This window comes from Arachis stenosperma, chromosome 3 (genome assembly GCF_014773155.1).
Source record: "Arachis stenosperma cultivar V10309 chromosome 3, arast.V10309.gnm1.PFL2, whole genome shotgun sequence".
NCBI classification, from domain to species: Eukaryota; Viridiplantae; Streptophyta; class Magnoliopsida; order Fabales; family Fabaceae; genus Arachis; species Arachis stenosperma.
The window spans coordinates 157,820,984-157,890,001 of record NC_080379.1 but is presented as its reverse complement, the minus strand read 5'-3'; the positions used below and the strand labels follow the sequence as shown (position 1 = coordinate 157,890,001).

Here is a 69,018-nt window from a genome sequence, read left to right as displayed (position 1 = left end):
ATAGTCAAATGACATGAATCCCTTGGAGCTGGAGGTTTTGACTGCAATTTAAAGAAAGATAAAAAGAAACTTTGCTCCTTCTTATACACGAAGCTTTGACGTATGCTCTTTGTGTTGCTGATATAACATTACTGATAAAATAACCATGTAATAAAGAAAAGGGAAAAAAAAATCATATTTCATGTTTAAATAAGCAAGTTAGTAACCCAAAGTGGAGAAAGGCCTAAAACTAAAAGCTAAGAACTCACCGACGCTGCTCCGCCAAACAAGGCCTTACTAGCTTACCCTCCCTTGAAGGACTAAAAAGGAATAAATCAGTTTAACTGTTAAGTATTCTAGAAAAAGAAAAAAAAAGTTATATAGTTAATTAAAAACAGAAGATGACGATTGACGAAGAAGACAGAATCCACCAACGCCATCGCAACACAGAGGGTCTAAGGGGTTTGGTTGTTTCAGCCACTTCCACAGCCCACTAATTCACCGTCTTCGCTCCCTCCATTTTCGCCTTTCGGATCTCTCCGATCTCATTTTATTTTTCTCTCAGGTCAATTCAATTCCTCTCTCCCTCTCTCTCTCTCTCTCTCTCGATTTGGGTTCACGTTGAGTTATCGATTTTTCTTTTTCGTATTTTTGTGTTGATATTAGTTTCCTGCATTGATTGATTGAGATGAGGCTATTCTTGCAATAACATTGTTTATGTTTGTTCCGATTATGAATTATGCTTTACATGTTTGAATTCGTGATTGCTCTATATTTCATATTTTTCACGTGGTGTTCGTATTTGTAATGTGGATTTGTTATTCACTTTGTATTTAACAAGGGTGAATGAAATTCATTTTGTACTAGTCAGATCTGGTGCTGCTGGTGTTACTGTTTCTTAAATTTTCTGTTTTCTTTTAGTTATTGGATTGCTTTATCTGTTTAGTAGATGTCTTTTCGTGTTCTTCGATTTTATGCCTGGTGCATTTGTGATGTAACAGAATAATTCTGACGTAAAAAAGTCCTGATGTGATGTGTTTAGTTGCTCTTTTGAGAAATCTGTGTCTGAAAACAATATAAAGAAGAAGCCTTTTACCCCATGCCCTGAGCTGAACTGGCCTGACTCAATCTTGTGTTTGATTTATATAGTAACCTTATTCTTACTAATTTCTTGTTGTTCAAAATTCGTTGGCAAAGTTATCAGTGTACCAAAATGTAATTTGGAACTAGATTATTCCTATGGATTTCTTTCGATAGTAGTCGAACTTAACTCCCTATCTGTTGCATATTTGGTTCTCTAATGCATAGTTAATGCAATTACTTGAACTCTTTTCCAGTGGACATTTTGTCATTGTGAAAGCTATGTAGGAAATATTTTAGAACTGAAATAAGGAAGCATCCTTGTACTATAAATTAACAGCACAATACTGAATTTTACCTTGTAGTATGGTTACACTTTAGATACAATGCCATTTAGGAATCAAGCCTCTCCAGAGTTAAGCCATTTTTTGTCATTCTCACTGAAAGTTAGTGCCTATGAATAGCTGGATTTTGTCTTTGTTTCCACCTCCAGATAAACCTTCTGCATCACTCTTACTTCCCTTTATACATATATGATTCTTATTAAGACGCATAACCTGATCTTTTTGTTGGTTCTTTTGGATGCGTATTAAATATTTTCAGGTCCTATGTCTTAAGCTTAGTTAACATACTGTTTTTCTCTGTTTTTTTTTTTCAAATATCTCAGTCACTATCTTTATGTGTATTTGAGTCACACTCCCAAGAACACCTGCTAGCTGAGGTGCAAATTCTTTTTGTTTTTTTACTTTTGCCAAATGTCTTAAGAAACTTCTTTCTTTACTTGGATGTATATTTATAGGACAGGGCAGAATCTCTCACATCTGAGGTTGTGTTCTCTGTTGACCTTTATTGATCTGATTCTAAATTTAGAATTTGTAGGAAAAGCAAAAGGCATATAACAATGAAGGCGCTGATTCTGGTTGGTGGGTTTGGAACAAGGTTGAGGCCATTGACACTCAGTGTTCCCAAGCCTCTTGTTGATTTTGCTAACAAACCCATGATTCTGCATCAGGTAAGGTTTTCTGATTCCTCTTTCTGGAATTCATACCTCAATTATGCCTGTATGAGTAAATTAGTGATTGGGCTTGTTGAGTAGCACGTGTGCTATCTCTAATGTAGTTTCTTCAAGATATCATGGATATGTCATCTTTTCAGAAGTTTGTATAAATAAGACATTTCTGATTTTTATATTTTGGATACACGAAAGCTATATTATAGCCTGTTAGATGGATGAATGGTCCCTACCTACAATTTTTATCTTATCCAATAACCAACCTCGAGCATGTATTTAAAATATGTGCATGTGCATGAGCCAAATTTGTATTTATGCATCTCCTTCTTGTATAATTGTCTTAAGAGGGATTAATAGACCATCATAGTGATTTACCTTTTTCATTTTATTTACTTTACAGATTGAAGCCCTTAAGGCTGTTGGAGTCAGTGAAGTGGTACTAGCTATCAATTACCAACCAGAGGTTAGGATTGTAAACCCTCCTTATCACACTATGTTGTCAAGGCTTCCCTTTTTTTTTTTTTTTCCTTTTCTGAATTTGGCAATACTTTTTCTTGTAGGTAATGTTGAATTTCCTGAAGGATTTTGAAGCAAAGCTCGACATCAAAATCACTTGTTCTCAAGAAGCTGAACCAATGGGGACAGCAGGCCCCTTGGCTCTTGCCAGAGATAAGTTGATAGATGAATCTGGAGATCCATTTTTTGTTCTCAACAGTGATGTTATCAGTGAGTACCCACTTAAAGAAATGATCAAATTCCACAAAGCTCATGGCGGAGAGGCTTCCATAATGGTGACAAAGGTAACCGGATTTAAAAATTTGAAGTATTGGAAACATGCCAGAGTCAATATCATTTTTTAGTATATTTTTGTAGGTTGATGAACCATCCAAATATGGTGTGGTTGTGATGGAGGACACCACCGGGCAGGTTGAGAAATTTGTAGAAAAACCAAAGTTGTTTGTTGGTAATAAAATCAATGCCGGAATCTACCTATTGAACCCCTCAGTTTTAAATCGGATTGAACTGAGGCCCACTTCAATTGAGAAACAGGTGTTTCCAAAGATAGCGGAAGAGAAAAAGCTCTATGCAATGGTTCTGCCCGGATTCTGGATGGACATTGGAATGCCAAAGGACTACATTACCGGCCTGAGACTCTATTTGGATTCATTGAGGAAAAAGACTCCTTCTAAGTTGGCCGCTGGTCCCAACATTGTGGGGAATGTCATTGTGGATGAAACTGCCAAAATCGGCGAGGGGTGCCTCATTGGACCTGATGTTGCCATTGGCCCTGGCTGCATTATTGAGTCAGGTGTCAGGCTCTCAAACTGCACAATAATGCGAGGAGTTCGTGTAAGAAATCATGCTTGCATATCAAGCAGCATCATTGGTTGGCATTGCACTATCGGGCAATGGGCTCGTTTGGAGAACATGACTGTCCTTGGAGAAGATGTGCATGTGTGTGATGAAATTTATACCAATGGTTGCCTTATTTTGCCCCACAAGGAGATCAAGTCAAGCCTTGTGACGCCAGAGATAGTCATGTGATGTTGATGTCTTTCAAATTTTTCTTCTTTTAAATGAATGTCAACTAAATTCTTAGCATGTGGCTTGGTGGTAAGTTATTAAGTCTACATTTTGTATTTTGGTTTTATTTGGCATCCATTTGTTTTCCCTTCATCACAGTTCTTTTCTCTTTACCTGCATTTATACACGTCAGTTTGTCTAGAATCAGTCGGTGCCATGATTAACAAATGTTAAATGGCATTAAGTTTAGTCATGCTTCAAAAGTTCAAAGTCATGTAATTTTCACTCTGTATAGAAATTATTTATTTAGCTGTTTCTGAATTCTATCTAAAATCGTTCGTATATTATGAGCTAGAAATAGAATCAAATCTAGCTAGAAAACAAAATAATTGATGCGACATTGTCCCGAAAGGGAAAGGCACACTACGATTTATCACCTCTGTATTTCTTACGTTGGGACCAACATGGCAGAAGGAAAATTTAAAACAAAATTGATTAAATAGAAAAACCATTTATCACTTGATGCTTTAGATTTTATACAGAATAATTTAGTGTCAAGGATCCAGTCCCTATTTTCCATGTATAAAATATAATATTAAGCTGAGAGCGTCAAAGATCATTTTTGGTTTGAATTCGTCTTCATGTCTAGGATATAAGAAGCTGCTCAACAGCACTAGATTTAACACAATTTACTCCGATCAATCCATCTCATGTCCGCTACATGCTTGTAAATCCTAAAAAGCAAAAACTACGTCACACTGGTTCCTCTACAGCCTAGAAGGAAAAATTTTCAAATAGAGCCTATTAAAAAGAACCACAAACAATGTTTTCTGATTCCAGGGATGGATTCAGAAATGCCTACCAAGGTAAGCATAAGATTTGTCCAGAAACAAAACCTCCAATTGTCCACCTTGACACCATCTTGTCAATTAACAGCAACATCTGCGCTCTTGCGATGCAGGAATACCTTCTCCGCAATCGACTGTATTTCTTTCACCCTTTCTTGAACCAACTTCTGCAGTTGCTCTTCTTGATTTGGCTGACTGTCATCCACCTGCACAGCATTGTCTTCGTTCACTCCTGATTTGAACATGACAAATGACATCTCCTCTGAAAATTCAGTTGGAACGTCAATGAGTTGCTTCCCAGAAGTGCCAGAATCTTTTCCAGAATCTTTTCCTAAGATGTCATACTTTACGCGGTTGCAGATAACGCTCAGAAAGTTATCCATGTGCTTTTCAACAGGATTAAGGCCAAGGTAGAGCAAAACCTCCCAACATTGGAGAAACTGCTTCCTGTTAATTTTCAGAGTTTTCCTGGCATACTCAATAGCACTGGGAGGTGGCATTAGTCGTGGACGATTAGTCTTCTTTGATAGTCTTCCTTGCTTTAGCAGTGAAACAGCAGCCTTTACTGACTGCTGGATTGGTTCACAACAAAGCAGGCGAGGTATATCCAAACATGTGCGGATGTGTTGCAGGTTATCTAATGGCTCTTCTATTGTGATGTCAAAGACATTTTCAGATACGGCAACATCATTTAGCACTTCAAGAATATATCGGCCATAGCCTTTGTGCTGGTAATGAGGCAATACAAGTATCTGCCATGCCATCGACAGCAGATATCATATAAACAGTACCAGAAAGAAGTGTTTCAGCATATTATGAAAAAGCATGTTCAAATTGGTTGAGGGTCCAACAGCTATTAGTGAATTTCAAAAACACAACAAACCTGGCTAAGTCGCAATCGAGTACCACCAGGATAGTGGTAAAATCGGTAGATAGCAGCAAAACCAATCAACCTACATTGAATCTCTCCCTGTTGACCAGTTTCATTCTGGGTTACAAGATACAATTCCCAGTGTGGATCCGTAACATCAATTGGACTGCTACCTATATGACAAATAAACAGAACTTGTTAAAAACATTTATATGAAAGATGAATATCCCCTATAGACAAGCAATACTATGATATATTAATGGGTGAAAATTACCATCGACAAGAAGAAGCACAAGAGGTATTAGACGACTGTAAAGGTGCCCAGTAGCCATGCTGCCTACCACCATACGAACAACCTACTTCAGGAGATATATATCAAACAACACACAGTTTCAAAATATTACCCTAAATATGCATGTGCATGACTAAGCAACTAAGCTTCTGCCATCAGCATTGACAATATATTAAACCTAAATTTAAATTACAACCTCAACTTTAGATGTCGCTGAATCTGCATCCGTATTAGAATCACTGATCTGCCCATTAAAAACTTTCGGCTGCAAAACCTCGCCACTTGAGATAGTTGTTCTGCAAACCAATAAAATTAGCAATACCATCCACAGTAATACAGTTTTAAAATCCATTTTTCAGTTAATATATTAAAAACATGGAAAGGCTTCAGAGAGAAAATGTGATATTTTAGAGCACAAACAAAGTAATGAACATATATTACCTGATAAAATCCTTATCTGTGATAAAAGTTTGAATGAATTCATCTTTGCTCTCAACAAGAGTCTCAGCAAAAATATTCTGTGAAAAAAAAAAATAAGCCACACTATAACAGGTAAAAGGTACACAAACAACGGTCTCACAATGGATATTGATGCCAACCTGAAGAGCAACTTTTAGGTCTGTGATCCCCTTGCCTCTCTTTAAGGTTGAAACATTGAATGGTAAATTTACAGAAAGTGTCAAAAACAATACAAAGGAATACAAACAACAGAAAAATTGTAAATTTTAAAACCACCGACGAGGTACCATCCATTTTCCCTCAATAGTCTACGAATTCAGCACTTACATCAGATGAACTTTGAAAGGTAATATCAGCATATGCCCGAAACGATATGCTACTAACCCAGATATTAATCTGCATAAATAATTATAGAACGATAACATCATATAGCATGATGAAATGTTCAGATAAGATTATAAGAACGTTTTACAACAAACATATCTGACCTTTAACCCCTCGTATCCATATATTTTTCCATCATCACCAAAAAAGGCATTCAAATCCACAGGCTCAATGGCCGAACTCTCTGGAGCCAGGAATTCCTCTTTTTTTGAAACTGCACATCAATTCTTAGAATTCAATCATATGGAGACTGAAAACGGGAAGAAATAATAAACCAAATAAATGCAAGACCGTGTAACAAAGCCAAACAACCAAATATTTTCATATTTTCAAAGATATATAAAACAAATCAATTGAATAACAAAATCAAGATAATAAAGTGCAGAAAGTCAGAAACTACACCAACAAAGGCTCCATGTCTCCATCGAACCCACAAATAATGTTTAATTTCATAGTCAGATTCTTAAATACATGAAAATGTCCAACTTGAACAAATAAACAATATAACATATCCTGGAAACCTATAATGTTAAAAACACCAAACTCACTCTGAAAAAGTGAGAAGTTACTAAACTAGACCCAGAACTAATCTCTTTAAACATTTTCATTTTCAAAAGGTAAAACCGTTTCGCGTCAGAAAGTGGAGACGGCCAAATCAAAATGCAGTGAGTACCTAGGAAGATTCTGATGCAGTGTTTGGCTTCAACACCGTCGTCTTCGTCGGAGAACCCAACGCGGCGTCGCTTCTTGGGTTCGATGTTGGGATCTGTATTATGCTGCTGCTTCTGCCCCATGTTCTGAGCTTAGAGAGAAGAGAGAAGAGAGAGGGGTTAGGGTTTTGTAGAGCGGGAAATGAATTGGGAGGGGAAATTAATTTGGACCATTTTGTAATTTATACAACTCAATCCTCAATAGTTCTAGGACCAACATGTTTCAGTAAACCCTGCTTTTTTTTTCTTTTTTTTGGGTAAGCTTTCATTCTCTCTCCCGCAAAAACTTATTAACAAAAATGATTATTCTCCATGTACAAGGCTAAGGATTTGATGGTCCTAAAAGATTTTGACCATTAAATGCCTTATAATAAAATATTTTTTTAAGTTTTTTTAATAATTATTAAATAAATTTTTTTAATTTTAATTATAAATTAATTTTATATATTTTATTTAATTATAAAAAATATTTTTTATTTTATAAATTATTATTTTATTATTCATCTATTCTATTTATTAACAATCAAAATAAAAAATAATAACGAATTAGATCTTTTGTTGATCGTAATAATTTTTTTAGCCATTTCAATTGATTAAAAGTTTATATTTGATTCGTGAGGGGCTGTAAAAATCAATCGATTGAATTTCAAGTTTCCCATAATTCAATTGATTAGACGGAACAATCGATTGAAAATTGCAAGGCAGCATCGCAAAAATCAACCGATTAACAATCGATTGAACGACGACTAAAATGTGGGTTTTTTAAAATCCAATCGATTACTTATACTACCCAATCGATTGAATGCTTCAAAACAACCTGAGGTCTCACAATTCAATCGATTGGTTGTGTTACCCAATCGATTGAAAGCTTTTTCAATTTTTCTCTATTTCTATGCACTATAGAGATATTTTAATTTAAAAAACTCATATTTTTATGATGAAGTAATGTCATTTTTATTTATTATTTCAACAACAATGCCATATAAATTTTATGTCTTGTGAATTATATTTTATTTTATATAATTAATTTATGTAAAAAATTTTCATATCTTTTTATTTGTTTGCATTCTATTTTATTCTTTTCATTTGTTCAAGACTTGACCTCTTTACTGAATCTTGACTAGAAAAAAAAAAACACCATGCAATATATATGAAAGCATTTTAATAATCTATTCATATATTCCTAAGACATATATGAAGTATATATATTACAAATTTTTAATCAATTCTTCCTAAATTAACAATGGAAGCCCCTTTCCAATCCTCCATTAGAGCGATACGACTTTTAGACTTATCATTTTTAGATTTTACAGTTTTCTCAGGAGGCACACGATCCATTATTCCCTCATTGTAAAGCTCTAATAACGTTACTTTTATGCTGTGCTATGCATTCTGAGCCTCCAATATATAGAACATCTGATTCGCAGCTCCAGAGATGACACCAACATCACTCGACAATTCGTCATTCTGCATGATGAAGAGCACAGAAGAATAATTGGATTTCAATATAGAACATTTGAGCAGATATAAAAAGCAGTTAAAACAGGAAAATATTGAATATCTCATGCACTGCCGATATCCCCTTATTTCTCAAAAAGGAGGAGCATTTCAAGCAACGAATTTCTGGTCAAAAATGTCAAAAATAAGAACATTCATTACCAGCCAATACATGATTTTAAAAAGGGTAAGTCAAGAGACATTATAACTACCCAGGCATTGAGTCATAAGCCTGCACCACTCTCTCATTATACATAAAGAGATTGATACATGATTCTAATGGTGGGATTGAATAATTGGTGATAGATTATTCACCAATTTATAATGTTAATATTAAAGAAAAGATAAGATTAGAGTATCTAAATCAAAATAAAGTCTTAAAAATTGAAGATAGAATTTAAAGTTAAGATAGATGAATAATAAGATAATAATTTATAAAAACGATAAGAAAATTGAAAATGGCGTAGTACACAATTCAATCGATTGGGTAACACAAGCAATTGATTGAATTGGGCAAATCCATATTGCTTTCATGACTTCAATAGAATGGGTAACACAACCAGTTGATTGAATTGTGAGACCTCAAGTTACTTTGGAGCATTCAATCGATTGGATAGGATAAGAAATCGATAGAATTTTAAAAAACCAACATTTTAGTCATCGTTCAATCGATTGGGTAATATGACCAATCGATTGATTTTTGCGAAAACCATGCTGTCGTGCAATTTTCAATCGATTGTGTGATAACCTGTAGTCCAATCGATTGAGTTATGGAAAACCTGAGATTCAATTGATTGTTTTGATAATCCAATCGATTGATTTTCAAATAAACACGATTTCACAGCCCTGATGAACGTCACGGATCAAATATAAACTTTTAATCGAATAGAATGGTCAAAAAGTTTATTACAATCAATGGAAGATCTAATTCGTTATTGTTTTTTATTTTGATTGTTAATAAACATAATAGATGAATGATAAAATAATAATTTGTAAAATAAAAAATAATTTATATAATTAAATAAAATATATGGAATTAATTTGTAATTAAAATTAGAAAATAACTATTTACCAGTTGTTAAAAAAACTTAAAAAACATGTTTTTGTGGTGTTATAAATTAGAATGATAAATATAGTTTGAAATAGTGTTTGTAATCATAGTTCAAAATGGTGATAGTAATAGGTTCTAAGAACAAAAAATAGGTGTATTTTTTTTATAAAAAAGCAATATCGAAATTCACTTATATTGACTTGATCATCAAGTATCTTCTGCACATACCTACATTCTCTATTCTTGGTGCTTCGAGTTATATCTCAATGTCTCATCCAATGGAGAATAAGATCATCTAAAATATCTATACAAGATTAATATGAATGAATAATTTCCCTTGCTTGACATGCTTTGACGGCAAAGCAAAAGAAGCTTTATGCTATTATTTGAACAAAAACAACAAAACGTTAATATGAATGAATAATTTCCCTTGCTTGACATGATTTGCCGGCAAAGCAAACGAAGCTTTATGCTATTATTCGAACAAAAACAACACCACGTTATCCTACCAGATGGAGTCAACAACATAGATCAAACATCAAACAACGCCAACTATTTGTACTTACGAAAAGGTGTTTAGATCCACAACGGATTAGTCATTGGCTTGCCGAACTAGAAAATACCGTGGATAACCAAAAAACATAAACATTTTGATTTAATCCACTTCACTCTTTACCTCTCTTTTCTATCCTATTACAAATCAAACCTTCAAGAAGAGCAATAAAATCATCTTTTTTATTTGCATTAACAAACAGAGCTATTATCATTTCACTTGAAAATAATAAGAATAAAAAGAATCCTAAACAAAGAACATTAATTTCCTAACAATGCGTATACAACATAACACAATGAACGGATAAGCAACAATACATAACACAGATATCCCTCCCTCTATTGAATTATACAGTTTCTGCCACACTCTAAAGGACAACCCAATCGCCTCCAAGCATCCTATCCCTTCTTGAGAATGATGTGAATTTGTAGTTACAACTACAAATCAAGTAGCTGTAAGGTCTCTATGAGTGTAACTAACTGCTTTGTCACCATCAACTATTTGTCCACTCCCTTTTAGAATCCTGCACAACCAAATCAGTAGTTCCAGTATCAGTTATGATCTTGTATAAGCCTATCAGGTATATTTGTTATATTCATAGCTGATAAATCTACTTCCCAATTTTCTGCACCTTCCCTCAGTTTTAGTTCATGTCCTTGAAATTGATCATACTAACTAAATAAGAGGGTAACTGAGTGAATGCAATTGCTAGTTCTAAAGAAACTATAATCTTTTGTACTGATTCATAAGTATTATATTGATCATTAATTCATACCATCTGGTTGTTAACAAGCCATCAACTCCTACAGGGCCCCGAGCATGAATCCTGCTTGTACTTATTCCAACCTATTAATACATGAAAGAATTATGCATTGTTCAAATAAAAAAACTTAGTGTCAGATATTATTCAAAGAATAGAAACAATATGATACCTCTGCGCCTAATCCAAATCGCGCCCCATCACTGAATCTTGTACTAGCATTGTGAAAAACAGCAGCACTGCCAATATATAGCAAAAATTATTTGCAAGATACTGAATACGAAACTACACATAATAATGGCATACAGCAAAGTAGATAACTTGAAAGGAAAAGCAAAATACACATGTTCCAAATATTACCTGTCAACTTGGCGTAGAAAAGCATCAGCCACTTCATGATCTTCCGCGACGATGGAATCAGTATGCGCACTGCCACAACGGAGAAATTGCAACAAAATTTTCATGTAAGCTCACTGAACTACCACAGATCTAATTTGAAGTGGAACAGAGGGAAAATAAACAGAAATAAATTATGATTCAACATGTTTCTTATCAAGAAATAAGGGGTAACATGCCTTCCATAAAGATTTATATGGTCAATAGCTGCATACACATCATCCACAATTTCAATAGTGCAGGCCAACGAACTGTACTCATGATGAAACGAACGTGCCTGTGGAATATTTAACAGAGAGCTTGTCTTGGGTCCTCCATATAATGTAACACCTGCAAAAATTTTACATCATTTAGCCATTCCAGAGACAATTATGAATCACAAAATACACTTGGCAGTTGGAATGATTGCAATTAAATGGACTTGAAGAAACCACCCTTTAAATTTACAGAAAAAATAGTCAGTCATATAATTTAGCAGTCTAATAAAAGGAAATATTCGCTTGAGGTCCTACCTTCTGTTCGTAGGTCAACAATAATATCATTGAGCCAATTTTTATCTGCTAAGTCCTTGTGAACAAGAAGTGTTTCCTAAAAGTTCAAATCAAACAGTGACAAATGAGAAAGAAAAATAGGTAGCAAATCAAGTTTGCATCATCCTTCAATACACAAATTACCATGGCATTACAGCCTGCTGGATAATCTATTTTTGCATCCAGAACAATCCGCCTTGCCATCTCCAAGTTAGCAGATTTATCAATATAGACATGACAAATTCCATCTGGTTGGCAATGACGACGGTTTATTATGATAATCTCTTGAATTCTTTATGCCTACCAGAATCAGGAATTTGCTTGCATATCAAGTAGAAAGTCCTTACCAGCATGACCTAGAACAGGAATTTTAGTGGAACTCTTTATCTGAGAAACAAGTTGGTTGCTGCCTCTAGGAATCACCAGATCAATTACGTCATCCAGCTGAAAGATAAACAGAGTGCGAGTTGCCAATTCCAATTTTCGATCATATTGCCAATCTTTACAGTAAGCCTTCTTTTATTTTGGAGTTTTTTTTTTTTTAATAAATACAGTAAGCAAGTGTATAAGAAAACTCAGAAATTAATCTCTATTGTGTGCTTGCCTTAAGTAGCTCTGGGATCTCTGCTCTTGTTGTAACGAGTCCAATAAGTTTTCCGCCAACAGTATCAGGTATGGCCTCAGTAATTACCTGCAGTGTCAAAGATGTTAAATTACGGGGGAGAAAAGGAAAAGAAAAGAAAAGAGAACTGTCAAACTAAATAGAAAGTTTAAACTAAAATAAGTTGCAATAATCATTTAATTTGAAACCAAACTTTGTGTAAAATTGCATTTGATCGCTTAGCCTCCTTGCCTCCTTTCAAAAGAAGCCCATTACCACTCCGGATCGCCAAAGAAGCTATCTGCTCAGGTGAAGCCAGCAGCTTAGAATATGCATAAAATAACATAAAATCTAGAAACTGCTTAAATCTAAACAAGTTCACATGATAAAGAAAGTCCTGGTTGCTACTTATGTGATTGTTTTAACAGCCCACTGGACAGGAATGACACATAATCACAGCCATCACCAATTGAAAGCGACAATGATTAAGTAGGTTCTACGAGAAAGTTGGGAGAAAAATTGAAAAAAAAAATGTTCAATTCACCTGTACAAGTGCATCGGGGCGAGATTCAAAAACAATTAAGAGAACTCCTATAGGAGATGATGTCTTCTCTAAAATTAACCCATCTGCAAGCTAAAAGGCAAACAGAAGTTTTAAGAACTCAGACAGTGGTATCCATGAAAAACTTTGTCTAAAAATCAAAGCAGTGTCCTTTATGACCAAGCAAAAATCACGTTCACATGATTTGGATATCTGCCTTACATAACTGCAAATAAAACTGGAAACTCTAATAATTACAACAAGTCGAAGGCAACTGGTTCTACTCAGGGTGATCTTAGAAGAATAATCACATTCACAATAGCCAATTATGTACATTTCCAGAATAGAGTTGTCATTACCTCAGTTCGTTTTAACACTCGACCAATTGGATCGTCCATGTTTGCAATAGTTCGCATGTTGTTTGCAAGGCTTGTAATCTGTTAGTTAACATATTTATCATCAGGAATCGTAGTTTGCTAAGATTCAAATAATTATACAGTATTTAAATAATTTTTTCTTTAGTTGAATTGTCTTGCCTTCCCAGGTTTTAAAACCAGCCTAGCAACCAAGGATTTCTCATATCCTGCTTCTTGTGCAGCAGCAACATCAGCTTCATTTTCAGTCCTGATTTCCTTTTCATTTGCTTCCAAGGCATCAGCTATATTTAACATAATTTGTTTCCTCTCCTCTGAAGGTAAGGCCTGTAAAGTAAGATCATTAGATTATAATGCTGAACTGAGAACGGTACACTAAATCTAGTAATATCCATGATTTATCACACATTTTGCTGAATGTGAAGATAAAAACGAAACCTGAAGTCGTCTGGAACAGTCCCGAGCTGCAACTGCCATTTCCCGTGCATCCACCTCTTTAACTGGTGCCCACTTATGTGCATCTTTATGGAAGAGTGTTCCAATACGTTGTCCTTGGAGAACTTTAATGATATTTTCTGCCGCATAGCCACTGAAAAGATAAAAAAGGTAGCAGAATCAAGGAAAAACAAAATTCCAAAGATGAGAATAAAACAGAGTAGGTATTAAGTAGTTAATACAATAGATTTCTTATTGTTTCTATTGTTTGAAAAATTAGTGTTCACAAGTCATGACTTCAATAAAATATTCTTACTGAAATGGTATTATTGAAAATTGCCTATTGCCTTCAACAATGATACTTTCAAAAAATAAACTAAACGAAACAGAAATAGTGTACCTGGTAATAATCACAGGAATGCCAGCTTCAGCAGCATGAACAGAAGCCTTCACTTTGGCTGTCATTCCACCTCTTCCCACCCTAGACTTGTCTCCAAAAGTAATTTCATTTTGGTGTTTTTCTTTGATGTATGTATGAATGAGCTTTGACTCTGGATCACTTGGAGGCCCACTGTAAAGACCCTCTACATCACTCAACAAAACAAGAAGATCAGCTTTTAACTCCAAGGCCAACAAAGCTGATAAACTGTCATTATCCCAAAATATTCCAGAAGAATCCTGCAGGAAATAGTTGGTAACACTTTAAGTACTTCAATGGCACAAATGATACAATGGTACAAGTATATGGCATTTATATGGTATAAATTTAATACAAAAGTTTGAAGAAATCGCCGGGAACACTAACGATTTAATTTTGATTATATATAGGTGGTATTAAGCTTGTGGACAAAATACTAGATAACTTTTCCCACACAGATGAATCCAAAGAGAACCCTGGATATAGGATCAATATATAAGTCTAACATAAAGCTCATGAAACCAATGAATGGGAAAATAAGCACAATTCTAGTTTCAGATTCTTGCTAGCATAAGCCTAGTTCTAGATTAAACTTACAGCCACTAGTTGTGCATAACAGAGCAAAGCATGAAATAATCAGATCCGGGGTTAAGTTCGGCATAGTCAACAAATTTTGGCAAGAAGGAGAATAACAAACCTCATATGGAGCTTTCCTAGTACTGACAGCATCATTCTCGTTGAAAACAGGAATAACTTTAAGTGCCAACAACGACTTCACCGTTTCAGTAAGTTGCTTTCTAAAATCTCTGTCTCTAAAATCGTTGTCTGTAACAAGAAGCTGAGCAGATGTGACATCCAGCTGCAAGGCAAGTAGAGAAAGACACAACATCGTTGAATTGTCAACTTGACCAAATTCATATAAATACCAAAATGAAATGGACAGTTATGATCATGCATTAAATGAACACCAATCATTAATTACCTGACTAAACAAGGAATCATAAATAGCCATGAGGCTGCTTTGTCCAACTGCGGCACACGCCTTGCCATCAAGCTCAACCTGTGGCTTCTCAAGGTCAGCAAAGCTGCAAAGAGCTCATAAAAGAGCACCCATGTAAATGAACATCTCAACCACCTTCAAGCCCCTAAAAATGATGTGGCAAATAATAACAACAACAATGAAATTTGTAGCCACAATTTGGAACAGTTTAGCTTACCTGCTATTAACTAATTTCCTGTATTTAAGCCTTTGGCGTCCAAGGCCAACAGCACCAGAAGAGACCAAAATAACCTCATATCCCAGAGAGTTAAGTTCCTTAATCTGCCATTTGTTAATAAAAATCCAATTTTTTAGTTCCCAAAAAAAAAAAAAAAAGGAAGATGGCATAAGTGTAGGATAATGCATGGAATTAGAGATTAGAGAAGTAACCTGTTCACAAAGTGCACCTAATTTTCCAACTGCCAAGCGTCCATCTTTGCGGGTAACAACAGCAGTTCCAACCTTACAACAATGGAAACAAAGGAAACCTTAAAGCCCCATTTGCATCAGCAATGGTTGCATGGTTGGGCCTATAGCATTGCCCCGTGATAATAAACAAAGATGAATGAAGAGAATTGAGTGAGAGAGGGACCTTGATGACTATGCGCTTCACGTCTTTGACAAAATCTCGCGAAGGATCCACGTTCTCCATTTTCGCAGCCACCAAAGTGCTCCACACAGATAAACTCCAAACTCCGAAGAGAGAGAAGAGAGAAGAAGAAAGAGAAAACAGTCGCGGCTATCACCAACTACAACACGGGTGAATCAATTTTCAATATGATTAACTTTTCTTATGATATGTATTTATAATTATAAGGGTGTAACTGCAATTACAGAAAATAAACCATATTTACTATTTACTCTTTTCTTTTTCTCTATCACTGTTGCATATGATTTAAGCTGCGCTTGTTTATTGGCATGAAACATGAGATGGAGACATACAAACATAAGATCGTATTACAAATAAGATATAAATATAAACATTATATTTAAAGATATTTAATTAGTATATTTCATTTTTTATTTTATTATTATTATTATTAATTTTTTATAATTATATTTTTTAAATAAAAAATAGAATAAATTTAAATTTTATAATTTATTTTAATTTATTACAAAATAAAATATAAAAATATTAATTTTTGTATCTTTAATTTTTATATTTTATTTTTAATTTTGTCTTATTATATTTTCAAAACCAATAAGAGTCTTATTCATCGTTACTTTGCTGGTAATAAATCAATATAACAAAGTTTTTTTGGGGGTGGGGGGGGGGGGGGGTTTAAATATTAAAGCATTTTATTTTTTTAAGCATAATGAGCTTTTGAGTCAACACCGAGTACATTGTTGAGCCAACTGTCATAATAAGAAATTATAATTCATCCATGTTATTAAACTTGTACAAAAAGCTATTCATTCATGTATATATAATACAAATGGATGGAATTTCAGAATCTTTTATTTGTAAATCTCTATTCCAAAAAGTCTTTATTAGAGGAGCTTGCAATCATTCTAATTTCTCAGATTCAAACGCTCGTTATTATGCACATTTTATCTCATAATTATTATGTGCCTAACTACATACTTTAGTTTTACTTGGGAGCCAAGTTAAGCTGGTAAGACGACAAAATATAAACTTTGATTGAAGATTCGAAGTATATCTGCCATCATTGTGTAAAAAAGTGGGCCTGAGTTCAAACCACACTCCGTAATACACATGTTAAGTGTCAACCACTTGCATTCAAGTTCCAACATCTAAAGCAAAGTTTAAGATGAGATGACCAGTGAGTAGTGACCACCTTGTTTTGTTTTGAGTTGATGAGATCATCATTGTTAAATCTGCTTACCATTTTAATAGGCATAATTTAATGTCTATCACATCATTTTAGTTTTTAAAAGTTAAAAGCAATGAATCCTTTCAAAATTTTAGTATCTGTGGTACTTAGTTATAACACCACAAATATAGAAAAACTCATTTTGATATATCTTCCTTGCTTTGACGTATGGAATATGAATAGCGGTAGATATTCCGTAATATAGGACCCTCCCTCCTCACATTCTTGTCAACAAAAATAATAGATGTTATTTGCATACCAAATTTGTTGTCTCTTTAAACATCTTTTAGATTTTACAATGGACAAGTAAAATAGATGAATAACAAATGAGAAAATTCTACAGTTTAATCTAATGATAATAAAAATGGTGTTTGAATATATATAAATTTATATTGTTCTAAAACAGTTGCCTAAAATGAATGTGTATTACTGTTTACTGTGGCAAATTTGTGCTAAAACGAGAGAGACATTTACATACATTTTAGCTTTCACCAAAGACATGAAATTATATTAGAGATCTGATATGTTTACAAAAAGATGGAAACTTTTAAATGCAAATACTACACACCCACAATCGTTCCCCCCCTCTCTCCTCCCATAAAAAAATAAAAAAATAAAATAATAATAATAAATAATAATGATTGAAAAAAACAAAAACAAATAATATTGTAGAGAGCCCAAGAAAACTTCTTTGTAGCTCTTCTTGCATCCATCATCATCCAAAATACAAAAACCAATTCTGATGATGCAGACAATTCCAGTCATGTGTTAAAGAAAGTTACTCAGTGGAGTAGGCTAACAATGATTGTTGTTTAATTTGGGGGTATTATTCTGCAGCGCTGCAGCCCCATTTAGCTATGCAAAGAACCGAACCTTGATGAAGACTGCTAAAGCTATTTGCAATCCAAATGCAGCAATTACAGCCATTGAAAGATCATTTTCTTGGATGAAGGATTTCAGGTTCAAGGCAACAAAGGTAGCTGAAGCACCACCAGAGGCGATTATTATCATCCACCGCAGAACCCCAACTGGGATAAGCAATAAAAACTGAAAATATCACAAGTAATGAGCATTAGAAACATGGAAGACAACACATCTCAAATCATAAGTAGCTAGTTAATTACACAAAAGTTTCTGTCACAATGTAAATTTAAAGCTTGAACATTTAAGATGATAAATAACAATGTATAATGAAAACATTTTATAATATATAATAAAATAAAATGCATGTCATGGCTATCCAATCTGAGCCTTATAGCTATTATATTGAACAGAACAGGAACATGAACTTGTACTGAGAGAAACTTTTCCATATAGGATCACATCTCCAGCACCAGAAATATGAATTAGTACAAAAGGGGGTGGGGGGGAATCTCAGCAATGGTGCATACAAGATTAATTACACAATATGCCATATGTAGAAAACAGAAACTTACAGAGGACAGGACGAAAATGGTAAGGGAGTATCCCCACAGGCACCAAAAGCGTACAAGGTTACTATTTGAACGCATGTACTGAAGATAGAAGTGGTATGCCATTGGGACCACTAAGACATAGCCGTATATGGACCATGCAGCTGAATGCACATAACTGACATCAAAGTTCCAGTCATTAGCTTTTTTCACTGAAAAGTATGTAGCAAGATTTCCCACTGAGGAAAGAATAAAAACCAATGTTGTTGAGATCCATACCATTCCATACCTACAATAATAGAAAAACATGGCATTACAAGATGCTCATTTAACGTGGATCTAAAAGAGGGAAAGGCCATTGCCTAACTGCACAATCTAAGTCCATATCATAAAAGGTTAGTATCTCCCTTAGGCATACACAATTTTAATTTATCAAGGTGGTTATTTTAAGAACTGTACTTTCATTATTCCTTTTTCCATGAGTGGCAGCATATATTTGTGAGTGGTAAAATTTTAACTGTGTCTGCTTCTCTGTGATGGGATGATAAGGACAAGTAGAAAGTGATGCGCTTATGCTTTATGGGCTAGGGTGATGGGAAGGAAACAAAAATGTATGTTTCCAATCATAGATCATCAGTATTCAAAAAGCAAAATATGCCTCCCATAATTGAATTTATTGTGTATTTTTCCTACGTGACCTCCATTTTTCCAAACCATGGTTACGGAAGTGAATGGTTTTGACATTTATTGTGGGTGAGAACAAGGCACACACAGGACCAAGATAAGGAAATGATAAAAAGAAGAGAAAGCAGATGGCAGAAGCAAACAGGCAGCATTCTCCCAGTAAATGTTATGGTAGCAGTTCTATTTTTGCGTGATGCATAATATTTTCACATCTGAACCAAACCGGTAACTTAGTTTTGATTATTGAAATCATAGCAGGAGTGCTGCACGAGTCAAAAGTCAAAACTCACAAATCAGGGTTAGCATCTATCTTGCTGAAAAAATCATCACGGACTGGATTCAAGGAACATATCATTCTGTCTACAACAACATCCGTGTCCACATTGAAATACTGTGAGTACGATGAGACACTAAAAACTCCCTGCCAGTTAGTTGTTGGCTGCTGCTCAAATGATTCTGCACCGATCAACAAATTAAAGATCAGTGAATGGCATTTTTTTGGACAGGAATGAATGGCACTATTATGAATTAAGTTACAATAAAAATACAGAATTGGAATCAGTCTTGTATCTGACTGCAGCATAAATCAGCAGTATGAATCTTCTCTAGGTCAACCAATACAACAGAAGATTGCTTAGAATCTAGAAACAAGGTTAATTAGTTGGGAGCCATATGCTCAAGTTCACCCCAACTTTTCAGACTCCCAAACTCATCCTTGGCCAAACACATGGAAGAGTGACAGATTTGGAAATGACAAATTCCCTCACAATTCAGAAAAAAGGTAACAGATTAATCCTAGCATAAAAAACTGAATGATGAAGGACAAATTTGTTACTTTCAAATCCTGAGGAACTAATTTGATGTCCATGTTTTTGTTTAGAGACAAGATTGAGGTTTACCTTTTCTCTTTTGATATATTCCATCCGTCGACAAAAAAATACTGAAGACATACCAAGGTATGTAGCATGTCAATTGTCAAGAATATAACACCAGAAAACAAGAGCTACAAATAGAAACATGCATCTCATATTTGGTTGTAAAGAAGTATGATAGATAAGATTGACATACCAGCAGTTTGAGCTGTAATAGGTTGATATACTTGTCCTCTTCTTCCCCCTGCATTGCTGGGAGGGAATGTTTGCATATTTGCCAAAGGGGCTGCATCCATTATCAGGGGAACCAAGCTTCAACGCAAGGCATTACAATAATACACAGCTCCAATTGAAAAAATTTTAAAAATTTAATGCTAAAGTTACATACCATCTTGTTTCGTAGTACTCTTTTCTCCAGCTGTGACAGCCTGATTCTCAAACAGGAATAGTTCATTACTAATTAGATCAGAAAAGTTCATTGGCATCAAATAACTTAATAAAATTTAATTCCAAATTATATAAAACCACTTCAACTGCTAGGAAGAGGAGAAGGAGGACTCACCGGAACAGAACCGGCCAAATGGCTGGTGGGGAGGCCGGTGGTGTATGACTCTTCCATGGAACGCAAACTCACAGCAGCAACGTCTCTCAGCTCAGTCTCACAGTGGCAGCGCCAATCATTGGGGTGGAAACGGGAAATGCGAATTGTAAGGATGATTGGTTTTGGATCAGAATTCTGAATCCCTAGATTCGGATTTGGGATTATTCTATTGCACTTGAACAAAAAGTCAAAAGCTCAAAAAACCGTTGCTTTTCAACGGTCAACGTCTCTAACTGAAAACTAACTCGAATCATATTGGGCCATAGTTTGGAGCCGAGGCCCATTACTTTGTTGCAACACGAGTGAAAACTCTTACTATAGTTTTCTGTTTTCACTTTTCATAGCTTTAGCAATTCGCTCTCTCTTTTTACAATTAGTTAATTTTGTTCATGGCAGCAACATAAGGTGTTTACCACAAGGCCCTCCAGAAAAGCCAATAGTAATCATTGACAGAGCCTTTGAAATTATGCGCGAAAAAAAGTTATTTTCTTATACGATATAACCTTGTATTTATCGTCTTTTTATTGTGAAAGTATGATGAACATAGACATATAAAGATAAAAATTTATATATGAGAATATAAAGAATTGTATCTTGATGATATTATTCTCAGTTCCTCACAATATAACACGTGGTAATTTATGAGAATAGATTTTCTATTACACAAAAATTCAACACTAGAGTTAAGATAATGTAAACTTGTAAATTTGATGTGTCTTGAAACCTTCTCTTTAGGATATAAATGAAGGTTTTGAATTAAATAATAATAGAATATTATTTACCTAACCTACTTACTAATTAGTGAAAATACACTTGAAAATTCATGCTTCATTAATTGATAATGTTTCATACTCTATTATGTATGATAATGCTCCATACTCCATGACATCCACAATAATATCATTTTATAACATTTTTATTTTTATTCTTTAGTTTCAGCATCTTTCAATATATATATATATATATATAAAACACAATCACAAAGGGCATTCTTGCAAAGAGTTGGCATTATGAATCCAAACATGTTGATTGTTGAAAGCATTAGTATGATAGTGACAACTTAATGAAGTTTATGTGCAAATAAGACCCTAGACTAGGTAGGTGGATTATCTTTTTATCCATGTTCCTTAATCCATCTTTCACCTTTTCAACTACAAGAATCAAATAAAAAAAAAATTAAAATTGGAAGACATCCCACGAAGAAACCCAAACCAGCCTCATCTTGAAATAAACCCCAAGCTTCATCTACAATAAATTGTCCAAAACCAAGATGGTTAGTCGGTTGCTTGTGTTGAAAACATTGTGTTAGCAGTTTCCAACCATGTGTGATAGCTCTTCAAATCCTCAATCGATACTGAATGATAGAGAGGGATCTCTTGTGGGACAAGATCTTAGAATAGTTGGCACGGTAGCACTTGATCACTTCTTGATTAATTTCAACACGTCACCAACAAGATGTATAGAACCCGTTACAAGTACCTGATGTATGTATTGTATTATTTACCACACAAATGTTGCAGTTAGATCCTATACTATGTATAAATAATAAAATTTGAAAATAAAAATTGACAATAACACTAGAGTTGTATTTCAACTATTACTCAAGTCTTAGTATCAAACTCAAGCAATCATTTTCGTTAAGATAAATCTCAGTATACATGCTCATTTGTATAAGCTATTCATGAATTATCAATATATAGGATTACCTGAAAACGAGTTGATTGATTCTGTTGTACTCTATCCCTAAGCCACTTGATAGCAACCGGCAACGAGGGAAACACTGCACTGTGTTCGAAATTATTGGCACTCATCCCCATATCATCTTTTAATTCTTCTGAAGCGGCATCAGTACTCTTGCCTACTAAGCCAGCGGATCAGAAGCAACTTAGAGTCAGGAAAATAAAAATTGTCATTTCCCAAAACTTGGAAACGAAACTCAAATAATAAAATGAAGAGTATATACCCATTTTAGTCCTCAAAGAATTTTAGACTGGACACTTTAGTTCCTAACTAAAATTAATTACTCAATTGGTCCTTAACAATTGATTCCGTCAGTCACTTAGGTCCTTTAGTCCGTTAACTCTAACGGAGGACAAAATAGTCCCTAACAACTCTAACAGGGGACAAAATGGTCCCTGACAATTCTAACAATGGACAAAATAATTCCTGACCCCTTTATTCGAAAACGATACTGTTCTTCCCCAATTTTTATCATATCTCGCATAACCCTAACATTCATACTCTCCTTCTTCACCTTCACAGTCTTCTTTTCCATCTTTTCCTTCATCCTCTTTAGCTCCAAGATTAAGCTATGGTATAATTGTCACACCTACCTCAACATGTCATGGACCACACACATCCTAAATCCTTGTGACTGGTACATCCACTTCCTCTGTACTTCACCCACCAAAAACATCCACTTCCACGTCTTCGATAACATCACCTCCAACCCCGACACGTCCACGACATCCTCAAGACCAAGTTCCACAACTACTTCAAGGGCACGCTTTTCTCCACTCTTCGACAGACAATATAAATTGTTGGACATTAGGACATCATGAGAAGATTCTCCTTCGACATCATATGCAAATTCTCATTTAAAATAGATATCGAGTGCTTCATTCCTTCTTTTCCAGAGTTCAAGTTGGCAGACAGCTTCGACCTCGCATCCAAGCTATCATTACAACGAGCAATGTCGCCATTGCCACTCATATGGAAACTGAAGCGATTACTGAACATTTGTTTGGAGAAGAAGCTGAAGGAAGCGATCGGAGTGGTGGACAATGTGGTCATGGAGATGATAGGGCAGAGGAGGAGGGAGATGACAACGACGATGACAGGTCTTAACAAATCAGACTTGCTGTCTAGATTCATGGGATCCGTCGAAGACGATAACTAGTTGAGAGATATAGGCATTAGTTTTCCGAGTATGAATTGTTTGAGAACAAGTTGATGATTTTTTTCTTGTGAACATTAAATTTATAGAGTGTTCATGGTGTAGTTTGAAGTTACCGTGTTAGACTGCTAGTGTTATGCGAGATATGATAAAAATTGGGAGAGAACAATGTCATTTTCGAACAGAGGAGATCAGGGACCATTTTGTCCCCTGTTAGAGTTGTCAGAGACTATTTTGTCCTCCGTTAGAGTTAACGGAGTAAAGGACCTAAGTGACTGACGGAATTAATTGTTAGAGACCAATCGAGTAATTAATTTTAGTTGGGGACTAAAGTGTCTAATCTAAAATTCTTTGAGGACCAAAATGAAATGGATGTTGTAATTTGTATCATATACCTTTGTTCCCTTGCATGAGACTTTCCCACACTCTTTGAAGAGTTAACTGCCATGACAGGTTAATGTTAGTATCGGTCGGGGTTAAAGCATGAGATCCAACTTTGTGGTACATTGATAAAGCAGGCACAAAGAGAGCCTTTCTGAAGTAGACACCTATAATTTCAGTTTAGCTCTTTAGTTCTTAATCATAATGGTTGGTCATATAAAATATTCAGCATCACATTTTCCTCCATGTGGAACTAAATAATCACAGAACTAAATGAGGAGAAAGATCACTTATTTACTAAAAATTTTTGAATTATGCAATCTTAATCATAATTGTTCATGTTATATATCATGATGTAACCATATTCTAGCAAAGTCCAGATTTGCGCACCATGATCAGCACATGTTTTCATCAATTGAGGAAGAAGCAACTGTGGATCTCGAACAGACATACAATTGAACAGCAAAATCTGCATAGAATTCAATGATTTAAAGAAGTTCCATGTCACAGCAACAATATCAGTCAAAACATTAGCATTTACATCCCATCTCACTTGATCTTTGTATTTCTTATAGACATGCTTTCGGTAATTGAGCCATGCAATTTGCTTCCAAGAGTTTTATGCAAGCATTTTTTTTTTCTACAAAGCAACTTGTTCTACAATTTTTCATTTTAATGGCACAAAGACATTTGTTGAATTTGTGTGCATGGCAACGGGATATGTTCAAGAGACATTTTGAATCAGATTTAACTTTTTAAACTATTTGACAGATATCAAACTTTGACTGCAAATTTTTAAGTTTGTACTTGCTGAACATCAATAAGAGATCATTTTGAAAATATTTAAAATCAATATACTCTACCTGTGTGGATTTTTTATGGTCTCTTTCACCTATATTCATCTTCACCATTTCTGTAGAGAACTTAGAATTATCCAGTTTCTGATGAAACGAAGTCTGGTCCTGGCCCTTAATGGCAAGAGTAAACCACCTTGCACATGCTTCCATGCTTTCAGGACTATGAGCCCCATCTAGAAAGAAGACAAGTTCATTTGAGGCTTCATTGTTGACGTGTTGATCAGGAACAATCTGGGCCCTTCCTTGCAGACTTGCAGTTGCTAACCCTTTTATGAATGGCTCTGGCAAAGTGTGTTGCTTCATGCATGTAGGTGAATCACTTCAGCAGCGTGAAAAGAAAGGGCACAAAAAGGAAAAGAAGTAAAGGGTCAAAATCAAACTATTTTCTTGTTAACAACTCACTGTTTGTTCCAAATTAGTGTCTTGAAGATGCCCGATCATCTTCAGCCACATAGAGCATAACGCGACAGCAAGACCAGCATTTGTATATTGATGCTCACCTTCAAGCCCCAGTGTTGAACCATTTAGCAATTTGGCATCTACCGGGTTAACCACTTGAAGAGGTACCTATAGTTAACAGGATCTTTTGAGCAGATTGAACATGAGAACCAAAGAGTAAAGCTACACAAAAAAGGACAACCACAATTCTATATGGTATAACAATATATCATCCATTTGACAGAGCAAGCAGATGTACCAACACAATCATAGGACGCATCTTTGGGCAGGGCAATTAAGTCATATACATATAGACAGATAGTTCAAGATTCAAGTACATGGGATAAAAAACAATGATGAAATTTGCTTCCCAAATTTGGTAAGGTTACAAGTAATGCAACCAATTAATAAACATAATTAAGTTGTAATATTATTGTAAAATAAACGTTCACCCAACTAATACCCTCTTATCGGAATTTCATGAGACAAACTCATGTTTAGGTATTAGTTGTTCTGATTAAATTCAGGAGGAACATAGAAGAATTTACTTACATTTAACCGAGAAGCCTTCTCTTTAAGTACATGCATCGCTTCATCCGGCTGAGGCACAGTAAAAGCTGGAATCCGATGCTACATTAAATTATAAAAAGCGTAAAAAAAATTTCTTTAGGATGAAAAGATTCATGGAAAGGTAGGAAAGTATAAAGAAAAGAAAGATATTATCACAGGTTTGCTGCACATGACAGAGGACATTGTTGATATAAACTTCAAAAGGAGTTGTTATTTTTTCTTTACAAAAAGAAGGAACCGAAATGGTGCAGGGCTATGATGAGTCCTTTATCAGCTGGGTATGAACACAACTCTTATTAAAGTAGATTGTTTACACTCTTGATAGCCTTGGTTTTTAGCGGCAGGCTCTCCTCTTCATTAGAAAAGAAGTAGAAACTTTTTTATTCTAAACTTACCTTGAAGATACCAGCCTTCTCACCAGCAATTTCTCCAAGAGTATTCCCTGTTAATGGAATCCCACAGATAACAGTAAACCCAATTGGTTAGACAAAATCAGTGGCTATGCAACATGAAGTTTAAAAAATAATACTTCACACATACAATAAAACTTCTTAAAAGGTCTAATTATTTTCCCATTTTCTTGCAGTCGGACATACCATCACTTGGGTTAACAAATTAAATTCCAGCATATGATAGTAAATATTTGTCATTAACAGGTAAAAATGCTTCCCACCATTCACCTATGTAACTTGTGGCAAGTTACATATTTCACCAGCAAATGAGATATTAGGCTGCTCAGTATGGGAAGGCAATACATATCATGGCAAATATAAGTTGGTTATTATATCTCATGCTATTTCATGATTTTCATTAAAACACATCAAATAGCGGTTCCCATTTATAAAAATATAACACTTACCAAGAATCTCCATGTGATCATACCCAAGGGATGTTATACCACACACAACTGGTGCCTGCACCTGAAATATTGACACACCACATGAGCTTGTTCCAGAATAGTAACTATTCAAACAGCTTGATAGTGGTAATATTCTAGAAACCAACAAATTTCTGCTGAAATGATTATACATACCACATTTGTTGCATCATACTTGCCACCTAAACCAACTTCCATTATGGAAACATCTACCTACATGAAATGTGATAATAAAATAAGTTTTGTTCATTTGTAGGAAAAATGTACACATTATTATCGGTATGGAGCATTATGTGTAGCAATTCAAGGCACGGTAATGAAACCTGTTCAGCTGAAAATATCTTGAAGGCAAGTAAAGCAAGGAAGTGGAAGAAAGGAGGCATTGGAACCTTGTCATCAGTTTTCTCCTGTACATCCCGAAATAAGACTCCAGCTATGTTAACACTATAAGCAAGCACATCTAGATATAAAAGTTTTACCAGAGTCCGAAAACATCATTTTGAAGTGAACACTTTGATGATCAGGCATGTATTAGTTTAATAGTATGGTATTGTTGTCATGCAAATTGAAATTGGGACTATGAAAATAGAAGATTTTATTGAAAGTGCGGAGAACAGAAGTTGGCTGTGCTAGGATTATCATACTTGTAATTAAACCATTTCTTTTTTATTGATCCAGATGCACTCGGATAATAAAATATTAACATTAATCACTTTGAGTAATATCAACATGCTCAGAAAATCATTGATCCTCCAAAATCAATGAAATGATCCAAAAGTAGTAAAAATAAAATTGCTTCAAAACTTCAATGCATTTCACAGAAAATATCCATCTTTTCGCTCTTAACAGTTATAAATAAAGTAGTTCATAGACTGCAAGGATAAATCAGAAAATGTACCAGTAGTTCAATGGGAGTAGAAAGGCAACTTGTCTGGTTCAGAATATAAAGAGAACAAAAGAAAGAAAAGCATAATCTTGTTTACACCTTAAAAGACCTTCTACGATAAATATTTTAAATTTTTAATCAAGCATTTACTCACAGAAAGATACCTTTAGTCTATCATAACACCACCAGAAGTATGCCAAAAATTTCTCTTCAGAGATTTCCAGACTACAGAAGCAAGAATAATGCTAATAAATCAGAGTGCACTAGTTATCTGAATTCAAATACATCATACAATGTAATTTAGTAGGTATATGAAATTTGATAAAAGCATAGATTTCAAGGGTGATAATGTTATGGTAAAGTAATTACCGAATAGCGACGTAAAAGGTAAGTTTGTTACAAAAATCATACTAATATGCATAATAACAAATAGACTTACTCATAGTAAAAGGAAATAAATCAATCTGTGAAATTGAAATGCTCACCCATCTAAACGAAATCTTTCTCGGATATCAATTAGGTGAGGAGAAGTAAAGAGCCCAGTGCGAAAACCACAGTTTCGTAAAATAGACTCTGTGAAAGTGCATGTAGATCCCTGTGAAAACACGGTGTAATTCATTACAAATGCAAGAGTAAACACTAAAAGTACAGCTGGATAAAGACTAGAATCCATAGCTAGACCTCGGTTTGAGACCACAAAATTCAACTTCTCACTGAATAGAATACAGCATAAATTCCAAAACTATATAAAGTTAATTACCAAAAGCAGTTAAATTTCAAGTCTTAGCAACTTCAACAGATAAAAGAAAGTAGAGAGAGCAAGTGAGCAACAAGGCAATGAACGATTCAAGTGCCCTTAACATGCCTTCAGTCCCAAGCAACCATCAAAGTAAAAAAGAAAGTACCTTCCCTTTAGTACCGGCTACATGGATGATCTTCATATTTGAAATCGCCTCCTCCAAATCTAGCATCTATGCAATCAATGGCACGCCATTTTGTCAACATCACCAAGCAACTAAGCATGTCCCAAGAAAATGGCCAAGTATTTCAGAAGCAAATTCACAAACACCATACCTTCACGTACTCAAACAGCACGTTGAATCGTTCCTCTAAATTGACATCACCAACACGAGTGCGTCTAGTGATCAGAGAAGACAAGGCCTCCAATGCTTCTTCATAAGGAGTCATTGATGAAGACTTTGTGGACCCTTTATCTCCTTGTGCAAAGAACATCAAAAAAAAAAAAAGAAAAAAAAAACTACTTTGAATTGAAGGCAGAGCACATTGACGTATAGAAAAGAAACACCCAATGAAACAAGTAGGTGAAAACAACCCACGTCTGAAATTCAACAATAGGGGTAGAAATGAGAGGAAATATAATACCTTGAGACATGGGTATTGTGGAGTGAAATCTGAATAAAAGAGAAGCCAAAAAAAGTGAATTGGGTTACAGATAAAGGAGATAGAGAGATAGAAAGATAGGGAGAGAGAGTTACAGGGTGGAATGGAGCTTGAAACGGAGGAAAGTGGTGGTGGGATTGAAGGAATGAAAGATGGAAGGCATTGTGTATGGGGTTGGTGAGAGTGAGAAGGAGCAAAGACGTAACAATGGCACTGCCATTTCTTTCTTCTCTTATCTCTCTCTCTCTCTCACAGGGTATGTTGCGGTTGGTGGGGTTGTCATAATGCCACGTCACACAATCATTGTTGCGTATTTTAAAAGTACAAGCACCTCTTGAAAAAGCTTTACCAAACCCAGCCTAAGCCATTTTACTTGAAGAGGAAATCACATCTAAACACGCCCTAAATATTATTACTAATAATTTGCATTTTTAAAGTAATATAAAATACTATAAGTTAGGATTTTCTTGGCCATTTGTTAAGACTATTTTGCTGAAAATTTTTATAATTTTTGTATTTTTTTACACACATTAGATATTTTAAGAATTTTAAATGCTTAGTCTATTTTTTTTTTAATCAAAGATAAAAGACTCGAATTCACAACCTCTTAATTGAGTATGGAGAAATTATGTCATTTGAGCTATTACTCATTAACAAATACTTAGTCTTCTTAACACAAACTTTCTATATTTAATACTTTAACAAGTATAGAGCTAAATTCTACAAGTGGTCTAGTGAAATATAATTTTCTTGCATGTTTTCTGGGTTTATTTAATAAGAAAATTTTTAAATATTTTCGAGAGTTTTTAATTTGAATATGGAACCAAAGAAAGTGTTAGACTCGAGTATGGGAAGAAGGGGTGCTTCACCTCGTTGTGGGATCAGACGAAGCAGAACTCGGATCCTGCGAGTTGTGTTTCTCCGAATGTAAAAAAAAATTACCCAGAACAAACAAAACGGAAGATCCGAATTCCATGTTTCAAATTTCAAATTCTATCAGCTGCAAATCGGATCATGCGAGTTCTTTGGTCATGAAATTTTGTGAAAATTTCATAATTTTAGTAATTTTAATTGTTAATTTTTAATTAATATATTATATATTTTATAATTAAAATCAACCACTAAAATTATTAGAACATCGATGTTTAAGGAATATTTGAAATTCTTCGTATTTAATATATGTTTTAAGAATATTTTCAATAACGAATTTTTAATTAAAAATCATTACTGTAAGCAATTGAGCTAGCTCAAGTTTAATTTCTTAGGCTAATCTTCATTTTTTTTTGGTAAATTAAAGGGCCTAGGCCAAAAGTAAAACAAAACATAACGGCTAATCTTCACTTTCCTCAATATCATGAATTCGATATTCCCCATGGGTCAAGCCCATTACTGAGAACTGATCTAGATACAAACTCACCATATGTCAACAAATATCTTCTTTGACCTACCTTTGGGCCTAAAGGCCCATTTTGGTACGACTTTACTTTATGATTAATGGGTGGATTGTTAAAGGGTGTTGTCTCTAGTGGCCACATTAGTTTGGTGACTATGATGACTAAGGTCTACCAATCAATTCAAACTTAAAACGTGACATATTTAAAGTTATGAGAAAAAAAGTTTGACCAGATGTAATGACTGTAAATGTACTAACAAAACACGGTAATAATTATAAATCAATAAACAACTACTAATTAATATTTTTATGAAATTAATAAATTATTGTGAAATTTCAAAAATCAAAATTACAAAATTTGAGTAAAGTGGATCGAAAATTTGAAAAATTCTCAATTGCAATAGCAGAAGGTGTGATTCTCTTCAAGTTATAAAAAATCCTGCAATTACTAGACTAAATTTATTTTTTGTAATATATTATGTTTCTTATAAATATATTATTAACTATTAGACATATCCTAATTAATAATTTTATGTAATAATTTTTTTAGTCATGCAATTTTAAGATATTTTTTATTTTTTTATTTTAATAAATAATATTTATATTAATTTAATTTTTTATTTTATTTTTATTTTTTTAAATTAATTGTTTTTTAATTATATATAATTATTTAAAAAATAAATAATTTTTTTATTAATCATAATATATTTTTGTTATTAATAATTATATGACATCTATTAATATTAATATTTTTTAACATATATTTAAATAATATAATAGATATTAATTGATTAATAAATTAGAAAAAAATTAATTTAATATAAAAAATTAAATTTTATATAATTATTTAATTATAACCGAATTAACCAATTTAATTTGTGATTTACTAGTTGAATCAATAACTCAATAATCTAATAATTTAGTTCGATCGATTGTTCGTTCGATTTTTATAACTATAATTTCAATCCTTCAAATTTTAAAGTCATTAAAACAAATTAATATTTTTAATTTTCGTAGATCACTTTATTTACAATGCTATATGCATATTAACAAAAGAAAAAATTATCGTATTTAATATCTAAAATATAACGTTAATGAGAATAAAATAAAATACATTTATTATTTTTTTATTGAAAATATATCTCATAGTCACTGCTAGCCACCATAAATACGACCACCAGAGACTTAGCCTTGTTAAAGCACAAGAAAAGCTCGACCAAAAACAAGCATAAGAAAAGAAAATATTGTAGCTGATCCAACTTTTATGTCATTTTCCACCCTACCATAATATGAAAACTACCTTAGCTTATGCACAAGTTTCAAGATGCTAACGTGGTTTTTAAATAGAAGTGTGTTCAAGGTGCTCAATATTAACATGTGATCCGGTAGGATGTTATATATGCTTTTCTTACAAAGAAACTTTAAAGCTAATAAACAGATTATTAGATAATATATAGATATTTGAGGAAGATAACTTTTCTTCTTTATTTCCTTGCTTCCATTAATTATATATATATAAAGGTAAAAGCTTAAGGCTGCCAAGGTAGATTTCTCTAATTAACTTCTATGTTTCAAAACTTTTAGAACATATACTTAAATTTATTAGGTAAATATATATATCAGATCATACATAGATTTTGAAAAAGAAAGCTGTATTGATATCATATCGACTTCCAATATATATACATATATAGAAGACAGCAATCCGCTTTATATCTTCATCATGGAAAATAAAACAATGGGTTCAGAAAAATGCTAAGAGCAGTCTCATGATTTTTTATTATGTATATATGCATGCATTGCATATATATTGCTGAAAAAGCATGCACTTTGAAAAAGAGCTACGTACTCCAAGAATCATATACATTTTCTATCAATCAATTAATAATCATTTTTAGGAAGCAAATTAACTTATGTATGTGATCTGAGCACTATTACTGCTACTAGATATTATTAAAGTCTTAGTACGGATATATGCTTTGACGAATTCTCTTGTCGTTTTTCATTTTTCTTAAAAAAAATTCTTCATGACTAATAATGAATGGCGTGGAATAAATCAGTTACTGTAACATCTCCTACAACAAATTCGTGTGCTTTTTTATATAAATCTTTTACTGTTGAGCATTATTCTTATAGTACTACGTACTGATGAATATATTTTCTTTTTCCAATAGATCAATTAAAATACAATTTAAATTAATTAATTTAATTTCTCAATATAATTGGTTCCAACTTTATGGCTGCATATATAATTGGTTTCAGGCGCAGAATTAGGTTAAATTTTATTAGGAAGGAGCAAAAGATTAATTTTATAATAAAAATAGTAAAATAAAATTTTTAAAAAAACTAAACTAAATTTTTTATACAATTTATAAAAAAAATTTAAAGTTTGGGGCTTACCCCACTTTTGTTGCATGAAGCTCTCCTCTTGATTAGTTTCAAATATAATATAAAAATTTAATTTAATATTTGTCTCGTAACATATGGTTTGGATTGAGGAAATTTGAAGAAAAAGAAAATGAAAGGAGAGAAAATGAATGAAAAAAATAAATTTTTTATTATTTGAATGAGAAGAGAAAATAAAAACAAAAGAAAAAAAAATAGTGTGGAACTTACTAAATTATTTTTTCTCCACAAATGAAAAAAAATAAAAAAAAATGTGACAATATGAATAAAATTACACATGTACCCCTTATTATTAATAAATTATGATTTATATATAATATAAATAAAGATATTAATATAATTTTATACTATTATAATTTTCTTTCTTTTTACTTTTCTTTTCATCCAAACAAAAAAAATGTCTCTTTATTTTTTTATTTATTTTCTCTTAATCCAAACAACAAACAAATCACTTTATTTTTTCTTTTATTTTTTTATTCTCATTTTCTTTCTTTTTAATTTCTTTCCTTCCATTATTTTTTCTATATCCAAAAGTCTTTATTTTTCAGTTTCAATTACTTTTTCAAACACTACTGTAACAAAAATACCTTACAATAATAAAGGCTACAACTAGTTGTTTTGGTAAATGGGATCTCTAGAAGCGCCTATGGTATAATTTGGTAACTGAAAAGAAAGCCATGTTCATAAAAGGTAGAGGAGCATGCTTCTAAGTTCTAACTAAAATGCTTCTCTCTTTTCTTTTTTCTTTTTTTTTTTTTTAAATTGAAACTCCCTAGCTTTCAGTGCCCCACCCACTTTTACCACTGACTGATTTACAATGAAGATCCTGTCTTTGTAATTGGTGAGAACTGAGAACCACAGAAAGCCCTTTTCTTTTCTCTTTTTATTATTTTTATTGATATTGCTTCCTTTTACTTGGTGCAAATTAAACCTTTAAACATATGTAAAGCCAAAGTAATTTAGTTTAATAAATTAATAGATGGTTAATGTACAACCCTAATTTTCAGAAAGATTCTTTTCCGAAACTTTGGAATAAAGCTAGATCTGAGTAACATAATTAAGAATTAGTATTATTTTTCTCCCCCTCTCATCGATCAGCATTTGTTCCTTGGAAGAAATAATAATGTACTATTTCAATTAAAGTTTCTGTGACTTCACCAACTTGCAATGTAAGAATTTGAATTAGAATAGCAGCCAAGCCATCACAAAATAAATATGATGCATTTCTTGGCCGTCCAAATTTAGGAATCACATCATTTTCTTCTGTCATCACTTACAAGAATATTTTTTTAGGATAAAATATACTTTTTTTTTTAAATTTAACAAAAATTTTAAAAATATTTTTAAAATTTATGTTGTTTTAATTTTATCCCACAATTCGATTTGTATCAAATATAATCATAGTGGCTAATTTTTCAAAAAATTTAAGATAAATTTAACAACAGTTTGTAAGAACAACTTTCAACACAAATAAATCAAAATAATTGTCATGCATTGTTGTTGGTTTAGTTTTAAATTTTTTGAAAACTTAGTTATTGAAAGTATATTTTATACAAATAAAAATTTTTTAAAACAAAATTGAGAAACAAAATATTATGAATACTTTCAAAACTTTTTTATGTTTTTGAGATAAAAAATATATTTTATCATTTTTCTTATTAATATAATTTGCTATTACATTATCGCTTCCAAAAAGGGAAAATTATGCTTCTAGGCTTTTTGAGCTTATGTTAGATCACACTATTACATTAGTAACCGCAATTTATTTACACCATTCATCCCTTAGCTTCATCATGTTATCTACAATTCCCACTTCTTTTTTTCTATCTGTTAGCTTCCATGAGGTGATATATTAAAAATATTATTTCGTACACTAAAATTAGTCATAAATATAGTGATAGATCCAAAAAATTTATGTTGAGAAGAAAAAATAATACACATTATTATTAAAATATATATTAATTTAAATTAAAAAATATAAAAATACATATTAATTATTCAAATACAAAAAAAAAATAAAAAATTATATTAACCACTAACTTTTTTCGCTTCAAATCTTGAAGATACTTCTCTTCTTGTTTTCATATTTTAAAAATATTGAATAATTGTTTCATTATCAACTTGATTGAATGTGATCTCTCTTTCTATATATATAATCAAACAATTATTCAACCATTCATCTCCCATTCAATTACGAAGTGGACTCTTTATTTTGGGTCGTTGTTCAGGATCAGCTACCAGACTTTCTACATTGAATTCTAAGAACTTTTTTTTATTAGAAGAGACTAATGGAGTGACTTCAGATTCTAGTGGTAGTTTTCTTTTGAAATATTTTTTCATTACTATTTCTAAAAATAAAAAATATATATTTTAAATTAGTAAATTGATCAATTCACTTTAAAAATTTATATGCAACATAATTACATATAATAGAATAGAACGAAAGATAAATGAATAAATAATAAGGATCACTAAATAGAGAATAAAATAAAATATATAAATTCATTAAGAGAATAAAAAATAGATTAATACCTAAATTATAATTGTTTGAATTAAAATTTGTAATTAAAAATATCAAAAAGAGAAACAATGAAATTAAAAGATACATAGAGTCATACAGAACTATATAAAACAAAATAGAGATTTAAAATTTACTTTTTGAATGAAGAGAAGATAACTACCAGACAAGAAATAGAAAAAGAAAGTTGAAAATATAAAACTAAGAAAAAGGTTTAAGAGAATAAATGAGTGACGGCTAAAATTTGAAGATAGAAGAAGACTAAATTTAATTAGGTTAACTAATAATCAAAATGATAAAAAGATAAAATCGGCTTGGACTTTAATAATTGGGTTTAGCTTATTTATAATGAGGTCATTTAAAATTTAAAATAGAAGCATATTATATATATTAATTTAAAAATATGAAATGAAACTGGGACAAGTGTCCCATTAATATGCATGAGTCCGTGCCTACATAAATATATTTGTATATAAATATATATGTGATTTAATTTATTTTTAATATGTATTTATATTTTAATATATATTTTATATTAATAGTTAACTTTAGTACCTGATTTTAGTATATACGTAACATAATCGATAATATATTACCTACGTAAATTCGTGTTGATTAGTTGACATTATTTCATGTGTGTATGAGTTAAGAATGATGAAGGGAACTTTTTTTTTTCTTTTTTGGTTGCTTGATTGTCATGTCAAATAGAAGATATAAATAGAAGAAAAAGGGTTTGTTTTGTTATAAGGAATAAAAAAGGATAGCGATTTATATTCGCAACGCAGTAGGAATGGAATATGGAAAAGACATGGAAGTTCTCAAGCGTTATTATTACCATAAATAGACATACATCAAAGTCCAACAATAACCATTGTTCTCAATTTGTTCTATAAGAAAACAATTGATTTACTTAATTATTATTAAGTATACACTAGTTCATACTTAATACGTAGGACTACTAATATATGCTTTCGTTTCATCGTGATCATGTTTCATTGACTTATTATTATGAAGAAGCATAAATTAAGTAGCTATATTTTTGTTTGATGTGACGCAAGAGAGTAATAATTGGGTCAAGCTAGGTTGGGTTTAAGGGTATTGCTTTATTAGGGATGTTTGTATTTTTCAAAAGTATAAGATAATATTTGATGTCTAATAAATTAAAATAATATTGTTGTGTTTATGTTTCTACTTTTAAGAATTAGGAGTTATATGTGATGGTATTTTTTTTTTTCAATTTTAGAGCTTCTCTGATAGACATTATTTTTTAAAAGCCATGGTAGTTGTGTTTAGTAAACAATATACAAGTTAATATTTGGAAAAAAAAAAGAATGATTAAATAGAGATAAATATATATTCAAGTGTAATTTTTAATTGGAAACCAATTTTTGTTGTTGCAAGAATTAACTAACTAAATAAAAAATAAACAAATATTAAAGATTTGAATTGTTATTATTATAAAAGAAAAAAATATAATAAATAAATAAAAAAAGTATAACTAACTAATTTTTAATTAGTCAACTTTAATATTTAAGTTTATAATTTAAAATAAACACAATAATTTTAAAAAAATTAACTCATATTAACAGAAAAAATTAGTTACTTAATATTACTCATAAAAAAATATTAAGTGATTAATTGGCTAGTTTTGTTTGAAAATGAATTTGAACAAAAGGAGTTTGACATGGAATCAATTCTACGTATGAAAGCAGAAGAAAGTCATCAAACCACTAAAGAGACCTATTGATTGAATTGAGTTCCATTCCAACTCAGGACTGAGTTGAACAGAATCCATGGCTTCATGATGACTCTTTTTTCTTGTGAAGGACGAATAATATATAAAGAAATGTTAGAATTTATTATTTTTAGTCATTAATTTAATTTTTTTAGTTTAGTTTTTTTAGTCTAATAATTTAAGAATATATTTAATTTTATAATTTTAAATATTAATAACTAACTGACTATTAAAAACAATAAATTCTGATTTTTTTGATATATAATAATATCTATGCTTAGTAGATTAACACAAAAGATGAATAATTCCGCAGCTAGCTACCTATAAGCTTAGAAAACGACCCTTCTCTCCCTAGTCCCTACACTACACAGTTGACTTCACCCAACTTCCTTTTACCGCCAAAATATAAAAGGAATGTTTCCAAATTCAAACCTTCAAGCATATCATGGATCACTCTATCCCTCTAAACACGTTACTTTTTTTTATATTCCATTAAAATATATTTGTACCACTCATTTTTTTTCCATATTTATAGATATATTTTTTTTAGTTGTCCACGGTATCTTTCTCCGATTAAGAACTAATTCATCGCGAATTGAAATTCTGTTTAAAGGTCTGTTTGCTTGCTTAGACAGATCAGCGAATTGATTGCTCGACCAACCTAAGTTGGTTTTATAGATATATGAATATAACGAGATAGAAGATGATTTTTTCTGAAATAAAAGTAGCATGATATTTATTACCCGTTAGAGTTTGATTGTGTGCAATCCAGCGTAAGTTAATATTCTGGTTCGATGAGGAAAAAGAAGCTATCTTTCTGCCATTCTTTCTTTGCTCATTTACTTTACAAGCGAAGAATCTCTTCTGCCCTGTGCCACTTCCCCTCCTCCTGAGATTCCTCTCTTGTTTCTCTCACCCTCTTTTCCCCACTATTAACCATCTCTCTCTCTCTCTCTATCATTGTCATCCTCCTTCCCTGCTTCCTTTTCCATCCTTCTTCACGCCTCTAACATACATAATAACCTTCCCTTCATCCTTATGGCTTCTCCTTCTTCAGATATCAACCATCTTTCACACCCTTGCATATATGGTACTCTTACACTTTCATGCTCATGGATGTTCATTTTGGGAAGTTTTTAATAACCCCACCAGCTACTTTTTCAACTTTAAGTCCTTTTTTTCCATTTGTTGGTTGGTTTTGCTAAATGGATATGCGAATTTGATTTGTTAAAGCATGTAAATATAGTATACTTATTGATGTTATTAGAATTAACTGGTGTTGTATGATTTGGTGGGAAGCAGGGGATTTTGTTTCTTCATATTCAGAGAGAAAGTCTGGGTTTATGAAATGGTTTGGTAAGATTTTCAAAATTGGATCATCAAGTAGAGGAAGGAGTGATAGTAGTGGTCGTCATCTACAGCAGCCTGCAGAGGAAAACATGGTTTGGCGAGCACCTTCTAGATCATTGGTAAACACCACCATTTCTTTGTTGCCATACGAAAACATTCATTTATGTACTTGATGACATTGTTGTTCTTGATTAGGATGACCGTGCTAGATCCCGGAAGGATGAAGAGGATTTGAACCGAGCAATTGCACTTTCTTTAGGTGAAAATTTCAAGAGACCAAATGGTAGGTACTAGGTACTGCTATTGTTTTCAATCAAGTTTCTTATTCTGAAATTGATCAAATTCTAAAGCCCCTTTTCCCCACTTGCTCAACAAGGTTATAGATGGCACACAGGCAGTGATGATATTGATGATTACTCAAAGGCCCTTCATCCTCCATATACACCTGCACCTTTATATCCCAGAGGATATAGGTCTAATCTTGCATTACCATCTCCATATCTGCTTTCAAAGATGTATAATCAAGTGTGTATATATCAGAAAATGTGATTGCATATGTTTTCAATGAATGTGCATGCAGTTTGGCAAATGTAAGAATATGTGGAGGGTGCAATCAGGAGATACTATATGGAAATTGTTTGGGATGGATGGATACTTATTTTCATCCAGATTGCTTCCGTTGTCACTCTTGTCGCCACCCTATTACTGAACGTGAGGTAAGTTCATCCTTTTAGGATGGATTTGCATATACATATGTAATTATATATGCTTATCTTATTCATGTCTTGTTATTTTTTTTCTTTTTAAGTTTTCTTTGTCAGGGAGCCGTCCATATCACAAGACTTGTTTTAAAGAGTTAACACATCCTAAGTGTGAAGTTTGCCATCAATATGTAAGACTAATTCATCTGGAATGATTTTACATTCTACTCATTGTATATATATATGCACTTGTTCTGATATATTTCACTCTCAGATTCCAATAAATGCAGCTGGTTTGATTGAGTATAGGTGCCATCCTTATTGGTACCAAAAGTATTGTCCATCACATGAGTATGATAATACAGCTCGCTGTTGTAGTTGTGAAAGATTAGAGGTACTCACTTCACTCTTGATTGCAACAATTTTTCCAACTTGTTTCCTTTCTCTGATCCTTTGTTTTCCTTCTCAAAGTCGCGCAAAGAAAAGTATTATAGACTGGACGATGGACGGATTTTGTGCTTCGAGTGCATGGAATCTGCTATAACGGATACTGGTGAATGCCAGCCTCTATACCATGCCATCAGAGATTATTATGAAGGGATGAACATGAGAATAGATCAGCAAGTTCCTATGCTTCTTGTGGGAAGAGATGCACTTAATGAAGCCATTGTTGGGGAGAAGAATGTACAATTAACTATCAGAATTCACTCTTTTCTTTTTTTTTTTTTTCTCAATCATAGAATTAATTTAAGTCCTCTTACTCTATTTTCATTTATCTTTTTGCAGGGTTTCCATCATTTGCCTGAAACAAGGGGTTTGTGCCTCTCAGAAGAGCAAACTGTCACCAGTGTATGATTGTTTAGAAACACTTACTTGTTTATGGTTTTATCTAATTAGAATGTGTTCTACTAATCATGATTTTGTTACTATTACTTTCAGGTACATAGATGGCCAAGAATGGGAGGGCATAGATTCATAGGAATGAGAACTCAACATCAAAAGCTGACTAGAAAATGTGAAGTTACAGCTATTCTTGTTCTTTATGGTCTTCCAAGGTAAGTAACAAAATCATACATACACATATTGGACAACCTTGTAACAGTTGTTGAGTTGACACTATTCACCTGACACAGGTTGCTCACAGGTGCTATCCTAGCCCATGAGTTGATGCATGCTTGGTTGAGACTTAAAGGTAACATTATTCAACTTAATTGATTCTCATTATTACATGATGTGATGTTCATATGATAAAATCATCACTTGCCTTGACATCAATCACAGGTTACCGGAACCTTGATGCGGAAGTAGAGGAAGGTATTTGTCAGGTTCTATCATACATGTGGCTTGAATCAGAAGTGATGCCAGGGTCTAGTAGATACATGCCATCAACATCATCAGCATCTTCATCTTCTTCCTACTCCACATCATCATCATCATCAAAGAAAGGAGCAAGGTCTCAAGTTGAGAACAAGTTAGGAGAGTTTTTCATGAACCAGATAGCCAATGATTCGTCACCAGCATATGGAGGTGGGTTTAGGTCTGCAATTGAAGCAGTTAATAAGTATGGTTTGCGTTGTACCTTGGATCATATTCGTTTGACTGGTCACTTCCCACTGTAATAAGTTAAGAGAGGATGAACATGAACATGAACATGAACATGAACATGCATGTTGATGTATTGTATGAGTGAGTGGGAATGCAGTGTTTGAAGTTTGATGTAGAAGCTGGTTTGGACAGTTAGTCCCTCTTGTTATTTCATGCCCCATGGGGGGCAGAGGGGGTGTTCCTATAACTATAGTCCAAATTCAGATAATAATATTCATGCTTCATTCCCTTGTTTCGATTTATGTCTCTTCTTTATTCCACTAGTGATGTTGGCATATGTAGAGAAGATTCAAACTCACATTCACATTCTTATAAAGGCAGTTTACTTGACAAGATCATAAGATTAAAGCTAGAATTATGTGTAATAGATTTATTAGATCACAATCCTTGATAAACTTAGAAATTGGTACACTTAATAATGAGTAGTTCTCTCATTCCATGACTCATGGAATGATCTCAACTCCATCATTTTGCAATGTTCTCCTCTGCACAGTCTTATAAGTATACCTTCTTGCCAACAACAGAAACAAACACAAATTCAAACCGTTTATAACTGCCAGCATCCAATAAAACCTATCCAAACGGCTTGAATTTATGTCCTTCCCAATCCAAGCCTTACCATCTTTTCCTGTGACATGGTCCACAATTATGATCAGAAAACTGCTCACGAAGCTTCCAATTCCAATCACACTAAGATACAATGCCATTCCCAAACTCCTCATTGAATCAGGTACTTGGTCATAGAAATACTCTTGCAAACCAACTAAGGAAAATGAATCTCCAAATCCAAGTAACAAGTATTGTGGTATCAGCCAGAAAACACTACTAATAGTGTTTTTCTCTGCAGCTCTTAGTCTCTTTGCTTCAACTAATGCTGCAACAACCATAACTATGACTGTGAATGTTAGGCCAATGCCAATCCTCCTAAGGATGCTGATCCCTCTTTCGTTGCCAGTGACTTTTCGCAGAACCGGAACAATGATCTTATCATAAATTGGGACTGCTACTAAGGTGCCGAAAGCCGCGAAAGAGGCAATGGAAGCTGGAGGGATTTTGAAACTGTGGGTTATGTTTAGGTTCATAGCAGCTGCTTGCTTCACAAAGAGTGTTGAGCCTTGTGCTACACAGATTCCAACTGTTACTGAAGTTAGCCAAATGGGGATAACATTGAGAAGAAGCTTTGTCTCTTCCACTCTTGTCACTGTTGCTAATCTCCATGGATTCTCTTTCTCCTCAATGTTTTTGTCTTCTATTATTGCAGCCTTGTCAAGAAACCTATTCATTGAATTAATGAATTTCAGTATTAATTTAAATCCAATCAACATTGATAGGTTCAACTCTGTCCTTCTTTGTAAAATTGACATTCATTTAGAAATTAGCACACATGTATGTTCTATTGATTCAAATCAAGAGTAACATTCAATTTAATCCTTAATCTCTGATAAGCCAATTGTTAGTTATTTAGTTAACCTTCACTATTTTGTTGACGTGTCATGTTAAGTGGCACGCAATGATAGGTGGCATGACATATTCTTGGTCTACTAATAGTGATGATTAAACTTTTTTGTAACAATTGTAAGTATAAGATGCTAGTGTGATAGTGTGATACCTAAGTCTGCTAGTATGGCTTAGAAGCCTCCCTTGGGACTTGTCTGACTTTGGAACTTCATACAACAGAGAAGCACTTGAAGGATTGGTCAAGTTCCTTTTCCTTATGGCTGCAACTATGACCTGCAAAACTTGGGTTAAAGGGTTCCCTTCTGGTCTCCTATACCTGTAAAATGGCTTCCCCACATAAAAAGCAATCACAGTAAGAGCCATAAAAATAGTGAGTATAAGGCCTGCAGCTCCCCAACCAACATTATCTTGAACATAGACAATCACAGTTGCACCAAGCAGCAATCCAAAGCACAGTGCAAAGTTCCACCAGTTGAAGAAAGACATCTTCTTCTTCCTCTCTTCTGTGTTATCGTCGTCGAATTGATCGGCTCCAAAGCTCTCCAAGCATGGCTTGTATCCACCAGTGCCTAGGGATATACAATACAAGGCAAGGAAGAAAACCACTTCATGAACCTTCCTAGGCTTTCTACATATGCTACTTTTGCATGGCTTGAGACTTGGTATGAATTGAGACATTGTCAGCAAGCATAAACCCTGTTGCATTTCATGTATACAAAAAAAAAAAAAAAAAAATCCTATGTATCAAATTGAGTGTTATGTTTTCTGTATTTCTTAAAAGACTATAAACAGTGACAGAAAATATTTATGTTTGTCTCAGAGACAGAATTCAAATGTAGACTAAAGTAACATAATGTTACTTGGTTATAATTGAAATACTTTGCACATAGATAAGAAATTTAAAGATTTACCATGAGGTATACAAAGGAAGAAAACAGAACCATAAGAAAACGGCCAGTGTAGGCATCAGCAACAAATCCACCTATAAGAGGCATGAGTGTTGATGTCCCTGTCCAATAATTTACATTCTTTGCTGCTGTGTTAAGATCTTCATGAATCACTTTAGTTAGGTAGGAGATGAGATTAGTGGCTAGTCCAAAGAAGCTTATCCTTTCACTAAACTCAATTGCTGCACCAAAATTGAAACATCTTAGTTAAAGGAGTAGACAATTTTTGACATAGTTTTTGGTTGATATATCTTACTGAGCACAAAGAGAGAAGCTTTCCATGCACCAGTGGAAGCTCGGAGAGGAACTCTTCCTTTGTAATCTTTAGATCCATCAAGCACCCATTTCTCTTCTTCTTCTTCTTCTTTTTCTATCTTTCTCTTTTCCATTTCTTGCTCCATTTCTACTACTATCTGCTAATGAATGAGTAAAAGGAGCCTCACCAGTATGCTATGTTAAATAGAAAAATAAAAAGGTGATTTATGTATTCTGTGGTTGTTGGATTCATTAGTAGCATTTAAATTCATAGTTGTGAAGTGGAAATGTCAAAACACTATTTTCTGCATTAGAAACAGCAGCATAATTAGGTGTACTTCTTGTCAACCAAATTAACACCACGGAAAAAAATTAATTGTAGCATTAACTACTATAAGTGGTCACTAGCTACCATCTCATTTTGTCTAACTGTCATTATTCTTGTTCAACATGTTAATATCAAAAATTTTATTTGTATATTAAAATAAGCCACTAATAAAATCAGTTATTATGTATATATATAAATATATATAATTTAATTTATTTTTAATATATATTTTATATTAATAATTAATTTTAATAATTAATTTTGATATACCTAATATAAGTATTGAAATATCTATCTCCCTCCTTTGATTACTTTATTAAATTAAAAAGTAGTACCATTAAAATATATTAAAATTAATTAACATTTAATTAGATTTAGCATATTTAGTTATATATTTATTATAAAATATTACGTTTTTATTATTTTGATTCTCTTAACATTTATAAATATTTTTATAGATTAGATCATTACACACCATTTAAATACATACAAATCTTTTTTCTATTATTCTCTCTTATCTTTCTAACAAATACAAAAAAAAGTCATATAAAGAAAGGCTATTAACTTGACAATAAAAAAAACTTAATAATAAAAATTTTAAATAAATTCAGTAAATCTAATTTAATTTTAAAATTTAGTCCAAGTGATACGAAACTTGTAATATATTTCCTTCTCTTCATGATAGGATTGAACATCTAGAACGTAGTATTTCCAAAAGCAAAAATTTATAAGTGATCGTTTAATTAAGTGATGATAATCACATGAAAAATTATAATTTAAGATTATTTTCAATGATATTTATATAACTGATACATTTAACTCATTTAGTACCCTTTTTAAGTAGTTTATTTAAATTTGATTTATACTGATTAAATAACATTCTCTCTCTGTTCTCAAGTCTTTCACAAAATTTAAAAGAATAATACTTTACCTTCAACTTCAAGTATTATATATTAGTACAAAGAAAAATGATATTTGAATAGATATTTTCTTTTCATATATTTTTTTCTACAGTACCTATAATCTAAAGGCCTTTTTAATAACAATTGTCTAATCAGTATTGTCTTCCCGATAATACAAAATATGATTGGTGTCATTATATTAGAAGTAGGGTTATTAATGGTTAATTTCTCACCAAGAAAGCTTTTGTGTTCTATATTAGAGATTAGAGATTCCTCAATATCATAAATGCACGCATGTCCTTCCTCCAAATTGAATCAGATTCTTGAGATAAAATTTAAAGCACTTCTGCACTTGTACAATTTAGGGTCTCTAAGTCATTTAAAGCACATAGTACCCACCCAAGTCAAATTATTCTATCATTATCATTAATCATGTAAGATTATTGAACTTTGCATATATATTCAGAAAATATGTTTGAATGTTAATAGTAAAGTATCGAACTTAATTATATATGAAGGTTATAACTTATGATCATGGAGATACGAATAATCCATCTATTCATTCTTAATATATATATAAAAATAAATACATAAGTTTATTTATATTATTTTTAAAATATTTTTTTTATTAATATTATGTCAGCAACATTATTTATTTGGCAAAATATTAGAATCAACCATTTAATTTTTGCCAAATCAACTATTATTTTCAAATCAGCAATATATATATATATATACAAAAATTTGTAATCAAATTTGTAATCTACAAAAAAAGACATTGAATCTATATTCATATATTTATTATATTTCACTATTATAAATAATACAATAAATTTATAACTCTAATAATTAATTATTAATTTTTATAAATAACTTATTAAATATAACAAATATTCACATTACAAATGTAACAATAATATTATTGATCATAATAAATTTTACGTTACAAATATTCAAATTTCATACTATTTGAACTACTTATATAAGTCTCTTATCATTATTCCTTCAAATGACATCAAATTTAGCACAAAAAATTTATTTTCGAACTACACAACATCTCAAACTTACTCAATAGAGTATCATTCTTTGGACAATATCACCAAACAAAAAGACAATTTGTTTATCAAAGTTCGCGTGGTTCATCTATGGGAAACATTGACACCCACAAATAAAGAAAAATCTCTTTACTTAGAAATGATTATATTAGATGAAAGAGTACAAAACAAATTAAACATATTTATTATATTTTTAAATTGAATTTACGAAAAAATACTTTAATTATTTTTACTTTTTATACTTTTTATATTATTTTACAATACTTTATATATAATTATATTTTAATATCGTTAAAATTATACTTCTTTTAATATGCTATTCATTATTCTTTTTTAACTAATTATGAACTATGATTTACTAACACTACAGAGAAAAAAAAATCTATATTATAAAAAATTTAAAAATAGAAGATACAAATAATTTGTACAGACCAATTAAAGGTATAATGAAAGCAAATTTTTTACTCATAATTATTGTAAAAGAAATTAAAGATCAAATTTTAAACATTTTTCAAATAACTATTTTGAATTTGCATCACTTGAGACATGCATTATCTGACAGAGTGGGTCAAAAAAATACTAACAGGTAATTTTATTTTATACTATTTTAATTATTCTTATTAAAAATAACTTATTCAAAAAAATCTACATATTTTTATTCTTTTTATTGTAGATGTCATTGGAAAATTATATCAAGAGATTAAGAAGAAAGAGAACTATACAAATTCAAAACACATTTTCGGAAGAAAAACATACATGTAAAGATAGAACAAACAACATAATAGAAGAACATGCTTTCATAAGAACTTCGACAGAAAGAAGAAAGCAACCATTTTTACAATAACCAATAAAAAAAAGGAGGACGAGCGACACATAAAAAGACTAAATTCATCAACTAAAATAAATGTAAAAATTAACCTATCAAATAAAAATATCATTTTATACAATTTTAATATTCAAATATTTTATACTACAAATTATTTTAAACAAAATACTTTTTAAATTTAATTTTAATTTACACATATTTAATTTAATTTTATAAAATATAATAATTTTTAATATTAATTTACCGTTAGTGCATTGCAAGGATCTCATTCTAGTTAATAAAAGATGGGAACCAGCTTTATAAAAGAATATAATAACGCATCTTGGAACTAATAATAAGAGTATTATTTTGATCGTGGAAAACGAGGAATTGAAGGGAGGACATAATATATGCAAGCTTTTCTCTTTTGCAAGTTGCGAAGAAGTAAAGAATATATATGGAGGGGAAAAATTTAATAGCTATTCATCTTCGCTGCTAAACTTTACGTTTGTCAAGAACCTAATTCTGCTGAAAATTTTAAATGCATGGAAAAAAAGTTTTAAATTATTCAGCAAAATCCAACGCATCTCGTCTTCACCGTTTTCATTGGCTAAAATTTTATATTCTTAATGTTGTTCTTTTTCTCATAATTTTTCTTCTCATCTTTCTTTCTTTTAAGGTAATAAAGTTAATCTATGAGTTTTTTTTTAAATAGACGCTAATTGTAATTAACATATGAAAACAATTAATTTTAAAATATTTCATTATATATAGTTTCAGCTAGGAAAATTATCTATTTAAAGAGGGAGGAAAAAAAAACAATTCGTCATGTTTTAAACCCCAAAACGTTCCCAAGTATTTTTGTTTATCTTTTGTTTACAGTCTACACTATATTATTTTTGCTTATATATGTAAAATACGAATAGCCTTAAGAGTTAAGACTCACTAGAATGTATCATAGCTTGTGAAAATTGATTCTAACCAAGAATATGATGAGACTATAAAAGAATCTAACCAATGATGAGTATGAAGTATTTTTTATAAGAAGATTTATTCTATATATATAATTTTAAATTGTCAGTGAAGTAGTTAAGAAAATAGTAAAAGTAGTATTACGTACTTTTAAGATGGCATGCATGCTATATTATATTCAAAGCCCTAGGAAAAATAGTAGTGGAGTTTAACCATCACCTTAGCGTGTCCATCATGTCAGAGATCTTCCTCGTCAGTTATATCTAAATCGGTATCACATAATTGAACAATCTTAATCATATTATATGTTGTTTGTGGATATGGATAATATATAATAATAATAATCTGCATTTAAATAAAGTAGACACAATAATATATATTCAAGATATGGTTCAAGTGAAAATACAACATAACATAAGAGATGACATGAATCATGGCATGATGATATTGATATCCACGTCATCATTTTCCAATGTTCTCCTTTGAACAGTTTTATAAGTGTACCTTTTTGCCAAAAAGACATACACACACAAATTCAAAGCACTAATCACTGCCAGAAGCCAATAAAACCTGTCCAAATGACTTGAATTTATGTCCTTCCCAATCCAAGCCTTTCCATTTTTGCCAGTGACATGATCCACAATTATGATTAGAAAGCTGCTCAAGAAGTTTCCAACACCAATAACACTAAGATACAAAGCCATTCCAAGACTCCTCATTGAATCAGGAACTTGGTCATAGAAATACTCTTGCAAAGCAACTAAGGAAAATGAATCTCCAAATCCAATTAACAAGTATTGTGGTATCAACCACACAACACTCAAGGTTTTTTTCTCTGTTGCATCCATTCTTAGTCTCTTTGATTCTACTAATGCTGCAACAACCATGACTATGACTATGAATGTTAAGCCAATTCCCATCCTCTGAAGGATGCTGATGCCTCTTTCATTGCCAGTGACTTTCCTCAGAATTGGAACAATAATCTTGTCATAGATAGGGACAACTATTAAGGTTCCTATGGCTGCAAAAGAGGTAATGGAAGCTGGTGGGACATTGAAACTGTTGTTGCTTATCTTTAAGTTCATAGCAGCTGCTTGTTTCACAAAGAGTGTTGTGGATTGTGCTACACAGATTCCAACTATTAGTGAAGTTACCCAAATGGGGATAACATTGAGAAGCAGCTTTGTCTCTTCCACTCTTGTCACTGTTGCTAATCTCCATGGATTCTCATTCTCCTCAACATTTTTGTCTTCGATTATTGCAGCCTTGTCAAGAAACCTATTCATTGAATTAATTAAATTTGAGTACTTATCCAGTTAATACAATCGGTAATGGTCTAATCCTCATGGTAAATTAACATTCATTCAAAAAGCATGCGCTTTCTCTGTTATGTTAGACCGAGTCTGGTAAGTATTTGGAGCAGAAAAAAAAATCTATATTTCTGTCTACATGATTGAATCAATGTATCTCGATACAAAGATATATAGAAAAATAACAATAATAGATAGATAAAAGAGAAGAGAATAGAGAGAGTGCATTCCATTGAGTTGTAAGCATTGAAAGTGCAAGATGCATTTTGATACCTGAGCCTGCTGGTATGGCTTAGAAGCCTTCCATGGGACTCTGACTTTGAGACTTGATACAACATGGAAGGACTTGAAGGATGGGACAATTTCCTCTTCTTTATGGCCGCAATTAGCACCTGGAAAACTGGGGTTAACGGGTTCCCTTCTGGTCTCCTATACCTGTAAAATGGCTTCCCCACATAGAAAGTTATAACAGTGAGTGTCATAAATACAGTGATGACAAGACTTGCAGTTCCCCAGCCAAAGTCATCTTGAACATAAACAACCAATGTTGAACCAAGCAGCAATGCAAAGCACAATGAAAAGTTCCACCAGTTGAAGAAAGACATCTTTTTCTTCCTCTCTTGGGTGTTGTCGTCATCATATTGATCAGCTCCAAAGCTTTGCAAGCATGGCTTGTATCCTCCAGTTCCCAAGGAGATAGAGTACAAGGCAAGGAAGAAAACTACTATATGGACCTTCCTAGGCTGGTGACATAGATTGATGTTGCATGGTTTTAGACTTGGTATGAACTGAGACATAGTCAACAGGCTTAAACCCTGCTTTGACAACAATAAATGAGAGAACCCATTTGAGAAAGTATCATTTCTTGGGAAAATCTTGATAGTAAAAGAAGATTTTTGAAGACAGGATCCTTGAATCTTGAGGTGTAATAATAAATATAGTATGGTGCATACTAAATGGATAAGACACTAAAGATATACCATGATGTATACAAGGGAAGAAAGCAGGATCATAAGAAAGCGGCCAGTGTATGCATCTGCAAGAAATCCACCTATAAGAGGTATGAGGGTTGTTGTTCCTGTCCAATAGTTTACATTTTTTGCTGCTGTGTTGAGATCTTCATGTATCACTTTAGTCAGATAGGAGATTAGGTTAATGGCTATCCCAAGGAAGCTTACCCGTTCACTAAACTCAATTGCTGCTCCAAATCGTAACACAATATTAACACTTGAAATAACATCAAAAAATGCTAGAAAGAAAGAGCATGCATACAGAAAACTGATATGAAGAATATATCTTACTGAGGACAAAGAGAGAAGCTTTCCATGAACCAGTGGAGGCACGGAGAGGAACTCTCCCTTTGTAATCCTTAGAAGCATCAAGTACCCATTTCTCTTCTTCTTCTTCTATCTTTCTTTTCTCCAATTCTTGCTCCATTTCTAATGGATGATGTAGAATTATTGAAGGAGCCTCACTAGGAAGCTATGTTATATAGACAAGGAAAAAGGTAAAAGTCGAAAAAGTAACACACATTTTATGGTTGGTACTTGGTAGCCTTTATTAGTGGCATTGAGATGCATGCATTGAAGGAAACTATTAACCAAGTTAGCAAGTATCTAGATTTAAGAATATTGCCATAATTTAGTTGTGATTTGTGAGATTGATGTAAAAAAGATCATTGAATCTTGGATTGTAAATGACTCTAGCCTTTATGTTCATCCAATTCTAGCAAATAATAATGGCGATCGGTGTGATTCAAATGACCATCCATCTATGCAGAATTGAATGAAACTGTGCTGCCATTAAAAGTACACACCTCAAATTGAATCAGATTCTCTTGATTGGAGCAAAATTTAAGGCACATAGGGCCTCTACACCATTCAAAGCTCACAGCAAGTCAAAATACAAATGCAAGCAATTAAATCATAACCTATAATGTAAAAAACAAAAAATACTAGTGGTAGTAGAAACTTCATTAATTATAAAAAAATCACGAGTTACAAATTAAATTAAAATGTTTCAAGACAAGGTGAGAATTTTATGTATGAAAAGTCATGGAAAAGCATAAGTTCTCTTTGCTTGCCAATGGTTCTAGCCTTAACATTTTTGAAGGTTATAAGATGATCGTACGTACCATGGTATCATCTTGCTGGGACAGATACCAAAAAGGGGAACCATTGAACCAATAACTGGTATTTATTATGCAGGAAAAAAAAAAAGGTGCTGCAAAGCTATCACAGCCATACCCAAAATATCACATCCAATTAGAAGTGAATAAGGCATGGTCTATAAAGCTGTAGCTGGATTCTCTATTTTAAGCGTTTCCTTTATAAACATCTTCTGGATAATAAACACTTTTACCTCACATCACACTATCAGAGTATCAGTACCCAACTCCAAAACTAAAATTGTTTTTAGTCATTTGAAGCAGAGAAACAAGAGCATTCATAGTTTCATACAATTTGAGCATTAATATGCATTTTGGAAAACAATATAGCAGAGCTGAGGATACAAAATTGTTAAAAACAGTGATATATATCGATTCATTCTGAGCTGTGTTTGTTACAGAGACTACTATTGCAACTATTCCTCATTGTCTCTCATTAGTACTCTTTACAGTTACAAAAAAAAAAAAAAAGGAAAAAGAAGAAAAGCAAGAAAGCATGCTTGGAATGAATGTTAATTGGAGCAACACGTTGATTTGTTTTGGGCATTAGCGGGCATGTTAGCAGAAACATTAATGGAAGTGCCCTGAGGAATGGTAGAAGAAGCTGCTTGCTGTGCAGCCAAGGCCTTCTTGCTGATAATGTGATAAATATCAAACAAGATGGTCTGGAAGGCCTTGTCAACGTTGAAGGCCTCGAGGGCGGATGTCTCGAGGAAGGCGAGGCCTTCCTGCTCAGCTAAGTTCTGAGCATCTTCAGAGGAGACTGCCCTGAGATGGTTGAGGTCGTTCTTGTTTCCGGCCATCATGATAACGATGTTGGAGTCAGCATGGTCCCTCAGCTCCCTTAGCCACCTCTGCACATTGTCGAATGTTTGCCTCTTTGTTATGTCATACACCAACAATGCACCAACTGCACCTCTATAGTATGCACTTGTGATCGCTCTGTACCTCTCTTGTCCTGCTGTGTCCCATATTTGTGCCTTCACTGTCTTCCCTTCCACCTGTGTTTTGTGTTGTTATATATGCCTTATTTCCAACCTACACTATTCACTCTTCTACCTTCTTTACTAACTAACTTGTTATCTACCTATTTCATCATGCTTAAATTGATAGGAAGACAATATCCTGAAATTTTCTTATTTAACTTAATATTACTCAATTATTCCAACAGTAATTAAAGAATGCAAAATAAGATAATTTTGTGCTGCTTTGAGCTGATATTATGTTCCAAATATTTTTGTTTGACCATACTATATCTACACTAAAATCAGCCACCAATATAAAATACGTATTAAAATAAATTAAACCACACATGTATTTATACACAAATACATTGGTGGTTGATTTTGGTGTACAGATCGGATAGCATTTTTTATTTTCATTTCATGTGATTTTTTTCTTTCACAAAATCATAAAAAACAAAAAAAAAATCTAAATGAAATTGCAAGGCAATTTCAGATAATTGATTTGTTGTTTTGCACTCTGAAATTGAATTGATAGTAACTATTGAAGAATACGGAAATGTTGGACATAAACAAGAAGAGAGATGGCAATTAGAATACGTACCTGCAATGTTCTGGTAGCGAATTCAACCCCAATGGTGGACTTGGACTCCAAGCAGAACTCGTTGCGGGTGAACCTGGAGAGGATGTTGGATTTACCAACACCTGAGTCACCAATGAGTACGATCTTGAAGAGATAATCGTATTCATGGTCCACTTTGTATGCCATGCCTTCTCTAATTTCCAAGACCTGAACCACCACCCTAAACCTGCATCCACATCACATCATATAGATCTGCACAAATATGCATGCAATTCCAATTAATTATTACCATAAAATTGAAGAAGAAGGATAGGATGGGGATGGAGATGGATTGAAAATTCAAATTAGAAACTCGGCATGCATTTTGAAAGGCCTACATTGAGTGCCAATAAACGAATGACAAGCCACTTTGGACGGAACCTCAAACTCTCAGCACTCAAACATGCATTTCCACCTCAACTCCTCAACTAACATTATATTCCATTTATATTATTTTTATATATATATCATATCATATGTCACTAAACATCTCATTTGGAAATTTAATAATTGAGGTTGCCACACAAACTTAATTACTTGTAGCAAAACAACATTTTATTATTTAATAATATCAACGGTATTGTAGTAATAATAATAATAATTGCGGCTAATTTCATTTCCAAAACAACATTCTATTTGAATCTGAATCATTCAATCAAAGGAATAAATGTTCCAAAACTTATCCTGATATACACGCTTTCCTCATGAAAGACTAAAAATTGAAGTGAATTCCAGTGTTCTACCATTTAATTTTGTTGTATAAAAGCAGATGGAATATTTGTAATTATTCTATTGTTTACATACTTTTATTAAATTTATATTTAGATTCTTATATTTTTGTTATAATTAAATTTTTATATTATTTTTAATTTTATAATTAATTAGGTCTTTATAAGTATAAAAAATGGCCATGGATTTCTTACTCCCACTTTTATGTGGGAGTATCATTAACCACCATTAAAATATTTATAAAATAAACCCTATTTTTTTATTTTTGAAAGAATAAATAATTAAATATTTGCCTCTCTAATTTTGTTGTTTTACACATTCATCCTCTTTCTTTTAATTCCATATTCAAAGAAGAAACTCTTGGCTCTGCTAGGTTTTTTTGCCTTTTTTACTCGCGTTGCTTGTTCTCTGTTCCTTTCCATCTGGGCAGTTCCTCGTTCTCTCCTGCACCGTGCTTGTTCTCTAATTCTCGACGCCACAACACGCTTCTGCCGCCGCCGCTACACTCGGGTACACCACTTCATCGTTTTTTGTCGCCTCTCTGTTCCCCTCCTTCACCAGCGACTCTGATCTCTGCTTCTCCCTCCATTTTATTTTTATTTTTATTTTACTTTATTTTCTTTTCTATGAAATTTTATGTGAATTTGAATGTTCTTCGTTTGCCACGGTATGAATTCTGAGAAGTGTGCAAATGTGCCATTTTCATTGGCAATGAATTTATTTATGAGTTTAATAATTTTACTTGAATGTTGTTTTTATTTTGATTTCGAAAGAATTTTATACAGTCATATATCATTACTACACACTCTCTTATATTTTATCCTTGTATTTTAACAGGGAGATGGGAGGCCATTTTGAAAACTTGTAGTTTCTGAAGCCGTTGGTTGGCGGTTGCAGTGATGAAGATTATTTTGAGTAAGTTTACAAGGTGACCATTCTGCGTAGGAGACTGTTCTATTTGTTATATTAGTCCCAATCTATGATGATTCTCCGAATTAAGTTAATTTATCTGTGGATTGCACAACCGTTTTGGAAAATTCAGTTCTTACCTATCAAAAGATTCAAAACCTTGAATGATGACTTTGATAATATCTACCTTTTTTAATTGTTCATCTTCTTATCTTCCTTCTTGTTCATTCATCAGAATTCATTTGTTGTTTCTATTTATTGATATATTATTGCATACTTACCCAAGAAAAATAAATTAGCAAGAGATTTTAAAAGTACCTAATACATGCCTTCAATTTTCAAATATACAATATGACAGATGCTTGTTTCTGAACTTATTGTTATTCATGTCAGTATTGTGCAAATGAAGATGCGTGGCATCTTTCAGATGGAGCTTATGAAACAACTACTCTTCTCAAGTATGTCGGAGGTCTCACGAATCAAATATATCTTTTTTCTCCTTAACCATTGTTTTCTTTTAAGTTTGTCCCTCCTAACATAGCAACATGATAAACACTGGCACAGTTAAAATAACTGTTGTATCCAACTTTGATTCCCGCTTAAGGAAACTATTGAAGGGTCTTAATGTTTTGAATCTGTGAGCTTTTGTAGTCCCTTCAATATGCGTTTACTTAACTCATGCATATTTGAGGAATTTATTGAAATCTTTGCATAATGTTTATGCGAACTTGCTTGTTGAACCTCTCTTAATTTGCTCAAATGTTACAGTGTCTGTGTACACCTTTTATAATGTCTGATTGGCCACAAGATATCAAAAAAATTTGTCAAGATAATATCAACTGACTGCATTCTCAACTATCCGAATCAAAATCTTCCCACCATATTGGTATATAACAATGGAGCAGTCAAGGGAAATTATATTGACTTGTGTAGTTTTGGATGAAGATGCACTCTTGAAGGGATTTAATTGATTTTATCTTATGATACCTTTTGTAAAACTTGTTAATTTAAACTCTGGAAATGTTTAAGTTTCTGAAACGTGATATTGAATGCATATTTATTTTCTTTCTTCTCTCTTTTCTAATTGGAACTGATATGTATTATTGTATTTTTGTTGTAATTCTTTATTTTTCATAGCATTTTAGTTCTAGCATATAATCTTATCTATGCTATTGTAGTTTGTTATTTGTGCTGTATTTAAAAATTAACAAGATTAATTGCTTGCCAAAACAAGATTAAGTCCAATTCCTTTAGTAATGTCTTGCTAATGTACAGCCAAATTATTTTTGCGTTTGTTCTATTTAAGCAACCATAGAGTTGATTTTCTATATTCTATCATGTCAGCAACTTATTAGTCAAACCAACAAAAATTCTCTTGAACTATGAAGATGTACAATATCTATTCATACTTCACGGATCTGATGATAGTTTATTTTGAAATATCCAAATGTTAACATACAAATTTGAAGCATCTAGGCAAAATATTATCTTTCATTCAATCAATATAACAATCTACGAAGATACAATGTCAAAAACATTATGACATCACAATAATAATTTGGTGTAAAGGCTATGAAGTGCTACAGTTTTTTTCTTTTTCATTTATGCCGTGTGTATGTGAGGGTGAAGGGGTCAACGAAGGAAGGAAAGGAACCATGATGCGGATGGTACTCTGAAAACAGTTCAAGCACACAGGGCAAATAAAGAAAAATGAGAAAAATCCTAACAAGCATACACACACATAGGCAGCAAGCCGATCATCAAGCTTTCTCTGACTGTTAATGTACATGAGCCATAGTACATAACATCCTTCAGTGTTTGACCTGAAAAAATCATTTGGAGTGTTTCCATGGAAAGTACATATCAGTTCTCAAAAGAAAGGTTTATAATAACACAATAACTAAAGTCTAAATCTTGAAAAAGGAATTCAGAGAATGATTAACAAAGAACAAAAAGGCTCCATCTTTACATATAAAATAAAGGAACTAGCTGTGCTCTGAATTCTATCTTATCTACATGGACAAAGGCACAAAGAAATTTAAATATTTCTGAAGTTTAAACTAACAAGTTCTACAAAAGACATCATGAGATAAAATCAATCAAATCCCTTCCCTCAGTCATCCTAATTTTATTTTATTTTAACTAGAAAATCAGCATAATTGAAAACATCATTGACTTCCTAATGATACAATCTCTAAAATTTACTCCTAATCCAATGGAAACATGCATGTCCTTACGGAGTCTTCCCTATTGCATATAAGCAGCAATCATTTAACTGAAATCATTTAATATTCACATGTTACAATAAATTAATGTTTCATTATTCAGAACTCCAGTCGAGTTGTTATAAATTTAAGTCTTTCTCAATATTCCGAAGATTTTCTTGCAGTCTTGAACAATGACAATGTTCACTTCAGATTCTTCGATATTAATGTGAGGATTTATCCCAGCCATATTTATATTTATGACTTAGAAGGCTATGCTCATAAAGAGCTTTTGGAAAAAAGAATGGAATCAAAATATCAAATGGTGATTTCTCTTTCAAGGAGAAAACAACACTTAGGCCCCGCTTTCGAGGCAAGCATAATTGTGCAGTGAAGAACAAGTTAAGACATTGAAGGTTGTGCTTGATGTCTTAGGAAACAACACTTGAAGCTATTAATTAATAAAAAAAACATATGATCATAAGCACTTGAAAAATTTTGCTGTTAAGATCTGGTCATCCTCAAATGTACCAATCCATAATTGAGAAATGCACAGTTCTATATTTGTAACCAATCCTACATCATTATCTAATACACACTTTTTCTGCTAACCCCCCAAACTCTCTCAAGAAAACAACCATGCATACAGAGGACAATTATGGGACCAATGCAGCATCTATTCTAACTGACATTTGTATACTTCCCAGAAGGCATACTTTGGCAAACGAAGAGCATTCAAATTCACATTAAATTTTCATATAAAAGGAAATAAAGTAAAATAGAAATAAAAATAAAAATAAAATAAAATGAAACCTTAAAGGGGTAGTGGTGAAGAAGAGGAACAGAGAGGTGACAGAAAACACTGAAGTGGTGGACCCGAGTGTAGCGGCAGCGGCGGCAGCGTGTTGCGGCGTCGAGAATCAGAGAACAAGCACCGTGCAGGGGAGAACGAGCAACCGCGCGGATGGAGAGGATCAGAGAATGATCACGGCGCAGAGAGAAGATTAGAGAGCAAGCTACCACAGAGGGGGAGGAACAAGGAACGGCGTTGATAGAAAGCAGAGAGAGGGGGTAAAAACCCTAGCAGAACTCTGGTCTCTTTCCTTTAACACTCAGATTAAAAGAAACAGGATGAATGTGTAAAACAACAAAATTAGAGAGGCAAATATTTAATTATTTATTCTTTCAAAAATAAAAAAATGGGGCTTATTTTATAAATATTTTAATGGTGGTTAATGATACTCCCACATAAAAGTGGGAGTAAGAAATCCATGGCCATAAAAAATATTATAGTTAACGAAATATTTTTGCAAATTAAAAATATCTACAATTAAAAATTTAATTAAATATTTGATAATCTGTTAATTTTACTGTTTTTAATACGAAAAATATCTATCTATAAAATTAAAAATACTATAAAGATCTAATTAAAAAAATATAAAAAATTAATTATAAATTTAATAAAACTATAAATATCACTGTATAACTTTAGGGTTATATTATTCTATTTTCTAGAGAAAATAAATGATAAATAAAAATATATTAAAAGTCAGATTTAAACTAGTACACACACTTTAATTTGTTACACAATGCCACTTGGATGACTCAAAGTATGATCTATGGTCCTTAGTTTGGAAAACTTTTAAATGCGTTGAACTTGAATTATATTTCCTCTGCATTTTCAAACACAATATTCAACCATGCAAGAAGCTCATAATTTATGCCTGCATATTTCTGATTGGTTACAATTTACAATACTTCTTCGCTGATTCCTTGAAAAGGAAAACATTAGGGCACATTTGAATTTAGCACAGTTGATACAAAGTAACTTGGTATACAAACACTAGGTCAATTTCTTAACGAGTAGTTAATTTAGTCAACGAGGCAATCGTTCGAAATTGGAAGGAATATAATTTTCGTTTTAAACCAAGATACTCCCTTTTTTTTTGGAACAAAATGTATGATGACCAAAAGTTTGATTAATGAAACTCTCGTTGATTGTTGCCGGCTGGTTCTCTTAATTCATGAGTCATGACTAAGAACTTCAAAGCAATATATAATTCCACAAAGCTAGTTTGAATATAAATTTATACTATTACTTAGGATGAGTTTGGATTGGTTTTTGAAAAAAAGTATTTATTTTTTATTTTTTTAAAAAAATTTTTTAATAGACAAAAATTATTTTATGTTTAAATAGACTTTAAAAAAAATTTAAGTATTAAAAATGTCTTTTATTTTTATTTTTTTAAAGTAAGATATTATTAGTTTTAAATAAAAATAAATAATTTCTTTTTTTAATAAAAATATTTTTTTAAAAATGTATTTAAATAGATTTTAAATTGAATAAAAATATTTTATTAAAAAATGTACTTTTTTCACTTTTAAAAAAAATCTAAACCAATACTAAAAATATTTTTATATAAAAATAATTATTTAGATAATTTAACATATTTAATTAAAATACTTAATATATCTGACAAAAACTTATTATACTTTAGTTATCATGAAAAGCTAATTTGATCAGGTAATTCTCATCCAAAAAAAGAAAACTTTGGTAAACAATGATTCCCTTTTCAATTTTTTCTGTGAAATTGAGGAACAAATTCAATGGACGCATATGCAAAGCACTTGTATAATATATTAGTGTAACTTCCTGCAAAGTTCTCGAGTTTGTATTAAATAAGAGTGGAATATTTCACTTTCAAATTTCCTACTGTTAGACTAAGATTGGCACAATGTGTAAAAAATTAAAATAATTATATTATATAATATAAATTTAAAAATATTATATTAAACTAATTTATTTAATTAAGTAGTTAGTTTATTCATCTAATATAATTAATTTTGAACAAATAATTTCATCTTTATTTTGGTGTGAATATTTTTCATAATAATTTTGATAGGTAATCAATTAGGATGACAGATAACTGCAGTCAATTAGTATATAGACTGTAAAAGAAGTCTAACAAATAGAAAAAAAACTTAAATTCATATATAATTTTTTTGAATTTCAAAAAAAAAAAACATAAATTTAAGTTATCATAAAAAACACCAAAACCAAATAAAAAAAATATTCAAAATCTAAAAATAAAACATATAAAACCAAATAAAAACCAACATTTAAAATTATTGGGAAAAAAATAAAAATAAAAAGAAGCATCTGAAATGTAACGAAAAAAAATCCAAAACTTAATAAAGAAAGTATCTAAAATTGTTTTTAAAAAATTTAAAACTTAACAAAAACAAAACTATTTAAAATTATTCAAAAAAGAACATTTGAAAATTAAACTAAGAAAAGAAAAATATAAAACTATTAAAAAATTATCCAAAAGATAAAATTAAAAGAAGACATATAAAAAGATCTAAATATATAAATAAAAAAAGTACATCCGAAACTTAAGAGAAAGAAACATTTAAAATAAGTAAAAAAAAGTCATCCAAAACTTACAACAATAACAAGGCTCAATAATTTTGTTATGGAGTAAAGAGTGGAGTTTTGGTTAGAAATGGGTGTAGGGAGTGTATTTACATTTTGGTGGACGTGTCACATGTGAGGTCTAACACGCAGGGGCGTGTTACATACATCACGTAGGGGGCGTGGAAGACACGTGGCGAGGATTGGTTGGCTGAAGCTGGCAGCACGTGGAGGCGTGCTGAGTCAGCACGTGGAGGCGTGCTGAGTCAGCACGCAGAAGACGTGCTGACATGTGGCGGGGCCTGGTTGGTTGAAGATGACAGCACGTGGGGGGCGTGTTGAATGCTAACCTCTATATAAGGTAAAGCTTGGTACCATTTTCATTTCGAAAAAGAGTGTGCTTTGAGTGGTCTTTGAGTGTTGATAGTGTAATGGAGGGTACCGCAAATTTAGTAGTGTATCGCAACGATGAGATAATACGGAATACTCATAAGGGAGTGAGATTTGTGTGCTAGAATCCATTTTCGTTTGTGGTTCCCTGCACTGTGACGTTAATGAAACTTCAGAATGGTCTCTGTCAAAGCATGGAGAACGATATGTTAACAAGAGTGAGGATCGGAGAATTCTGCACTGAAATCCTGTTGTTATTTTTGGTGGTCTAATACAGTTTGATATCATGCCGATCACTGACAAAGCGAGTATGCAGAATATGTTTTTTTTAATCACTACAAACTAATAATTTTTTTTTTCAATTTTTTTCTTCTAAACCACTACTCACACTACACACTAATATCACTACTACTACCAATATTCTCTTCACTACTGCGTCGTATAATTTTTTTCTTCTTTCAATCTATACATGCTCCTCTTGAGACACTCTTTTTTTTCTCTCTCGGTTCCTTGCTTGAGCACTCTCTTTGTGTGCTTTAATGGAAGGGAAGAAGATTGAATTTATAAAGGGTTGAGGGTTGCTCGCTGGTTATCGGAGTAGGGGGCTGTTTCCTGCATGTAGGCAGGCCTGCAACACGCCCCCTCCCGTGCGGCTGCTGCAACATTGAAACTCAGCAAAAACCAGCACCGCTTTACGGGTTCCACAGCACCACGCCCCCGGCATGTTGGCATCACCACGCCTCTTGCGTGTTGAATCCGACACCACATTTTGGCAAAACACCTCCTTCACCAATATTCAGCCAATATAACAAACAGAGTTCAACAACAACAACAACAACAATAACAACGTCATGTGTCACAGTGAGAAGACTTCGAGAGTGATGATACGGGCGTCACGAAAAAAGGACTTTCACAGGATGGTGACACGACAAGACGAGAGTAGGTGAAGAAAGAAAAGTCGGTTCCACAACGAAAAAGGTTGGAAGAAAGGGGTGAATTACGACACGAAGAGTTGGAGGAGAAGATGCCGTGTTGTTGGAGAAAAATATCGTGGCATGAGGAAGTAAAGTAAGAGGACACATATTATTTGAGAACAATTTTTTTTTTTAAATTCAGAAACTATTTTTTTTTTAAATTAGTTTCATTTTGATTGCATATAAAATTATTTATTTATACTTTTTTTTTATAAACGAACCACATAAAATAAAAAATAATTGAGAATAAAAACATATAAAATATAATACAAAATTATAATAAACTTTATTCATCATCCCATATTTTACTATATACCTAATAATAAGCGGATTTTGTTGTAAAAGCTTAGAGATGTTTTGTCTAATTTGTCCAATAATAATAACAAGAATGTTGTTAAACATATTTAAATAGACCAAATAATATATATACACTCTGAATATTTATAATTAAAAAATGTTATTATTATTATCAAAATTTTAATGTAAATATTAATTATATTTAATCGTTAATGGTTAATTTAATTAAGTATTAATATATATTAAACTTAATTGATTATAAGAATTAAAGTTTTGCAATTATCATTACTAGGTAGAAATTTAACTATTTTTTATATTATAAAATTACAAAATTATTATCTATATAAAATTGATCATATGACACAATTACAAAAAATAATATGACATAAATTCATTCTATAACAATTTAGTATTAATATATATATATATATATATATATATATATATATATATATATATATATATATATATATATATATAAAACATGGATGAAATTTGAAAACTTCTCAGTATTTTATTTGGTAAATCTTGATGAGCTTTTTACGGTTTTCTTTTGTTTCTTTCGAATACTTAATAAATTTAACCAAAAATACTTATTAATATGTCTACTACTAATTACTATTTCATTTATCAAATGTACATATTTATAATAAAAACAAAATTAATAATTAAGACAATTAAAATTTTATACTGAGTTTTATATTCAAGTTTTAAAAATTATATATATATATATATATATATATATATATATACACAACTTGATAGACACGCTAGTATAAAGAAAACTGACATATGAAACAACCTAGTCATGTTACACCCAAGAAGACGACAATAAATCAATCAAGTTTTTTCTTTCGTGTTTAAGAGGTTTGACGATATGGAAAAATAGACTGTTTACATGCAAAACAAAAATTATTGTGTGTTGATCCTTTCTCGAAAGCAGTAGTAAGATAAGCACATTTTCTTTAATATATATGTATACATCATATAAACATCCTAAATTCCTAATTGACTTTATTAAAAGAATAATGATATTGTAAACAATTTTTGTTTGACAACTAATAAAATATTATTACCCAAAACTAAGAAGAAAGAGAAGTATAATTAGGAATATAAACATATATACATTATATTATACACACTTCTCTCTTTAATTACATTTTCGTATTATATTGCGGTTGCTAGCTAATATAACGTCATTGGGTAGAAACTTATTAGCTTATTTAAGTGACAACTCTCTTAATTCTTTCATATCACACATGCATATATATTAGCGTTATGTCATAGATTTAACTAACTCTATAAGATTTAAAAATAAAAAAAATACTTGATATCTTCTTAAAAAAAGAGTTAGTTAAACACAATTCATATAAATCAGGTCTAATGTAACAATGAATTCCAAAAATAAATCATTTATTAGAAGTTATTTATTAGGTAGTTGAAACTCAATCTTATATATCCTAATATAAATTCATGTAGAAATATTAAGAAGATAACTACTTCTGATGAAGATAGAGAAGAAATTGCATGCATAGCCCGAATATTATTTACATTATTCTTCAAATAATTAAATGAGAATTAATTTAATTTTATAATCAGTTGAAATAACCAAATAATTTCCGTTAAATTTGTCTTTTCTTTGCCTTTGAAAAGTAATATGCATTTTACTCCTACCAAGCAATTGTCAATAATGTTAATAATTGAGAAGGAGGACCGAGACTTAATTAATAAAAAGTACATACGTGTGTTGGTTTATTAAACAAATGTTTTGAGTTCAAATTATCATAAAATTATTTATTTTAAAATGTCTAAACTATTGATAAAAATATATAAATAATTATATATATATATATATATATATTAGGCAGGAGTTTTTTTTATGACTTTTGCAAAGCCTTTTTGAATTTAATTTTAATGTATTGTTAATGTAAAGTAATTTTATACATGCATCTAATTATGTAATGTCACATCATAAAAAATAATTACCTTTTATATTGACTGCATGAATAAGTATTTAAAAAAACAGATGTGATTGCACGAATATGTAAAATGTTTTACACTATTAATACATTAAAATTTTTTTTAATTTTTCATAATATTTTTCATTTTGGTAGGTTAAAAACTAATTCATCATAAATTTAAATTATATTTAAGAGTTTATCGCTAACTAATGGACTTTAACTCTTACTTAAATGGATTAATAAATTAATTACTAGACTAATTTAAGATTATTTCAATTTTTTTTATTATAAAAATTTTGATATTATATGATAAATCATTTATTCTAAAAGCTTAAACAGTTGAATAGATATAAATGAATGATTGGACGTATATATATCTTGCACTTTGAGAGAAAAATATAGAGAAAAATATAGTAAAAACTCAGGTGCAGTCAATTTCACGTGAAGTTGATAGCTGAGAACCGTTATATGAAAATTTAGTCAAATCTATCAAATCATTTAACGGTTCTTAATTATCAACTTCACATAAAGTTCACTGCACTTGAGTTTCAAAAAAATATATGTTGGTTTGCTCTTGTTGAAATTAAAGGTAGTGAGATTTTTGTATGTGTAAAACCAAATTTGTTAGAATATTTTAATAGTAGATTAGAATTTTGATGATTTATTGGAGCAAAATGGAACAATAATTGAGGAGAGGGAATAAGAAGGAAGTGCTTAAAAAAACCAAATTAAAGGAAATAAAGCAGCTTCCCTTGAATTTCTTTGCGACCAAGACTCTAGACGCGTGGATTGTTGGCTACCGTCGATTCTAGAAGTTCATAGCTTCATTCACTCGTTAATATAAAAGACAAACGAATCAGAACATACACACAAACGTGCATGCATATTATTATATTCAATTCAGTTCTTATTTTTGTGCTTCATTTTCAAGTGTAATCTTCTATAGTTTATTAGTGTATGTGGTCATAGTGTTTTCACCAAAATGCTCAAACAAAAGTGGTTTGTTCTCGTCTTTGCTTGTCTCCTAATAATTTCTCCCAAACCCTATGCCGTGGAAGCCAGGCAGCTTCTAACCATACACAAAAAAGGTAATATGTTATATATTTTATATTTTACATTACAGTAAATTTGTGATTTATATAAATAAAATTTAATTTTGATGTATTGACAATGTAAAATATTTTAAATAGATGTATAATTACAACTACTTTTTAGATAAGCATTTCAGACAGTTAATAAAAATAATAGTTATTGTTTATGTGGTAACGTTACGTAATTAAATATCTGTATAAAACTATTTTACATTGATAGTATATCAACATTAAGTTCATAAAAATATACACAATATATATATATATATATATATATATATATATATATATATATATATATATATCATAAATATATTTTGTGCGATTTTATTCAAATATATTCAAAATAAAGATTGTTTTTTATGGACAAAAGTAACATGCCGTAAGTAAATTTGTAAGACCTGAATGTATTTTTATTCATCAAAATTAATCTTTTAAATATACTTTGATATTTATGAATTTTGATATATATTTTTGTCTATGATCATAAATTCTTTCATGTGTATTTTTATTCATTTATTCTTTATATTATAGGAGTTTTTTTTTGTTTCAATATGTTTTTGATTAATGAATGATGTAATAGGGTACTACTCAAAGGGTGAAGGTTATTATGTGAGTTTGGGGGTTGTGTGCAAGTGCTGTGATGGTAAAGATGGAAAATGCAGAAACTCTACTACTTTGGATGACGCTTGCTCCAACCTTGTGTGCAAACCATGGAAATACTAGCTACCTAAGTTATTATTATTAGGAATATTATATTTTATATATAAAGACACAATAAATAGATCATGTGATAGCAACATCTATTATTTAACGAAAGTTGGATATTTTTCTTAAAAGATAATGAATGAATAAATAAAATAAGTTCTACAGAATTGAATTTCTTTTCCACGCACTATATATATTAACTTCAATTATATCTTATTATTTATAAGTGAATTCTAGCTAAATCCATCTTAAATTAAGAATTTGCTACTCTGATCTCAATGACATGTTTTATTATTATTGAAGGAATTTAATTGAATCATTAAAATTAATATTATTAACCAGATTTTACATATCCACATAGCCAATAATAACTAGAGAAAAATCATTAACTACTTCATTTTTTGCTGTGAATTAACCATGAACTACTTAAACAATGCTAATAATATTTTGGGTTTGAATCAGATTTGCCACTGGAGGCCACCACAAATTTTTTAACCCCAAATTTGTTTGGATAAGTATCACTGGAAAATAGATTATTCTGGAGAGTGGAAGCTTTTTTTTTTTCAAGTTCCTTAGTTCACATTAAAAACTTATCGTTTCAATGTTTAATTTTCTCACATTCATTTGTAAATAATTAAAAGGATTAATCATCCACAAGTGTGACCAAAGAATATTTGATTCAATGGTTAATTCTCTCTTTTCTTTTTTATTTTTTGTGTGGCTGAAAAAGATTAAAGGATTGGATAGTTTGGGGGAAAAAGTGAAATTAAAAGAGAGAATTTTTGTAAATAAAATCCTTGTAAATTTGCAGAAATTATTCAATTTTAATTGGCTGATTTGATTATTCAAACTCAAGTTAAAGAGATAGTTAATATCAATTAGGATGATTCAATTAAATTCCTCCAATAATCATAAAACATGTCATAAAGGATAGTAAAAAAATTTTAATTAATTAAGAGAGAATTCATTAGAATTTAGTTTACCTATATCAAGTTTATTAAGAAATTAACCAAAGAAAAAACAATTAACTTTACTGACGGGAGTTAACTCTAAAATTTAAATCTTAAATCATAAATTGTAATAGTTAAATTTTGATTATTTTACTTTATTTTACTTTTACATGTTATTTTTACTTAAATTTTAAATGTTTTTATTATTTTTAGTTTTGGAATTTTTAAAAAATTTTTCAAATGTTAACTTATTTTCAAATTTGTTGACTGAATTAATTAATGTGGTACTTTTCCTACATATATTCATACCAAACTTGTATGATAAATACATGCTAGCAATATATAAACTATATTGATGATAATACAAGGTGCTTTGTTAATTGGAAAAAACAACTTCATCAATTTTCACTACTCATTAGTGGTTTTGAACTCAAATAATTGAATTTATATGCACACCATCAGTAAGTACTCTGATCAGCAGAGCAGACATACACAAGACTAAAAAAGTCAAAGCTCCATGGAAGCTTCTTGTAAGACGAAGACTTTTTGTTTCTGATGAGCTTGCAACAAAATCGTGTGTTCAGAGAACCCTAGTTAAACTAGGTGATCAACATTTTTAGCGACAGAAATAAATAAATACAAAAAAAGATAATAATATTTTTCATAATTAGATTCTCATCAATCCTGTTAGTAGAGGACGCAATAAAAAAATTTAAGAAAATCAAACGCTTTATTTTGAAATGGTGGAGAGAGGTAACACTAATAAGATTTGTTACAATTTTAATAATGCAACAATCATTTCACTGTATTATATAGAGGAAGAACTTGTTTTCTTTGTTTTATTTGTTTTCACCACTCAATTTCTCAACCAACAAATTAAATGGGATATATATATATTATTCATGTAATTTAGAATTAGTAATTTTATGATGCAATATATATCAAAATTTTATATTTAAAAGATTTAGAGTTTAATCTTTAATGAAAAAAATATAACATAAAGCAAAGAGAAAAAAAAAAGATTTATACAAAAAAATTAAGTAAACAAAAAAAATCTTATTTAAAGGATATTTTAGATATATTACCTTTTCAATTTCTGCTATCAACTTCAATTTTTGGGATGAATAATTTTTAAACCGTTACTAACTGTTTACTTACGATCTATCTTTAAACGTTTAGTTTAACAGCTGCAATATATTTGACGGCGGTTGAAAACAGCTGTAAAATAGATCCAGAAATCGTTGCAAAATGTCGATTTTATTGTATTGTGCTAATATATATATATAGTCTTTTGACTATATTGTCTTTTTTAATTATATTGTATTTTTTGTTTTTCAAAATATGGAAACTATTCAGGGTATCTATTTAGGGTTTTCTTATTTTTTATTTTTATAAAAGTACTATGAAAATAAAATAAATGTGTTTTCTAGAAAAAGTGGCTCAACTTTTTTAATTTGTGTTTTGTAGTTTGGAGAGCGGGGATACGAAATGAACATTACAATTTAAAAACATTACATTAATTAGGGCACAAAATTTAGAGAAGAAGGCATATTGTTGATTCAAAATATGGAGATAATAATTGAGTTAGTTATGTCATAAATGATAATAAAGGAATGGTAGGTGCGTGTTTAACCCATACATGCATACACGAGTCGAGTCCCATCAAAGGCAGCTACAATAATTTGAACGTCAAACGCGTCTTTATTTTAGAGAATGTAAATTCATAATCTATGGATCTGAGCATTATTATTATTTGCGAATCAACCACGTTAATAATACAAATATTCTGCTTCCTTCTCTAAATTCCTACTTTCGACTTGTCATCTCCATGTCTTTCGTTTTGATGCTGTGTTCATACATCATCAAATGAAATTCAAATTTTTAGACATGTCGCCAAACTCGCAAGATTACAAGTTTTTTCCTTTCTTAGCTTCAATTTTAAAAAATAAATAAAACTCACAAATGTGATACATTTATAATTTAGATATATTAATTTTCGTATTATAAACAACGGGATGTAATTCTTTTTAAAAAAAATACAGAACGGTTCTTTTAACGATATAATAGTAATTGATAATTGGATAGACTTTGATTAAGAATAAAAACAGCTCAAATCAAACTACGTTTCACTTTAATAAGCTAAATTTATAACGCAATTAATTAGTTTAAAGTTGACCTAGAGTCTTGTAGAAAATGATTTTTTTCAAATTTTTTTAATTATTCGATAAAATATGATTTCTTAGTTTATATTATTTAAGTGAAACAAAAAATAAACATGTAAGAAAATATATTAAATGATTAAAAATAATATTTTACTAAATAATTTAAAAAAATGAGAGAAATCACTCCCAAATCTTGTATAACCTATTTTTTAAATATTAAACTTGATTTATTTCTAACCCTAATTCTCATATCATAATAAGATTAAAATTAAATATTCCAGACTCGATTCTAAAACTAATTAAATAAGTGAATATTATCTCATATTTATACTAGAAGTTATATGATTGATAGATCTAAAATTTGTATTATATATATAGCAGCTAATTTCCTTACATAATACTTTTATAAATCAATTCACTGTATTTTAAATAGAGTAGTGTGATGAGACAACGTAGAATTCAATGATTAATGAAATTAAATTATAATTAAAAAAAGAAAAGGAGTATATAATTGGGTTGGAAGCGGTAGACTTTTTTTGTGTGTGTATAATATAACGGTATTCAACTTCCCACACAAATTAAATTATATTAGTGATTAATTTTAGGTGAGTTTATCCAACCTTCTCTAAATCAACATATACATTATCTTTTATGGCGTGTTCAGGGGCAGAGT

The 69,018-nt window shown here is 31.5% G+C and overlaps 9 protein-coding genes and 2 long non-coding RNA genes across 20 annotated transcripts; 4 read left to right on the top strand and 7 right to left on the bottom strand.

The window, feature by feature from the left end:
- Positions 1-194: 194 nt before the first annotated feature.
- LOC130966851 (mannose-1-phosphate guanylyltransferase 1) lies at positions 195-3,919 on the top strand. 2 transcript variants are annotated; one of them, XM_057891675.1, is made up of 5 exons: positions 195-544; positions 1,939-2,071; positions 2,472-2,534; positions 2,632-2,871; positions 2,945-3,919. In XM_057891675.1, the coding sequence occupies exons 2-5, from the start codon at positions 1,961-1,963 to the stop codon at positions 3,614-3,616; spliced, it is 1,086 nt and encodes a 361-aa protein (XP_057747658.1). In that variant the 5' UTR covers positions 195-544; positions 1,939-1,960; the 3' UTR covers positions 3,617-3,919. The 2 variants fall into 2 exon arrangements, with proteins under 2 accessions (XP_057747658.1, XP_057747657.1); XM_057891674.1 differs by having other exon boundaries at positions 197-544; positions 1,930-2,071.
- Positions 3,920-4,090: 171 nt separating this feature from the next.
- LOC130966850 (histone acetyltransferase type B catalytic subunit) lies at positions 4,091-7,404 on the bottom strand. The gene is made up of 9 exons (XM_057891673.1): positions 7,123-7,404; positions 6,554-6,663; positions 6,393-6,461; positions 6,206-6,244; positions 6,048-6,124; positions 5,803-5,902; positions 5,589-5,670; positions 5,327-5,487; positions 4,091-5,195 (listed from the first exon to the last, which is right to left on the bottom strand). The coding sequence occupies exons 1-9, from the start codon at positions 7,241-7,243 to the stop codon at positions 4,521-4,523; spliced, it is 1,434 nt and encodes a 477-aa protein (XP_057747656.1). The 5' UTR covers positions 7,244-7,404; the 3' UTR covers positions 4,091-4,520.
- Positions 7,405-10,421: 3,017 nt separating this feature from the next.
- Positions 10,422-16,134, bottom strand: LOC130969133 (delta-1-pyrroline-5-carboxylate synthase). Its single transcript, XM_057894731.1, has 20 exons — positions 15,947-16,134; positions 15,745-15,816; positions 15,533-15,636; positions 15,298-15,400; positions 15,013-15,174; positions 14,298-14,575; positions 13,901-14,051; positions 13,625-13,789; positions 13,448-13,525; positions 13,092-13,181; positions 12,762-12,848; positions 12,551-12,637; positions 12,294-12,390; positions 12,091-12,194; positions 11,929-12,004; positions 11,596-11,746; positions 11,381-11,449; positions 11,193-11,259; positions 11,036-11,106; positions 10,422-10,783 (listed from the first exon to the last, which is right to left on the bottom strand). The coding sequence occupies exons 1-20, from the start codon at positions 16,004-16,006 to the stop codon at positions 10,705-10,707; spliced, it is 2,151 nt and encodes a 716-aa protein (XP_057750714.1). The 5' UTR covers positions 16,007-16,134; the 3' UTR covers positions 10,422-10,704.
- Positions 16,135-17,671: 1,537 nt separating this feature from the next.
- LOC130968065 (uncharacterized) lies at positions 17,672-20,978 on the bottom strand. Its single transcript, XM_057893151.1, has 6 exons — positions 20,720-20,978; positions 20,546-20,585; positions 20,354-20,443; positions 19,576-19,741; positions 18,626-18,890; positions 17,672-18,236 (listed from the first exon to the last, which is right to left on the bottom strand). Exons 1-6 carry the CDS (start codon positions 20,774-20,776, stop codon positions 18,045-18,047), a joined length of 810 nt encoding a protein of 269 aa, XP_057749134.1. The 5' UTR covers positions 20,777-20,978; the 3' UTR covers positions 17,672-18,044.
- Positions 20,979-21,747: 769 nt separating this feature from the next.
- LOC130970739 (folylpolyglutamate synthase-like) lies at positions 21,748-29,342 on the bottom strand. Of its 8 annotated transcripts, none has more exons than XR_009082102.1 (17): positions 29,160-29,312; positions 29,047-29,075; positions 28,738-28,880; positions 28,569-28,634; positions 28,149-28,258; positions 27,828-27,888; positions 27,101-27,184; positions 26,934-26,990; positions 26,760-26,820; positions 26,296-26,342; positions 25,883-25,960; positions 25,295-25,459; positions 24,899-25,189; positions 24,426-24,504; positions 24,050-24,095; positions 22,465-22,619; positions 21,748-22,237 (listed from the first exon to the last, which is right to left on the bottom strand). XR_009082102.1 is itself a non-coding variant. In XM_057896909.1 (17 exons), exons 1-17 carry the CDS (start codon positions 29,282-29,284, stop codon positions 22,178-22,180), a joined length of 1,764 nt encoding a protein of 587 aa, XP_057752892.1. In that variant the 5' UTR covers positions 29,285-29,342; the 3' UTR covers positions 21,748-22,177. The 8 variants fall into 8 exon arrangements, 4 of the variants coding, with proteins under 4 accessions (XP_057752892.1, XP_057752894.1, XP_057752895.1 ...); XR_009082103.1 differs by having other exon boundaries at positions 22,465-22,616; XM_057896909.1 differs by having other exon boundaries at positions 24,050-24,202; positions 29,160-29,342.
- Positions 29,343-38,036: 8,694 nt separating this feature from the next.
- On the top strand, positions 38,037-41,335 carry LOC130968298 (protein DA1-related 2-like). The gene is made up of 12 exons (XM_057893490.1): positions 38,037-38,206; positions 38,419-38,585; positions 38,662-38,749; positions 38,843-38,939; positions 39,047-39,182; positions 39,275-39,358; positions 39,442-39,561; positions 39,639-39,851; positions 39,954-40,016; positions 40,107-40,222; positions 40,301-40,359; positions 40,449-41,335. Exons 1-12 carry the CDS (start codon positions 38,155-38,157, stop codon positions 40,784-40,786), a joined length of 1,533 nt encoding a protein of 510 aa, XP_057749473.1. The 5' UTR covers positions 38,037-38,154; the 3' UTR covers positions 40,787-41,335.
- LOC130968297 (protein NRT1/ PTR FAMILY 5.6-like) lies at positions 41,129-43,686 on the bottom strand. The gene is made up of 4 exons (XM_057893489.1): positions 43,434-43,686; positions 43,142-43,359; positions 42,382-42,926; positions 41,129-42,047 (listed from the first exon to the last, which is right to left on the bottom strand). Exons 1-4 carry the CDS (start codon positions 43,576-43,578, stop codon positions 41,216-41,218), a joined length of 1,740 nt encoding a protein of 579 aa, XP_057749472.1. The 5' UTR covers positions 43,579-43,686; the 3' UTR covers positions 41,129-41,215.
- Positions 43,687-47,871: 4,185 nt separating this feature from the next.
- LOC130968296 (protein NRT1/ PTR FAMILY 5.6-like) lies at positions 47,872-50,247 on the bottom strand. The gene is made up of 4 exons (XM_057893488.1): positions 50,106-50,247; positions 49,785-50,002; positions 49,078-49,619; positions 47,872-48,772 (listed from the first exon to the last, which is right to left on the bottom strand). The coding sequence occupies exons 1-4, from the start codon at positions 50,239-50,241 to the stop codon at positions 47,926-47,928; spliced, it is 1,743 nt and encodes a 580-aa protein (XP_057749471.1). The 5' UTR covers positions 50,242-50,247; the 3' UTR covers positions 47,872-47,925.
- Positions 50,248-51,407: 1,160 nt separating this feature from the next.
- LOC130968300 (ras-related protein Rab2BV-like) lies at positions 51,408-53,113 on the bottom strand. Of its 2 annotated transcripts, none has more exons than XM_057893491.1 (3): positions 52,806-53,113; positions 52,538-52,742; positions 51,408-51,972 (listed from the first exon to the last, which is right to left on the bottom strand). In XM_057893491.1, the coding sequence occupies exons 2-3, from the start codon at positions 52,700-52,702 to the stop codon at positions 51,484-51,486; spliced, it is 654 nt and encodes a 217-aa protein (XP_057749474.1). In that variant the 5' UTR covers positions 52,703-52,742; positions 52,806-53,113; the 3' UTR covers positions 51,408-51,483. The 2 variants fall into 2 exon arrangements, with proteins under 2 accessions (XP_057749474.1, XP_057749475.1); XM_057893492.1 differs by having other exon boundaries at positions 52,538-52,768; positions 52,894-53,113.
- A 487-nt stretch (positions 53,114-53,600) lies between these two features.
- On the top strand, positions 53,601-54,953 carry LOC130968301 (uncharacterized). The gene is made up of 3 exons (XR_009081580.1): positions 53,601-53,794; positions 54,122-54,199; positions 54,587-54,953. It is a non-coding gene; the product is annotated as an uncharacterized LOC130968301 (long non-coding RNA).
- A 9,360-nt stretch (positions 54,954-64,313) lies between these two features.
- Positions 64,314-65,400, top strand: LOC130970798 (uncharacterized). The gene is made up of 2 exons (XR_009082106.1): positions 64,314-64,522; positions 65,109-65,400. It is a non-coding gene; the product is annotated as an uncharacterized LOC130970798 (long non-coding RNA).
- Positions 65,401-69,018: the final 3,618 nt, after the last annotated feature.

What these genes read in the sequence shown, in the direction of transcription:
- LOC130966850 (XM_057891673.1), bottom strand. Translation starts at nt 7,243, where the DNA reads ATGGGGCAGAAGCAGCAGCATAATACAGATCCCAACATCGAACCCAAG. An exon ending in ACCTAAAAGTTGCTCTTCAG is followed by an intron (nt 6,125 to 6,205) that starts GTTGGCATCAAT and finishes TTTTTTTCACAG; the next exon opens with AATATTTTTGCTGAGACTCT. An exon ending in TGTGCTTCTTCTTGTCGATG is followed by an intron (nt 5,488 to 5,588) that starts GTAATTTTCACC and finishes TTTGTCATATAG; the next exon opens with GTAGCAGTCCAATTGATGTT.
- LOC130968296 (XM_057893488.1), bottom strand. Translation starts at nt 50,241, where the DNA reads ATGGAGCAAGAATTGGAGAAAAGAAAGATAGAAGAAGAAGAAGAGAAA. An exon ending in AGCTTCTCTCTTTGTCCTCA is followed by an intron (nt 50,003 to 50,105) that starts GTAAGATATATT and finishes GATTTGGAGCAG; the next exon opens with CAATTGAGTTTAGTGAACGG. An exon ending in CTTCCCTTGTATACATCATG is followed by an intron (nt 49,620 to 49,784) that starts GTATATCTTTAG and finishes TTGTCAAAGCAG; the next exon opens with GGTTTAAGCCTGTTGACTAT.
- LOC130970739 (XM_057896909.1), bottom strand. Translation starts at nt 29,284, where the DNA reads ATGGCAGTGCCATTGTTACGTCTTTGCTCCTTCTCACTCTCACCAACC. An exon ending in CACAATACCCATGTCTCAAG is followed by an intron (nt 28,881 to 29,046) that starts GTATTATATTTC and finishes TCTTTGCACAAG; the next exon opens with GAGATAAAGGGTCCACAAAG. An exon ending in ACACTAATTTGGAACAAACA is followed by an intron (nt 25,190 to 25,294) that starts GTGAGTTGTTAA and finishes ACATGCATGAAG; the next exon opens with CAACACACTTTGCCAGAGCC.
- LOC130968297 (XM_057893489.1), bottom strand. Translation starts at nt 43,578, where the DNA reads ATGGAGCAAGAAATGGAAAAGAGAAAGATAGAAAAAGAAGAAGAAGAA. An exon ending in CTTCCTTTGTATACCTCATG is followed by an intron (nt 42,927 to 43,141) that starts GTAAATCTTTAA and finishes GAAATGCAACAG; the next exon opens with GGTTTATGCTTGCTGACAAT. An exon ending in AGCCATACTAGCAGACTTAG is followed by an intron (nt 42,048 to 42,381) that starts GTATCACACTAT and finishes TTCAATGAATAG; the next exon opens with GTTTCTTGACAAGGCTGCAA.
- LOC130968065 (XM_057893151.1), bottom strand. Translation starts at nt 20,776, where the DNA reads ATGGAAGAGTCATACACCACCGGCCTCCCCACCAGCCATTTGGCCGGT. An exon ending in TATTACAGCTCAAACTGCTG is followed by an intron (nt 19,742 to 20,353) that starts GTATGTCAATCT and finishes TGATCGGTGCAG; the next exon opens with AATCATTTGAGCAGCAGCCA. An exon ending in ATAGATGCTAACCCTGATTT is followed by an intron (nt 18,891 to 19,575) that starts GTGAGTTTTGAC and finishes CTATTATTGTAG; the next exon opens with GTATGGAATGGTATGGATCT.
- LOC130968300 (XM_057893491.1), bottom strand. Translation starts at nt 52,702, where the DNA reads ATGGCATACAAAGTGGACCATGAATACGATTATCTCTTCAAGATCGTA. An exon ending in TCGCTACCAGAACATTGCAG is followed by an intron (nt 51,973 to 52,537) that starts GTACGTATTCTA and finishes CACAAAACACAG; the next exon opens with GTGGAAGGGAAGACAGTGAA.
- LOC130969133 (XM_057894731.1), bottom strand. Translation starts at nt 16,006, where the DNA reads ATGGAGAACGTGGATCCTTCGCGAGATTTTGTCAAAGACGTGAAGCGC. An exon ending in AGGAAATTAGTTAATAGCAG is followed by an intron (nt 15,401 to 15,532) that starts GTAAGCTAAACT and finishes AGCTCTTTGCAG; the next exon opens with CTTTGCTGACCTTGAGAAGC. An exon ending in CTAGGAAAGCTCCATATGAG is followed by an intron (nt 14,576 to 15,012) that starts GTTTGTTATTCT and finishes TATTTCCTGCAG; the next exon opens with GATTCTTCTGGAATATTTTG.
- LOC130968298 (XM_057893490.1), top strand. Translation starts at nt 38,155, where the DNA reads ATGGCTTCTCCTTCTTCAGATATCAACCATCTTTCACACCCTTGCATA. An exon ending in GAGCACCTTCTAGATCATTG is followed by an intron (nt 38,586 to 38,661) that starts GTAAACACCACC and finishes GTTCTTGATTAG; the next exon opens with GATGACCGTGCTAGATCCCG. An exon ending in GTGAAGTTTGCCATCAATAT is followed by an intron (nt 39,359 to 39,441) that starts GTAAGACTAATT and finishes TTTCACTCTCAG; the next exon opens with ATTCCAATAAATGCAGCTGG.
- LOC130966851 (XM_057891675.1), top strand. Translation starts at nt 1,961, where the DNA reads ATGAAGGCGCTGATTCTGGTTGGTGGGTTTGGAACAAGGTTGAGGCCA. An exon ending in AACCCATGATTCTGCATCAG is followed by an intron (nt 2,072 to 2,471) that starts GTAAGGTTTTCT and finishes TTTACTTTACAG; the next exon opens with ATTGAAGCCCTTAAGGCTGT. An exon ending in CTATCAATTACCAACCAGAG is followed by an intron (nt 2,535 to 2,631) that starts GTTAGGATTGTA and finishes TTTTTCTTGTAG; the next exon opens with GTAATGTTGAATTTCCTGAA.